Genomic DNA, 59,937 nt, shown 5'->3' with positions numbered 1-59,937 from the left:
AGAAAAGAAATTGGAAATAAACAAAATATTATATATAGGAATATAGGATTGTTGTCAGGCTTAATCAAATCACGTCAACGTCAATTGAAAAGTTTAGACAAGTGATGTGTGTAAAGAGTCTTGCTGACAACTAAAGATGACTTTTAAAATGCAGAGTGAAAAATTATATATATAAAAGTAAGGTTTCACTCTCTTTTTATTGGTGGAAAAATATTTAATGTTTTAATTTTTTTTTAAAAAAATAAATAAATAAATGTTTATGACAATCAATCAATACAAAATTTAATTACACTATAAGTTATAATCAAATGGCAAAGAAAATGAAAGAACTTAATCATATATCATTCAACAAAATAAATAAATAAATTAATGTTTATGACAATCATTCAATACAAAATTCAATTACACTATAAGTTATGATCAAATGGCATATAAAATGAAAGGACTTAATCATATATCATTCAACAAAATAAATAAATAAATTAATGTTTATGACAATCATTCAATACAAAATTTAATTACACAATAAGTTATGATCAAATGGCAAAGAAAATGAAAGGACTTAATCATATATCATACAACAAATTTTATAAAGCTTATTGGTGAAAAATTATTTAAAATCATATATATACTAGGTTTGAACCCGCGGTACACCGCGGGAATATGTGTAATTAAGTTTCTTATAAATATTAGGTAGTTTAGGAGTGTTTTATAATATTCATTTTTTTTATATGAGTGTAGTTTGTATTTGGTTGAAAGAAACCTATTGTTTTAACGGGTAGACGTACATGTATAGTGGTTTTTTATTTTAAAAATGTAACTATATTTAGAATGTCTAATAAATATTTGTTTTGGAATTTAATTGTACTAATTTTGCAGTCGTTTTGTGTATGTTCAGTTTTTAATTGTATAATCACGAGTGGCTATCTTTTGTATTGTATTATAAAATTAATCAATTATTATGTTTGATGTTTCATTTTAAATTTGGGAGTTTTATGTTTATTAATTTTCTGGGTTTGAATCCCCGATGTACCGCGGGACAATATATAATTATTATTTACCAACCATTTATTCATAACCTTTTTTTGTTATAACTTGCATCTGTTGCTAGCTGTTATTTGTTAACTTTAATAATAAAATATTTTTTATTAAGGTTTCACTCTCTTTATTGTTCTATTTTGTATTTATTTTTTAAAATATAATATTTATTTTTAAGTAACCAAAAAAACATATTTAATCATATACATTAATTCATACTTTAAATTCACACTTTACTAATAAAATGAAACTGAAAATTATATAAATTTTCAAAGACTATTGGTTTTCTTTATTGAATTCCAATTAAACACACTATAAATTATAATTATAACTCCTCTAATTTAATTATTTTAAAAATGTAACTTACATCACTTCTTATTATAAATAGTTATTCTCACATCCTTCTCTACCATATCTCATATCTTCATTATTCTCTTTGTTTTTTTTAAAAGTTCTTGCATGGGGTGAAAACTCATTTAAAATATTATTGTAAGAGTTTGATTAATTATTTAGTTTAAACTTTTGTTTTCAATTTTATTTATTTTTGTTTTTATGTATTTCTTTATGTCTTCATTGTTTTTTATATTTTTAAATGTAATACATATGTATAATAATATTTTATGGTTATAAGAAAATCAAGATAAAGAAACCATCTTCATTATTTTACATTGGATGTTTGTTTCTTTCTCACATATTCATGTATATTTATTTTAATTTCAAAAGTGTGTAATTTTTTAACAAAATAAACTTTTTGTTATATACTCATCAAACCAATTTGTAAGACATTCTTTTAAGAATAATGATCCTTATATTTAGTTTGTGATTCAACATGTAATAATATAAACAACATTATAATTTTTGTTAACTTTGAATTTTATACTTGACTTCCTACATAAAAAACAATTTGACATTCAATTTTCTATCTATTATATATACTACAACGATGAAATATATAATTAAACTTAGAGATATAGCTTAAATTAAGAGGAATATAAAAACAAATTAAAAAATAAAATTATTCTTTGGGAGTTTTTTAAGGTTTCTCCTTATTGGTCCATTTAGCATTTATTTTTTAATTATAATATTTATTTATAATTAAACCAAATATCTAACACATTTAGTCATATACTTTAATTCATACTTGAAATCCACGCTTTACTATTAAATTGTAACTTAAATTATATAACCTTTCAATTGACTATTTGTTTCCTCCATTCAATTTCAATTAACACACTATAAAATATAATTATAACTCCTCTAATTTAATTATTTTAGAATTATAACTTACATCATATTTTATCCTATAAATACTCATTTTTACATCCTCCTCCACCATATATGATATTCTCAATATTTTCTTTGTTTAATTTTAATGTTCTTGCATGGGTTGAAAGCTCAATTAAGATATCATTGTAAGAGCTTGATTATATATTTGGTTAAAACTTTTGTTTTCAATTATATTTCTTCTTTATTTTATGTACTTTTTCATTTTTCATTGTTTTCTATACTATTAAATATATAATACATATGTATAATAATATTTTATGGCTATAAAGAAATTACTTTATCGATGGGATTCAAAAATATTGATTTCTGACCATCGCACCATAAGAAAATCAAGCTAAATAAACCATCTTCATTGTTTTACTTTATATGTTTTTTTTCTTTCTCACAAATTCATGTATATTTATTTTATTTTCAAAGTATGTAATTATTTTAACAAAATATTTTTTGGTTATATTCAAACCAATTTGTAAGACATTGAAACAAATAAAATTTTATACACAAATAAAGGTAATTTGTGCGTATATTTATGTTTACACACATATATGGATAAATTTTAACATTTTTAGTGGTTGTTTTGATAAAGTTTGAAATGAGGGTAAATTTAAAAAGTGGTATTTTTAAAGGGGGAATTTCAAAAATACCCCTTTTCATATACATCTTTTTTAAAATACCTCTTTTCAAACTTTATCAAAAAACCCACTAAAATTGTTGAAATTTATCCAAATATGTGTGTAAGCTTATAAATATATACACAAATTACCTTTATATGTGTATAAAATATACCTTTCATAAATAGCGTAAAAATAAATTATAAAAACCTTATAAAAACCTTATAAAAACCGTATAACCCCTTTTAAAAACCTTTTAAAAACCTTATAAAACTTATAAACGATTTAAAACGATTTAAAACATTTTAAAATATTTGTATCGAATCTCCCAGTAGTAGTTATTATATAGAAGTACCTTATAAACTATATAAAACTTTATATTTTTTTATATTTAAAAAGAGGTATTTTTGAAAATGGATAGATAAATGGGGTATTTTTAAAAAGAGGTACACCAAAAGTGGTATTTCTCAAAAATTCTCATTTTTAAAAGGGTATTTTTTAAATTCTCCCAATATCATTCATATTTTTATCATTAACAATATTATTGTTTTATCAAAAAATACTTAAAAGCACTAAAGAAAATTACTATCAAAATTGAACAATTAATCAACGAATAAATTCAAAAGATATGGATGTATGTTTCTATTGTATGATTTAAATAAATAAAATATAAAAATGTCATAAACATTAAAATTTATTTAATCTATTTTTTATAAGTAATAAATAATTTAAAATAATTAATCTAATATACACCAACCCGCGCATATGCGCGGGACATTATCTAGTATTATAAATATTAACTTGACTATTTTGGAGAGCTTAATTAGTTAACTGGTTGAACCAAAGCTGAATAAAGTTTGTAAAGAATCCTATCTATTTTTCGAATTTGCCAAATAAAGTAAAAAAAAAAATACGTATCTTATATAATTTATCTGTTCCAAATTTCTCGATTATAATCTTTTTTTTTAAAAATATTTTCTATTTGTTTCATTTTATTAGATTTTTCTATTTTTATACAATTTTTTTTATTAATTTAATTATTTATTTCTATTCTTTTTGGTAGAATTATTTATTTCTATTAAAATTATACGGAATTTTATTCTATTAGCTGAATTTTTATAAATGATATCATGTTTATTATTTTTTAATTGTAATACTTTAAAGCAAAACATCTTATAAAATAGAATATAGAGAGAAAATTTTGAACCTATTTTCTTTTTAAAATTTTATGCATATTTTAATGTTAGTCGTTACAATTTGATATAAACATAGAGGTTGTGTTATATGAATTACTGAATTTAGAAAGAAAAATCTTACAAAATATTTACACAAGATATAAACATAAAATCACTGCCAAAAAAAAGAAATTAGATTTTTAAGAAAAACAAAACATTAATTGAGATGGCGTATAAAACCTAGTCGGAAACTACAAAAGTTGTATTGTTTTTTTTTATTTGAAATTTGTAAAGTAAAAGTATTGGTTTATTAGTAGTATTGGTCCTTTTCCTAGGAGGAAAAAAAAGAAAAAGAACAAATCTTTTGGACTTCAACACTCCAAACCTTTGGTCTTCCTTCCTAAGTATCTCTCTCTTTATCTTTTGGACATTGAAGTGTATCTTCTTGTTCTAAAAGCAACTCTTGTGATCAAAGACATAGAAATTGAGAAGTCTTGTGGGTTTTAGGAACAGAGAGTTTTGAAAGATGCAGCAGTTGTGGGTAGCACGGGAAACTAAGAAGAAGGAGAGAATCATCAAAGGAAGAGACTTAGTCGATATTGTCTTCTCTTGGTCGGTTCTTGATGTTCTGAACTCAAATCTTTACAAAGGACAGGTTCTGTATTCTTCTGAGTCTTTAACTTTAGGGTTTTGTTTTAGAAACTTAATATATATACTTACTTATGGATTTGGTGTTATTGGTTTATAGGTTGGGAAGATCCCTACCACATTCACATCTACAAAAGAGTATTTGGAGTCGTTTGTTAATCCTCTTATTGAAGAGACACATGAAGCTTTGTTGTCAAGTATGAGAACGTTACGCCGTGCACAAGCATTCAAGTTTTGGGAAATCAAGCCAGCTAAAGATTTCAAATCTCCCAATAGTCTTTATTATGAGGTTACTTTGGAGATGATGGCTGGTAATATGACTAATGGAGGTCAAAATTTGGTAGAGTTCAATGATCTTCTTGCAGTGACAGATAAGAGGCCTATTCGGATAGATGACTTGAGATTTTCCAATGAGCCTCTTTTGTTAGCTCTTGTTTGTGGAGTGAATGAAGATAATCCACATTTGATAACTATCTTGGCTTCAAAACCCATTATTTGCGAGGATGATGACGATAACCGAACGTCGAAAAAGAGAGGAAAGGGTGGGAGGAAAAGCTTAAGCATCTTTGGGGTTAATTTGATCAACATGATGACCAATATTCGTATTTGGACCGCGTTGCATCCTGATCCAGAAGGAGGAAACTTGAAGCTTATTTCAAGAGTACTTCAAAGCAACAATGAGGTAATTAAGTTAATGTTTTGAAACAGAACCAAAATCATATTTTGATAATGTTATTCTTGTGTAGGTTGATGGAGGAAGTTGTGTTGCCTGTAAAGAAAACAGTGAGAGTGTTGTGTCACATGACTCAGCGCGAATGCTACGTTCGTTCAAACTGAATTCATCTCAAGAAGACGCGATTTTGCGTTGTCTAGAAGCTAAAAGCTGTTACCATTTCAACAACATCAAACTTATATGGGGACCTCCGGGCACGGGGAAGACAAAAACAACAAGTGTTCTGCTTTTGAACCTTCTGAAATTGAGATGTAGGACACTGACTTGTACTCCAACTAACATAGCTGTTTTGGAAGTTTGTTCAAGGCTTGTGAAATTAGTCTCTGAGTCATTGAACTTTGGTGGGTATGGCCTTGGAGATATTGTGTTGTTTGGTAATAAAGAAAGGATGAAAATCGATGACCGGGAAGATCTTTTCGATGTCTTCCTTGAGTACCGAGTTGAGGAGCTTTATAGATGCTTTATGGCAATGACTGGATGGAGAGCAAATGTAAACCGTATGATCTGTTTGCTCGGTGATCCGAAAGAAGAGTATCGCCAGTACAATCTCGTAAACAAAACAAGCCTCTCGTTTAAAGAATTTGTGCAGGAAAGGTTTAGCAGACTAAGAAATGAGCTGCAGCATCAGTTTCCAACTTTGAGCCTGCATCTACCAACTACATTACTCTCCTTTCGAGTGGCGGAGAAAATGAATCAGACTAACCATCTCCTTAGAGATATCGCGATTTCTGATATCATGGGAGATGGTAATAATAAGTCTTGTCATGGAAGAATGAAACATGTCCCAAAAGATACTGTGGATGAAAATGATAGATTGGAGAATGATACAAGAAAACAAGATTGTCTTGACATGTTGATATCAATTTCTTTAAGTATCAAACTTCCAGATTTTATATCAAAGTTTGAACTCAAAAGACTCTGCTTAGCAAATGCATATCTACTTTTCTGCACAGCATCAAGCTCTGCCAAGTTACACTTGAGTACTCCACTACAGCTTCTTGTGATAGACGAAGCGGCTCAGTTAAAAGAATGCGAATCAGCGATTCCTTTGCAGCTTCCAGGACTTCAACACGCTATATTGATCGGTGATGAGAAGCAATTGCCTGCAATGATCCAAAGCAAGGTTTGTTTTGTTACTAATTAGTAATTATTTTACACTTTCACCATCTTTTTTGGCTTAGTAAACTTGTTATATGCAGATTTCTTCTGAGGCTGATCTTGGGAGGAGTTTGTTTGAAAGATTGGTGTTGTTGGGGCACAATAAACAGTTACTGAACATGCAATACCGAATGCATCCTTCGATTAGTATTTTCCCAAACAGAGAGTTTTACGGTATGAAGATTCTTGATGCTCCTTCTGTGAGAGTGAGAAGTTATGAGAAAAAGTTCCTTCCTGAGAAAATGTATGGACCTTACTCTTTCATCAACATATCCTATGGAAGAGAACAGTTTGGAGAAGGATTCAGTTCAAAAAACATAGTGGAAGTGTCTGTTGTGGCTGAGATAGTCTCAAAGCTTTACTCAGGTAAAAGAAAATTTTGATTTTGATCAGTCTTAAAAGTAGTAGAGTTTGATGTTGGTTCTTGTTCTGTAATGTGATCTTTAGTATCAAGAAAGACGGGAAGATCGATCAGCGTAGGGGTGATTTCACCTTACAAGGCTCAAGTGTTTGCAATCCAAGAAAGGATAGGCGAAAAGTATAATACTGGAGAGTCATTTACTGTGAGTGTTAGGTCTGTAGATGGGTTTCAAGGAGGAGAAGAAGATATCATTATAATCTCGACTGTTAGGTCTAACGGTAAAGGAGTAATCGGTTTTTTATCTAACCAACAAAGAACCAATGTAGCACTCACACGCGCGAGGTATCTAAACATTTTCACAGTTTGTTGAATTAGTTTCGTTAGTTTCTTGATTCATTACGTTTGTTCTTGTAGATATTGCCTGTGGATTCTTGGAAACGAAGCAACTTTAACGAGCAATAGATCAGTGTGGAGGAAGTTAGTAGACAATGCGAAAGCACAAGATTGTTTCCATGATGCAGAAGATGATGAATCATTAGCTCAGTGTATTGAAAGATCAACAACAGCACTTGATGATCTTGATAAGCTTCAAAACAAGAAACTCATTTCCTTTGAAAATTCGATATGGAAGGTATGATCTATAACATAAATACTCTGTATAGTTCATCCTCTGATCTTTTTTTTTTTCACTATGTCCAACAGGTTTGGCTTAGCTATGAGTTCTTGAAATCTCTGGAAGTTATAGTAGACTCTGAAGTTAACAAAAGAGTTATGAACTTTTTGGAGAAGTTATCTAATGGGAAAGAGCTTCAACACGAGGTTGAGAATGAGAGTAAGAGTCAGTTGAGACAAGAGGAGATTGATGATGGCCTCAGCCTCATATGGGCAATAGACATAACCAAGAATAACAATCACTATGTCCAAGTTTTGAAGATCTGGCAGGTTCTGTCATCTTCTGATGTTTCTCATGCCATAGAACATCTAGAGAAACATTACAAGAGATACACAAAAACCAAGATTAATCGGTGTAGATACGTATGCTCTCAAGGGTGAGTTAATTAGTTGAAGTCTTTGGTGTTAAGTTAGACTGAAGCAAGCTTTGTAAAGTTATGTCTTTATGTTTTCAATATGTGATGCAGAGATTTAGTTATACCGATGAAATGGCCGATCGATTCGGATTCTTGCACGAAGAAAGATATCGTAAACGACGTTTCAAGATCGTTTGCATTGCTGAGTGTTGTTGAGGAGGAGGAGCCTTTGACTCCCAAACCAATCAAGTAAAGCTTTCTTTAGTGTGGTTTCTTTGAGATTTCAGGAGTTTCATACAAAAGTGATTATATTTTTGTTTTGTAGGAAGATAAGGAATATGTGGAAAATGAGAAGAAAGGTTCAACTTTCAACATCTAACTCCAAAGACCCTAAGTAAATTTCCACTGTTTCTTTCGTAAAAAGCAGACAATGTGAATCTGCTTCTTTTGTGTCTTGTTGTAATCTCTCTTTCTCCATTATCTTTTTGCTATTTTGTGTCGGTAAATACTAATTTGGGTTTTGTGAGGATTCTCAGAAACTTGTTCCGAAAGGACTGTAGTTTTTTATTGTGTTTTGTTACGGTACTAGATTTTAACCCGCGGTACACCGCGGAACGATAATTTAAAATGTAATATTTTTGTTTTGTTTGATTAAGAAGATTGTGCTACTGTATTTTGATTTTTAATTTTATGATTTAGCCCGTGAAATATTGCACAATTTGTTCTTTATATAATCGGAATTTGATCAACTTAAATAAATAAGTTTAATTCAACATAATGGAATGATGTTGACATAACATCTTTCGTTTAATAATCTAATTTCAGATTAAAATATTTTGTGTGTTTTACTATAGTAGACAACCCGTAAAAACATATATAATCATAATTATGTAAAGATAAGTATGTAAATTATAACCTGCTCCATCACATGACCCGTACATACATTTGTTTGTTTCATTTGAGTAATCAAATTGCAATATATACGAAAAAATTATATTTTTATTATACATGTGTTTTATGTAATAATATAAATTTTAAAACAAATAAGATCATAAAAATATAGTGAAATTTAACTAGTTTGACACAAATTTGACCAAAAATAACTGAATTAACCCTCTGTTTTTGGTCATTACTAGAATGACACAATATTTATGTAAAAAGTCCAAAAAACCTAAACCTAAAAAATAGCAATTAATAGAAAAGTCTGTCACACATATATAAATCTGTCATAATAAAATGAACAAATTTATAATATTTTTCTATATATAATTTTTTTTTCAAAAATTAAAATTACGTAAAACATTCAAAAATACATAATATATAAATAATCAAAACATAAAGTTTATTTTTATCTTATTTTTTCTACTAAATTTATGAACGAAAATATTAAAATATATATATAAACTAAATGGAAATTTTATTTATCATAATACATAAATACATATTATTTAACGAGTTAAGTTCAAAAATATAATAAACATTATCAAAAGTTGATGGAGAGGATGAGGAAGAGAGGCAAAAACAAAACAAGACGTAACTTCCAAAAACCGTAAATTTTTTTTACGGCTTTATATGGCAAACTTAACACTTACTCTTAAAAATGTCTGTCGCTACACCTTATACAAATCTGTCGCATAACATAGTAATAAATCTGTCATAATCTTTAAAAAAAATTGTCGTAATAAGTAAAAAAAAATCACTATGTCACTACTCGGAAAAAACAACTGTCATAGAACCTTCATTAAAATTTGTTATAGAATCTGTCATAACCCATCAAAAAATCTGTCATTACATGTTACAATTAGGTTGCTACATAAACAAATATTACAAAAAAAAAAAAAAAACTGTCACAAGATAAATTAATCTGCTATTACATACATAGGTCATTCTAGCAATTTTTAACAAAGTTTAACAAAAATCTGTTATCAAGTGACAGTTTTTTAGTAAATTTTTACAATCTGTCATAACCTCACACAAATCTGTCATCACTATAAGTCAAATTAGTAATTAATTTTCTGTTAACAAGTCTGTCAATACACGACAATTTTTTTTTGGGAAAAAAAATCTGAAATAACTAACAAAATAAATCTGTCAAATATTTTCACAAATCTTTCATACGTTACAAAAATCTGTCGTATATAACAAAAGTCTGTCATCGTTACATTTAAAAGTCTGTCATAAACAAATTAATCTGTCGCTAATATTAAATCTGTCGTAACTATTTCCAAACAAATCTGTCATTCAAAATAAATCTGTCATAGAAAATCTGTCATTCTATAATTAATCTGTCGTACAAAAATAAATCTGTCACTACATTAACAACATTAACGACAGACTTTTACGAAAATTGCTGATTATTTTGTAAAGGGTAATGTTGACTTTTTTTTCTTTCCTAACAAAGCAGAAAAGGGTATTTTTGTAATGAAAAGTACTCATCTAACCCAAATATTTTATAAGTTAGTCTAGTAATTAATCTCTTTATTTGGGTTAATCTAGTTTTTTCCCTAAAAATATATTGGAGAAATATTTGATTTATTAAAGGAGATATTTTAGGAAAATTTGTTAAATGCAATAAATACTGATTTCCATGTTTTGCAATTTGATTATAATTTAATTACAAAATTTACCTTAATTTTTTATTATTTATGCAAATGGCAAGAGTTTAATTATGCAAATATTACAAAATAAAAGGTTATAACCCAAAATGTACTTCAAAAATGTTAATATAGATTCTGCTGGATATAAGTAATGGTAATAATCCTTGTTCTTGTTATTTCAGAACACTTAGAACATTTATTTAGTCTTCTTCTGTTTATGATAGATAATTTGGTTTTGTATTGCAGGTTTGAGAACACAACACTTTGAACATTTATTCAGCCTACTTCTGCTTATGAGCCTGCTTTTTTGGACAGTACACTTGGAACATTTATTCAAGGAAAGAATATTATTATTTAAGAATCCCAAGTTAGAGTTATACGATTGGAGTAGAACAAATTTTACAATTTCTAATGAAGTGTTTAACTTTAAATTCCCAAAAATAATATTAAAAATAGTGCTTACCTTGGAAATGTTCTAAAATTTTCTTTTTCTTTCTCTCATACATATATAGTGGAAACTTGTGAAATTTGTGAGACCCCGATTTGCATAAACATTTAAATGAATTGATTTAACCACTTATATCCCCGAACCGCACTTATCTTTTCGTTCAAAGGTCCTGAGAGAACTTTGCCTTTGCCCCATATCACAAGGTATAACCCTTCACAGATAACCACCACACCAAGAACCCTACCAAGAAAACAAGATATATTTCATTACAATCATTCTGATTCTGATACTTAAAAGTTAAAGCTCATGTTTGATGTTTGATGATGATTTGCTTATATACCTTCATAGATGCATCTGCTGTGCAAAGATGATGGTCGACATAATAGCCACTATGACCATACATAGCGGACTAAAGGCTGTGACAAACACAGGACCTCTAGTCCTCATCACCAATCTTCCAACATAGTATGCTAATGCAGAGCATACTATCCCCTACACACACGTTTAATTCTATTAAATATACTTAGTGATGAACATTGACTTAATGTAATATGTACGAATGAATCTTACATTATAGGTGGAAGTCAGAATTTTAATATCCCAACCAATGGCCCAAGCGCTAGGAGTTTTTTTCTCCATCACTAGTGCCATGACCGTTCCTTCTATTGTCCCCCATAGGCAAAATTAATTTTTCAACTTTCAGAGATGTTACAAAAACAGAACTATAATAATTAGCACAATGATTTTTACTCACTTTATACAATGAGGTGAGAGAATTAAATAACAAATTATTATTACTTGCTTTTCATTTTTTAATCTTCTGAGTAATAGAATAGTAATACCCTTTCTAATTTTGCTCATGTTTAGCTTATGCTTTGCTATAACTTTGCAATAAAATTGTATTTCTTTTTTGTTGTTTCAAATCTTAAGAAATAATTATTATGTTTTGCTAATGTCAAATGCATATTGACATGTATATTCAACTAAAAATTAGATTTTAATATGAACCATATATTATATTAGTATGAAATTATACTTAAAATAAAACATGGCATATCCTTATGCAAACATTATTATATTTAAAATAGAAAAACTCATACCAGATTTGACTTATGTGGAAGTCCAAATTAACAACATGACATATCCTAATGCATACACATCCTAAACTAATGATATAACATTTGGATCATTTGGATAATGAATTGATAGTCTATGGTATCACAAAATTGATAATGAAATTTCGCATATCATTACTAACCAATGAGCGATAATACTTTGCCATCCAACAAATTAATCAATATCCACAAATTAAATACATTAGCTAGATAGCTGAACTATGCACAAATTTAATGCATTAGAGCAACATTATCAAGGAGATGTTAATTTTTGATTTTAGTATTAATTAATTATTAAATTTGAAAAAGTAAGTGTTAAGAGTTATATTTTAGTTTATAGTTTTGAGATGTGTTTATTGGTATGATCTTAAGTTGGGGTATCTTAGGAAAAGAAATTATTTAAAATTTAAATTAAATTTAAATTTATAATTTGAGAAAAACTTTATAATTATTGCAAAATTTAAAATTTAAAACATACATAAGATAAAATTAAGGAAAGAAAGAAGGGAAAAATTAAGGAAAGAAAGAAGGGAAAAATTAAGGAAATTGTTTTTTTCTCCCTTATATATTTATCCTACGAAAAAAAAAAAATATATATATATATATATATATCCTACTACCCAAAAAATATTGCCACGTGTAAGCTTCTTAACACACTATCTCGATATTAAATAAGATAGCTTCTTAGTCATTTTGATGTATTTTTGATTTAATTAAATCACAAATAATTCTAAGAGCAACATTATCGATAACATCTTAGATTTTGATCTTAGAATTAATTTACTATTAAATCTCATAAATTGCCACATATGCATATCTTAGGCTTTGTTTTGTATCTTGCAGAAGATACTATCTTTCTAATAAACCCGGTTTTTGCATTTAATTTAAATGTTAAATTGTCTAAGATATATCTAAGAAGCTGCCTATAATGTTGGCCTAAGATCTTGCTGATAACGTTGGTCTTAGCTATCCAAAAGTGTTGTACATAAATGAAAAAAAAAAACAGTTAGATTAATATAATACATAAAAAAAAAGTATGAGTTATAAATTTCTACTTTGTAGGGGCAGAAGAAATTTAGAAGTCACATGATTTCATTGCTTGTAAGATTTGTGAGGTTTTGTAAGGATTCATAGAAACTTTTTCCAATGAATTTAAATGCTTCTGCCAACTTAAAGAATGTGAATTATAGGCTGCCTTGCAACTCAAGGAACTGTGTAATGGTGTTCTAATAGGAGATAAGTTCAGTTACGAGAAATGGTGCGTAGTAGAAGATAAAGATTTGTGAGAATGCAAAAATTTGGTAGATCTGTTGAGAATTGTCTTTGATTAGACCTACAACAAGATAAAGCTTCAAGCCTATACGTAGAAGAGCCAAGCATAGAAAATCTTTAGATAGAAAACATTTTATTTTGAAACTTACATAGAAAAATAATATGCATCCAAACAGATTGGCTCGGTAAGATACAAATTACCGAGCGTCAATGACTGATAGAGTGATTTGGTTAAATGTACATTCATCGTCGCGTTGTGTACTTGACGAAGAATCACCCTCAAGAGGACTTCTCCCGACGCAAAAACCGGGGCGTTTAGGCTGAGGAATAGCCGTAGTTTCACTTCCAAGCATTACCATTACTGTCGACATCACTGGTCTGTCTTCGGCACGTTCTTGAACACACAAGAGACCAATTTGTATACATCTTAAAATTTCATGTGTCCGGGATGTAGATGATGATGAAGAATCTATATTGATTGGATCTACAATCTCTAACCCTTTACCTTCTTTCCAATGCCTCCACACCTATGCATCAAGAATGTAATCTTTCTTTATTGTTATGATCAGATTATGAGTGCTAATCGATATATATTGAATTCGAGAGGTTCTTGACGTACAAAACCGAGGAGATTAAGATCGCGGTTTGAGTTGTAGAATCCTTTATTTCTCTTGCCACATATAATCTCCAGAAGCAAGACACCAAAGCTAAAAACATCTGACTTCATTGAGAATATCCCATCCATTGCATATTCTGGAGACATGTAGCCGCTACACATAACAAAGAATAAACTCATAAGTTTGGATATGAGATAAAAAGGTATATGTTTTTTTTTGGAAAATGGCTGCTTACTATGTTCCAACCACCTTCCTCGTATTAGCTTCTGTCTCTTCCCGTCCAAAGATCCTAGCCATCCCGAAATCCGAGATCTTCGGAGTCATATTTTTATCAAGCAATACGTTACTTGCTTTCAAGTCTCTATGGATGATCCTACACCGTGAATCTTGATGAAGATATAGAAGTCCTCTAGCAATTCCATTGACAATATCAAATCTCTTCTGCCATTCTAAGTTAGAGCGTCGAGTTTGGTCTACGAATCGACCACAACCAAGAACGTGTTAGCTTATTACCAAAAATGTTCAATTGTTAAAACATAACCATTTGTTGAGTCATTCACTAACCAAAGAGATGAGAATCAAGGCTTAGATTCTCCAAGTACTCATAGATCAACATCTTCTCTCCCTTATCAACGCAACAACCAAGAAGCCGGACAAGGTTTATATGCTGAAGCTTTGCAATTAGCCTAACCTCGTTCATGAACTCATCGGTTCCTTGAGAAGACATTGTCGATAGTCTTTTCACCGCGATTTCTTTTCCATCAAGTAACGTTCCCTATTACCACACATTTGATCTATATATTATACAATGGAACCTTTTGCAGTTATAATATAGATTTCAATAAGTTTTAAATCACTTTTACCTTGTAAACAATACCGAAACCACCTTGTCCAAGCTTGTTGGTGTTGGAAAAATTGTTTGTTGCCTTGGCAATAGCTTTAAACTCCATCAATGGGAGCTCTAGATCTTCTATTTTGTTTTCTCTTGATGTGTATCTCCTGCTTGATGCTACCACTTCATTCATTAATGAATCCTGGCTTCTCACTTGATCAACTGTTTCATTTAGACACACACCAATAGAAAATTTGGATATTAGAAGTTTAAAATTAAGAGACAAAAATAAAGGAAATGAAAACTATTGAATATTGGTTTACCAATAGGTGTGTGAATTGCTATTGATCGCTTCTGCTTCTTTTTCCAAAAATAGAAGATAATAAAACTTAGAAGAAGCAAAATGCTCACTCCAATACTCGAACCTATGATTTTTTCATTTCTGGCTCGCTTGTTCACTGCAATAATAAGAAGACATATATTTTTGATTTATCAATAGGTGTTTGAATTACTACATCATGTTGTCCAAAAAAAAAAAAAGCCTTCAAAGTAAACTTTGTTGTAACAAAATATGATACAAAATCAGACAAAAATAATTAAACATAGACTAAACATAGTTTATTTTTGGTATTTTGGTTTTATGATCTATAGCTAAAACCATACTAATCTTTTGTCATATAAAGTTTTTTTTTTTGTGAAATAACGTACAATAAATTCATCATTTTACAAAGGTTTACTCTTCTTTATCATAAAGAAAACAATTACGGTATGGATTCTTTAAATTGGAATATCAAAATGTTGACTTTGGGTATGGATTCTTTAAATTGGAATATCTAAAGGTTGACTTTGGGTCGGTCCAAAATGACTTAGAACCTCTTAGTCAACAAAAAGAAAAAGACAAAAAAATAATTCTTTAATTTGAAAAATGCAAAGGAATCAAGTGATAATAGTTCAATTGGTAAAGATTTTTGACTAAAGCTTAGAGATCGCCGGTTCAAGTAGCGTTTGGGACGAGACCATATAATATGCTCTGGTCTCGGATCTGAGGGGATGTATGGGTTTCGGTCCAGAACCTTTTTGATTATTCATAAAAAAAATGCAAAGGAGAAAGAAAGAACTAACCAAGATCAGCAGCGGCTAGTCTAACGTAAAGATCCTGACCACCCTTAGCAAAATTCCTCATATCCAAAATCTCTCCGTTCCAAATCACACAACCCGAACCGCCATCACGAATATCGGCATTAGCGAACGCCGTGCAATTACAATCTTTAAGGCACCTCTCTTTACATACTTCCAACCCAACTCCTCTATCCACAATTGTTACATTAGTATCCGGCAGTTTTATCCTCTTCAACCGCGCAAAACCATCTCTACCGTCACAGCTTAGCCTCGTCTTCCTAATGCAACCACCAGAACCATCTCTTAAATCCCAAGCTTCCTCATTCTTTGGCTTAAACCCTTTGATACAATTACAATTTGGTAACGTGTTGGAATCGCAATAACCAAAATTCCCACACTCTTTGTAGCTATCACATAGGTCCTTTGGTGAGTACCATAGTTGTTTCCAGCTTTGTGTTGTCTCAAACCAAGTCAATCTTTGTAATAACCCCGCGGAGCTTAGGCTTAACATCGAGTACATGTTAGTTTTGTTGATTCTGTATGAGTAAGTGACTTCATCTTTACTTCCTGTGAAGTTGTAAACCATGTAATCAACTTGTTTCGTCCCCGGTACGCTGCTAAACCGGATTCCGTTCCATGGACCGCTCCGGTACATTATGGCTTCCTTGCTGCATACGTAAAACTCAGGGAAGTCTCTATTTTCGAGTTTAGTCGAGAAATCGCCGCTTGATGGATCATCTTCGGTTTTCCAAGATCTCAAGATTCTGTTGAATCCGGTTTCGCGATCCCATCCAAGTTTCATCTCCGGTAATAAAGTATCTGTAGGAAAATCAAAACTCTGCCACATAACTCTATCATTGGAGTCTTTAAGCACGAAGTTACCATTATCAAGAAGCTCTGCGACCACTGGTGGTCTCACGTTCCCTCCGGTAAGATTCGTCGACCAAACAGGTGTATCGGATTGATCGACAAGGACGAGGTTATTGTCGGATAGTTTGAGAGTTCCGTTAGAACCATAAAGAGGACTGTCTCTGTTCGCAACCCATACGTAGGTTCTTTTAGGGATTATCTTGTACCAAACACCGAGGTACCAACGCGAACTCGATGCGGGATTGAAGAAACCGAGCTCGAAGATTTGAGTAGGAGATATGATAGTTTTGTTGCTTAAGATAGTAATAGACTCTTTGGTAGACAAAGTGTTTGCTGAAACATAGAAATCAAGAAACAGAACTAAGATGAAAGTGTAGTTTGATACACTTCTCATTTCTCTCTACGACACTTTCTTGTGTTTTGTTTAATTTTTCTTTCTTGAGGAAATTTTTTGAACATTCTTATATATATTTGATAATATTTCTTGTATTGTGTTAAATATGTGAACGTTGTTTAAATCTAATATTATTGTTGATAATATTTCATTTTCGTCTTTATTTTGTTTCGTCCTCTTGTTGGCATTTGAGTTGATCTTTCTTCGTTTACTTCAAGAAGTCGTTTGATTCAGAATTATTGATCAATGTATTTTTGTAATTTTCTAAGTAAACTGATCTTTCTTCGTTTACTCCAAAAATTTATTTCGTCAACCCTCTGTTTGTTTGTTTCTGATTCCTTCACAATCTAAATCAAATCATGAAAACAAAATACCAAAAAGAAAATTCAACGATTTCACTAGGTTAGACAAATAAAACCCATTTTAAGTTAGCCAACCAAATTAACGTAAAATTGAAGGTTTTTTTTTTTTATATAATCAAAATGAATATGGACTTTTTCACTTACTTATTTGACGAGATCTTTAAGATTCATGTTATTAGAGTATGAATGTAGTGTAATTTATATAAAGAGTGTTGCTTTTGTTTTTTCATTTTTTTTTGAATTTAATGTTAAATTATATTCAAAGAAAAAAATATCGTTTGTACAATTAGTGCAATATAGTTTTGAGAATTAGATAACTAGAAAATTGTTGAAAAGACTTTTAGAAAAGCCTCAAAGCCTAGAGTGAAACCAGATTTGTAAACTTTGCTCGTAACGTCTATCTCCCATCTGTTGAGTGCTTGTGAGATGATTTCAGACTTGTCTATCAATCCATTGGAATAAGTGGCCTGCAGGTTTTGGTGTTTCTCCATGTATGCGCTCATTTCTCTCTCGCCAAATGGTGTGGACAGTTGCTTTTGTTTCTTCACATTAAAGGCTTTGAGAAAATATGTTAAAGAAACACTTATAATAATTTCCGACCAGTATATTGGTTAACAATTCATAACCAAGAATGTTTCAACAAATTGTTTCGAACAAAAGAAGTTTCTAAAAATTAGGACGTTATAATAAATTTTGACAGAAAGAAATTCATCAGAGGATGTTCCAACAAATTTCCGACTATATAGTAATCGTTGTAAATTTATATATTTTCCGACTAATTTTCGACAACTATTATTTTCTTAGGAAATTAATCAAAACTTTGTGGGAAGATAGTTGTAAAGTTTCTGGCCATGTATTTAGTCAGAAATTTTGGTCAAATTTTCCTATGTTTTCTTGTAATGCAGATACCTCTAAGTACATGGATAATGGTCACAAAATGTGAGATAGCTTGCAAACATTGTAAAACTCATAAATAGGGTTTTGACCGCAAAAAAGAAATTAGAAAAAACAGAGAATCCCATGAGAGCTTTTACAACAATGTTTAGGACACAGCTTAGATAATGGAAGAATAACTAGTTGAAGAAACAACTTCAAATTCAATCTCTACTCTCAAAGTGTCTTCCTTATCCAAATAAGCCTCCCGAAGCTTAGCCATTGACACAAGCAAACCTTGGCCTGTGCTTGAGTTTGATTCATCGTGCCAACAAACAACTATAACATAAAAAACAAGAACATTCATAAGCATGCATGTTATGTGAATCCTAAAGATAGCTTCATGAGCTCACAGTAAGATTTTTATCATTGGTTTAGCCTTATATTAACCAATCAATAAAATAAAATGCATTAGATTCACATACATTTCTTTGTGGCGTGATTGGATCCATACGGGTCAAGAACTCGGAGAACACCACGAGTGTAAATCCTCTCATCCGACTTTAACTTTTCATTTTCTGCTAGATGAAAATTAAAGGAGATCCATTTGCTGTCTGATGTAGAGAAGCACTTGGTAGACAACTTGAATACCCTTAGAGAACAAAAACATACTTTAAATAAAGTTTTATTGATCTATACCGCTTTACTTCCACATCTAGAGATGTTTGTACTGATTAATACGTATATATACATAATACAGAGAAATAGACGGTGATATAATGTTATATATGCGTGGACGAACCTTGAATAGTAAAGTACTTGTTTGCTTTCTTGTTATAGACAAAGAACACAAGATATGCAAAAACCTCACTTGGTGGTTTCGACATAAGGCTTGTGTCATCAAGCTCCACATACAATGAAACAAATCCATTTCCTTTGTCTTTTTCGTTTCCTTTTGGGTATATAACCAATCTCCTACAAAAGAACAATAATAATTTTAAGTTAAGAAACCATAATAATAATTGTATATTTGATAAAGGATGTAACAAAAGATCACGTACCAGTTGTATCCACCGGACAAGAAACGACGGGTTTTGTATTTGTCGCTGTTAAGCTTCGAGGGTTTGTTGATTTTGAGAGAATAAGAAGAAGGAGGCTGCTCTCTCCATATCTCCACAATTGTAGAATCTGCTGCGCATGTTCCCATTTCAACACAACTACGTACGACCTTACTTTATCCAACACTATATATGTTGCATGCAACTCTAGAGAGCTTGAAGATTGTTGATATGTTAAGAGAAATAGAGAAGTTGAAATGTTTTGAGTGTGTGAAGAAGGAAGGTGAAGCAATCTCTCTTTAAAGACCAAAGCGACGTCATTGGAAAACGAAGAGTCGTGCGTGACATCTGTCTAAGCATGCACAAAAAGTTCACTCTCATCGTCTAATTTTCGATTTTACTATTTTATTTGTTATTATTATTTTCGAATTTTTGCTACATTTGCACTAGGCGTGGGTAAAATAACCTACGAATGGTTCTTTAAATTCGAATGGATTGAAAATTTGAAGATGGAAAATTTTGAGTTGAATATCATTTAACTACATTTGAACACTTTTTACTTGTAACTAGGTTCGGATCCGCGCTACAGCGCGGGGGAATGTCATCGGATTATTTTTTTAATATAATATAATATAATAATAATTTATTAAAAATAGGTAAACTTGTATTTTGCTAACATTATTAATATATATATAATGATGAGTAAATATATATATATATATATATATTTATCCAAATAAGTAGTTGGTGTGTAGAAGGATAGTGATAGTGTGTAGTTGAGTTTTCTTTGTTTATAATAGTAAAAGGAGAAGAAGGAAACGATGATTTCTTAAAAGATATTTTGCATTAGTATATATAAGTCATAACTATCCCAATAGTTAATATTATTATCACTTAGTTTCAAATGTGAAGATCATTTTTTGAAAAACACATATGGTTTTAGTAGTGGAGGTGTATAACTATTTTTTGAGAAACACATATAAGTATATATAAGTCATAACTATCCCAATAGTTAATACCAAATTTTGTTCGGTATTGGAGATTTCTTGTTGTGATTTCGTAATATACGCACATACGATTGAAATCTTAGCTAGTTATTAATATTTATTGATATATACTAATTTAGATAATTCCCAAATATGATCCGAATATCTTGATTGCCAAGGTTTTTTAAAATCTCGTTTTTAAACAAATAAACAATTAAACTGCGATTAATGTGGGAGTAGGCAAAAACCGAATCCGTTTGTTAACCCATTTCGATGAGGATCCAGGGGCGGATCTAGAAAATTTGTTCAATGGGGGCAAAAATATAGTAAAAAACTATCAAATACTAAATTATAAAAGACATAAAATTGTCATGTAAAAACTTTAAAACATCTTACAAAACCACTCAGACAATCATTTAACAATTGAAACTTTTTACCACATTTTCATTTGTGACAGATTCAAATAATTAAAAACAAAAAAACATGTTATTAATTAAAAATTTAGAAAATTTTGAATTTATAGAATTATATTTTAAAATTTATTAATTTTCTATTTTTTTGAATTATGTAACAAACTTCCATAAAAGCTTAACCATAGAATAAACATATAAACAATTATCACTGCAAAAACTAATATAGTCATGTATAACATAAAAACCTATATAATGTTTTCTAGGAAACATAGTTATAAGCTTGAACTGGTTAAATAAAATTAACTAACTAAAAAATAATGCTTATATAATAGAAACGATTGTAAAAAAGCAGGAAAATAAACTCACAAATTGATAGTTGTTGATTTGTTATCACACAAAGAAACCAAAGGACTAAAGAAGTAGAAAATAACAAAAAATTAAGTCTAGATTAGTAAGTCTTTAATTTATATATTAATATATTTTTTTTGGTACATGGATTATGGGTTTTCCAAGAAAAAGGATAAAAAGTAGTTTTTTTTGTGGGGACAGATTTTGTTTTCTAATAATATTTAATAATTTTTTAATATTTTTTTTTTTTTTTTTTGCTGGTGACAGCTGCCCCCACCACCTTGGCTGTGGGTCCACCCCTGTGAGGATCCATCATTTAGATTTCGGGTTATGTTTTTTAAAAAATCCGACCCGGAAATATTAGATGTACTCCTCTTTTACTAATATAGAGATTTGTATATTTTTTCAGTTTTTAAGTTGAATGGACTGAATCTTTTTTTTTCCAACTCTTTCATCTCAAATGGTAAAAAATTAGTTGAATGAACATTCAACTTTTTCAACTTGGTATTTTCTGTCAACCATTCAAGAACCGAACCAAAAAAAAAAATATCGAAACTGAACTGAAACCGACAAAAAATTCAGATGGATATTAAATTTAGTATCTAAAACACCAAAATCGAATCGAAAATCGATTGAATAACCAATTATCAAAATTAGAAAATATAAACTTTGATATTTTTAGACCGAATTAAGCAAAATGCTTTAAATAATTAAAATCTCTGAAATTTTTAGTTATACATTATTTGGCAAAACTTAAACGAATATATATATTTAAATTCTATCCTAATTTTTAGGTAATCGGAACCAAATCGAAAATATCCAAAACTGAAACTAAACTGAAACTAAAATTTAAATACCTGAACAAATACTAAATTTCGTTAGCAATTAACCAAAAATGAAAAAACCAAACTGAAGAACCAAACGTTCATGACTAAATTATTTTGCACTAATACCACATCATCCACTTAACTTTTCTTGGGCTTGATGGGCCTTCATTTATAGCTAAATTTTAAACCCAGTAACCTCAATAAAAACCAAAACTTTAACCCAATATTGCAATCTCTTTCGGTTTAGATATCCAATTTTGTTTTAGCTAAACCATATAAACCGGTTGAAATTGAAAAGTAATTTACACAAACAAGACCAGTAACTAAACCAAAACAATTACAAGAAAGCCCCAAAAGTAACCAAGTTAGAAACTTTAGACTAGAGCAAGTAAATCACTTCTTCGTCTCCTTTCCCTCCAATTCCTTTACTCGTCAATGTCCTTCTTCTAGAAACCTCTGTTCCTGTCTCCCAAAACCAAACCCTTCGTCTCCGAGTAATCAACTGTGACAACAACTCGAAATCATCAAAGTAAGCCCTTCAAATTTTACCACATCATCTTCAAATTTCATCGCCGTACGTTGTAATGTTTAAGCCAATGTAGACTTTAGGGTTTTTCAATTTTTTCAATCCGAATCGCAAAAAGCCTAAGACGTACGGTTTCCCCATAAAGAACAATTCGGAATAAACCTTACTTTACCTTTCAATGGTTCATGGTTCTCATAAAAATCGTTCCTTTAACTTCGGTGTTGACCCAAAGAATCACTCTGTTGTAAAGTTCGAACCTTTGAGGGTTTAGCGTAACAAAGTTTTGGTTTTTAAAGCTACCCTTTTGTTTTTGATCTTGGACAGTGAGAAATTGAGTTTGGTAACTGTGTTATAAATGCCGAGAATGCGTATTGAAGGAAGAGATTTGGTTGATCTTGTGCTTTCGTGGTCTCTTGAAGAAGTACTCAATGTGGATCTTTACAAAGGACAGGTTCTGTTTTATGTTTTCTTTATTCTCTTGTGTTCTTGTTTATTTCGTAGTAAACAGAAGCTTCCTTAATATGGTATCTTTCTACATAGTAATTTTGTGTATTTGATTGGTTACAACAGGTTGGGAAGATTCCTATGGAGTTTGAATCAACTGGAGACTACTTCAAGTCCTTTATTCCTCCACTTATCGAAGAAACACATGCTGCTTTGTTGTCGAGTATGAGGAAGTTATGGCAAGCACCTGTGGTTGAGATAAGCTACATTATGCAAACAGCAGAGTTTAAGCTTCCTAATGACTTGTTCTATAAAGTTCGTTTGAGTGGAATGAGTAATGATGAGGCCAGTACGCAGTTGATGCCTAGAGATCTCATCGCGCTGACAGATCAAAGGCCAAATCATGTTGATGGCTTCGATATTTCAAGTGAACCTTATATAGTTGCTCTAGTGTGTAAGGCAGATCCAGACAGGCCTAATGATGTCACTATTTTGGCTTCAAAACCCCTTTTTGTTGAGGAAGGCCGGAGGAAAAAGAATGGGAAGAAAGGAAGCCTTTTCGGTATTCATCTGGTCAATTTAACTACTAATATCCGTATCTGGAACGCACTGCATCCTGGTGTAGAAGGTGCAAACTTGAATCTTATCTCAAGAGTCCTTCAAAGAAACAGTGAGGTAAACAATATTAATAAATTCTTTAACAGCTTTTGATGTTGTAATCATTTAATTTATTTTGGCTTCTGGTTGTGTAGGATGAAGGATTTTGCATTCCCTGTCTACTAAAAGGAAGTGATGGTCTTGCTCCTCGTCAGTTTTTGAAACTGAATCCTTCACAGGAAGATGCCATACTGAGTTGTTTGGACGTTAGACGATGTTGCCATGCGAATACCATCAAACTGATTTGGGGACCACCAGGGACAGGGAAGACGAAGACAACAAGTGTGTTGTTGTTCACACTTCTGAATGCAAAATGTAGAACCTTGACATGTGGTCCAACGAATGTTTCTGTTCTTGAAGTGGCGTCAAGAGTTCTGAAACTAGTCTCTGGATCATTGAAGATTGGTAACTACGGTCTTGGAGATGTTGTTTTGTTTGGGAATGATGAGAGGATGAAGATTAAAGATAGGAAAGATCTTGTTAACATCTTCCTTGATGAACGTGTTGATAAGCTTTACCCATGTTTTATGCCTTTTCACGGGTGGAAAGCTACTATTGATTCCATGATACATTTACTTGAGGATCCGAAAGGACAGTATAATCAATACTTGGAAAGTCTGGCACGGTTTAACAAAAACGACACTGGTTCAATCTTCAAACGCAAAGGACATGAGCAAAATAAAAACATAGTGGAACAAGTTTCTGACTTTCAGGAGAAACATAAACCTCCTCAATCATTTCAAGACTACCTACCAAAGAGATTCAGTGAACTTAGGAAAGATCTGGACCTTCTTTTCTCAACTTTATGTACACATTTGCCTACTGCATTGCTGTCATCTCAAGCTGCAACACATATGTATGAAGCTATTGACCTTCTCAGAGATGCTAGAATTTCAGCTACACCAGATGGAGTAACTGGTGAAGGACTAAAATCGGTTCTTATTGCTAATGGAGAAGAAAGTGATAGACTCAACAGACAACATGTGACACTAGAGGATGATTATCTAAAGCTGTTAAGGTCAATCCCTGAGATTTTCCCACTTCCAGCTGTAAGTGATAGACATCTTATTAAAGAGCTATGCTTGGGGAACGCTTGCCTGCTTTTTTCTACAGCATCATGCTCTGCGAGGTTATATACCGGAACACCAATACAGCTTCTTGTGATCGATGAAGCTGCTCAGTTAAAAGAATGTGAATCAGCCATTCCTCTGCAACTTCCAGGAATCCGACATTTAATTTTAATTGGGGATGAGAGGCAACTTCCTGCAATGGTTGAAAGCAAGGTATGCGACTCTGTGTCCTCGCAAAGTCACTTCGCTCTCTCCTTAACTAACTTTTATTTAAAACTATATAGATTTCTTTAGAGGCAGCATATGGGAGAAGTCTCTTCGAAAGATTGGCTGTTATTGGACATAAGAAATACATGCTAAACATCCAGTATAGGATGCATCGCTTGATAAGTATCTTCCCAAACAAAGAGTTCTACGGAATGAAGATTCTAGATGCTCCAGCGGTCAGGCAAAGAAACTACACGAAGCAATATCTTCCTGGAGAAATGTATGGACCTTACTCTTTTATCAACATAGCACATGGACGAGAAGAATATGGGGATGGAGAAGGACGTAGTCTGAAAAACAATGTTGAAGTTGCTGTGGTCATGGCTATACTAGCCAACCTTCTCCAAGGTGATCTTTGATTTTATACGGGTTGTAAAGAAGTCTAAGAGAAAGTTTGTCTCTATCTTTGGTTCTAGTACAATGAAGCAGACATTTTTGTTTGCTAAATGCAGTTTCAGAGAAAACAAAAACACGCATAAACGTTGGTGTTATTTCCCCTTATAAGGCTCAAGTATTTGCAATTGAAGAAAAGATTCAGGAAACATGTAAAGGTGATGCAGGAGGATTCTTCTCTGTGAGGGTCCGGACTGTGGATGCGTTTCAAGGTGGCGAAGAGGATATCATAATAGTTTCAACAGTTAGGTCCAACGGTGTGGGAAGGGTTGGATTCCTTGCTGACCGCCGAAGAGCAAATGTATTACTCACTCGAGCAAGGTAATTAAGGCATCTCTCATTTCTTTGGTTATTGCAAATAAATGTGTCTTTCAATTATTATTTGTGTTTTCTATAGGTTCTGCTTATGGATACTTGGAAATGAAGCAACTTTGATGAATAGCAAGTCTGTGTGGAGGAATCTTATAAAAGACGCAAAGGAACGTGGCTGTTTTCATAGTGCTGGAGAAGACGAGTCATTAGCTCAGGCTGCGAACATCGAGTTTAACCAGCTTGATAGGCCACTGAACAATTCAAAATGGAAGGTAGTGACTTTCATTTGTGTTCTTTTGGTTTATTCCATTTCTTTGAGACTTGTCTTTACACGCATGTGAAACAGCTTTGCTTCAGCGTCGAGTTCAAGAAATCTGTGAGAGAAATTAAGAACTCAGAGATTTACAGGAAGATAAAGAATTTCTTAGAAAGGATATCACAAGGTTGGCTTAATGAAGAAGAGGCAGAGACAGACAAACTGGTTTCTTCCTCTCATCTTTTAAAACAAAGCAAGATCGACGACAGTCTAAGGCTCATTTGGGGTGTAGACATACTTAAAGAAGATTTTCATTATGTTCAAGTTCTTAAGATTTGGGATGTTGTGTCATCATTTGATGCTCCTGAAGCTATAAAACGTCTAGATTTAAACCATACAAGATATACAAAAGACGAAGTAGAAAAATGCAGAGCCAGATGTATCAGAGGGTGAGTGACATAACATCTTACTTATAGTAACAGGCAAAAGCATTGTTTATCTGATTTCTTACATTGATGCAGGGAAATAGTCGTACCCTTGAGATGGTCTGTTGAGTCTACAAATGGTAAACCTGAAAATAGCTCGGTGGATTGTTCAAGCGATGTTATGGAGACATTTGGATCACTCAACCTTGTGGGAGAAATGTTCTCTTCAGTACCATCCAAGTAAGTTTAACACTTGTTTCAGCACATTGAGCAAGATCAAACTCTCATCGATTCTTTTTGTCTGCAAAAAATCACAAATAGGGCATGTAGTGACTCTGTGGAACCTTTGGAAATCGAAAAGGAAAAGGAGGATATTGCAGTAGATCAACTAGGAGATCTCTTTGCCTCCAAACTTTCTCTATAAGGACAGAATCTGCACTAGTGTGTTTTGTCAAATACGTTTAATAGGTTCATATGTACATGTTCTTTTTGGTTGTAAATTCGAAAATATGTTTCCATTATGTACTGCTTTAAGGTCGTCCCAACAGAGACTTACTCTAGAAAGTGGCAAGTTCTGTATCAGTTTGAGATTACTGTATTCTTAAGTTTCTCTAACACTTTAGAAACCAAACAAGACTTGAAGGAACATGGGAATTAGCAGCACCATTCCTATGAGTGTTTTTGACTTTTTTGTTAAAGGATTCATGCATTTGTCTTTTGGTAAAACATCTATCGTAGAGACAATTTTTTTAATGAAAGACTATAAAACTTTTCTTGTATTACTCAATTAAAATAGTAGTAAATAGATTCACAGAGACTTCTTTAGTGCATGTATCTACTATGTATGTTATATAATTACGCTATATATATATATTTGTCAAATGTCATTACGATCATAGCTATATCAATTTTTCTCTTATTATTATTTTTTTATAATATATATAGTAAATAAATAAGGATGCCAACTTTTATAAGAATTTTGATCATTTTACGAAAAATGAAAACGTAATGAATATTCTGAATTAAGGAAACTCGTATCCAAACGTGAAAAAGTGTTATTCAAACTCGTATTTTGATTGGTTAAATAAGAGAGGTACACCCAAGAATTGGTTGAATAAAATTTTTTTTCTGGAATTTAAAACAATGCATTCTATAAGTACCAATTTATTCATTTTCAGTAAGGGAAATAAATGAATTATGTTTATATTTTTTTTATTTCTTTAATTAAAATGAGAAAAAGAAAACAACCATTTGCCTTATAACTGATTCAATTCTCCAAATTTCAAATAAAAAAAAGAAACATGGAAGCCATTAATGATATAAAATCGAATATACATGCATTGATATATACTAAAAAAATAGAAATTTACGATTACAAATATTCAGTATATGGACAAGAGCGTTAATATAATACGAATGCATTGTACTTATTCATATTAGTTTATAGCAGTAATATTTTGCATTTATTAGTTTCAATGTATGTTAATATATTATTCCTTTAAACACAACCATTTCAATTCTTAATTGTTGGGATTCGTAATCTTACTTAGGTTCCTTACGAATTTCAAACGTTCACAATATCTCTTATAAACCAAACGAAACTGTAACAAAACACAAAGAGAAGACAAGAACAATGGCAGATTGGTCTACCTTACCACAAGACCTCCTCAACTCTATCGCTGTCCGTTTGTTCTCAGTCGTGGAACTCAAACGTTTCCGTAGTATATGCAGTTCTTGGCGCTCTTCTGTTTACAAACCTTTCCCGAGACGCCCCATCATCCACTTCAAACCTTCTAGGAAGAAGAACCTTCACCACAACATGGAGTTTCTTTCACGTTCTGTCTTTTACCGAGTCACTCTCTCTTCCTCCTCGAGACAGGGCTGGCTGATCAAAACTGAGGTTGATGTAGACTCCGGGAAACTACGTCTCCTCGACCCGTTATCTGGCCTTGCAATGCGACCTTTGTGCGATAGTCTTGATCTTTTGGAGTTCACTATATCCGAGATTCGAGAAGCCTACCAGGTTCTCTACTGGGGCACGAGAAGAGAAACTAGGGATAGATTCAAAAGAGTGATTCTTGTGAAAGACAAGAGAGGAAATCAGCGGGTTCTTGGAATCCCTTGGGATGGGAAGATTAAGTACTGGAAAAGAAGAAGAAGATACTGGAAAGTTAAAAAATTAGCTTATCGGTTCTCTGATGTTATAGTTCACAAAGGGCTAACTTACGCATTGGATTCAACAGGAATTGTTTTGTGGATTAGTTCCAAACTTAAATTCTATAGATATGGACCTCCCCTTGGTGATAATATCACAAATGGATGTTCGGGAGAGAGGAGATTTGTGGAGTGTTGTGGAGAGCTTTACATTGTGGACCGCCTTTTTGGAGAGATTTCTCGAAAGAGAAAAGCTAATGCAAATTTTGTGTCTGTGGAAACCGTCGGTTTCAAGGTTTATAAGTTTGAGGAGGATTTAGGAAAAATGGTTGAGGTCGAATCCTTGGGCGACAATGCATTTGTGATGGCTAGCGATACTTGTTTCTCGGTTTTGGCTTGTGAGTATTACGGATGTCTCCAGGATTCTATTTACTTCACCGAGCAAAGACAGATCAAGGTGTTCAAGCTAGACAATGGTAATGGAAGTAGTATTGAGACAATGTCTGAGTATTCTCAGAGCTGTTTCCAAATGTTTGTTCCTACTTTTCTTTAAATCTTCTTTTGGTCAAATCTACTTTCTTTATAATCATCTAAATAAAATAAAAATAAAAAAACCTTCCTTTCTCTTCATTTTGGTATAGAAAAAGCTTGTAGTACATAAGACATAACAATCATATGAAGCACAAGTACTTCTATATGGTTACCATCAATCCATGTATCTAGTACCTTTTGGAAACGAGAACTCTATAGGGACTCTATGGGGACGTCCTTAGATGTGTGGAGGAAAATAACATCCAATTTTTAATATATGCATCGATTTCATTTCATTCTTGACACTCTTATGATATGCATATTTTCATTCTTTTACATTTTTCTACATTTAAAGGTTTTTCCCCTCTTTTTTTTTGTTTCTTTAAGGTTTTCCCTTTTTCTATTCACTTCTCACTCTAGGTTTGCTTCTTATATTTTTATTGAGGCATCCATGCAGTACCCATATCTATAAATTTAAATTTTATCCGTTTTCTATACCCTTTTCTAGTTCCCGTACCCATTTTAGTGCTACTATATGTTTACGATAAATTCTTCAATTGAAGATGGAAAAAAATAAACGATCTCATGAGTTTTTAAGCCATTGATCAGATTATGATAACAAGAAAGAAACATAACCACCTAGATACTGCCCCGGCTCAACAATTTGGCATGCCCATGGGCAAAATTAGTTTTTTGGTCTTTTATCTAATTTATACTAAAGAGATTCAATTTTTTTGCGCCCATAAAACATGTTTTAAAGATATTTTTTATATATAAATAGGCTCTTTCATGAAAGAAAAAACAAAAATGGATCATATTATATGGATCCAATATAATTTTGGTCCCACATATATTTTACTATTTTACAACAACAATGGGCCATTAAATCTTAGATTTTTTTTTAAAAAGTAATCGGGCCCATGGGCCACTGCCCCTCTGCCCACCCTTGTTGAGCCGGGCCTGCCTGAATATATCATATTTTAGATAGGATTTTCACCATGAATAATAAGATTATATTATTACCCATCTAGCTTGACTCATATTTGCTTGAATGTATGGAGAACAAAAAGCTATGTTATCACACGTGGGTGAGTATTACGGATGTCTCCAGAATTCTATTTACTTCACTGACCAAAGACAGATCAAGGTGTTCAAGCTTGACAATGGTAATGGAAGTAGTATCAAGACAATGTCTGAGTCTTATCAGGGTTGTTTCCAAATGTTTGTTCCTACTTTTTTTTTTAAATCTTCTTTAGGTCAAATCTACTTTCTTTATAATCATGTTGATTAAAAAAAAAAAAACCTTTCCTTTCTCTTCATTTTGGTATAGACAAAGCTTGTTATACATAAGACATAACAATCATATGAAGCACAACTGCACAAGTACTTCTATTTGGTTAATATCAATCCATGTATCAGGTACCTTTTGGAAACGAGAACTCTATAGGGACTCTATGGGGACGTCCTTAGATGTGTGGAGGAAAATCACATCAAAGTTTTGATATATGCATTGATTTCATTTCAATCTTGACACTCTTATGATATGCATATTTTCATCGTTTTACATTTTTCTACATTTTAAAGGTTTTTCCCCTCTTTTTTTTTGTTTCTTTAAGGTTTTCCCTTTTTCTATTCACTTCTCACTCTAGGTTCACTTCTTAAATTTTTATTTTCCTGTTTTCTGTACCCTTTTCTAGTTCCTGTACCCATTTTAGCGTTATTATATGTTTACGATAAATTCTTCAACTGAAGATGGAAAAACTATAAATGATCTCATGTGTTTTTAAGCATTGATCAGATTATGACAACAAGAAAAAAACATAACCACCTCGATATATCATATTGTAGATAGGATTTTCACCATGAATAATAAGATAATACTATTACCCATCTAGCTGGACTCATATTTGCTTGAATGTATGTAGAATAAAAAGCTACATTATCACACATAAGACTCCAAAACTCTCTTAGTGATAAGGTTTTAAAAAAATCTAAAAAATCTTTGAAATATCCTAAAAGTTAACCTAAATCCCAAAAAAATTCAAACTCATACCAAAGTTATATAAAATCCCTAATTCAATGGATTCACATTTTCACATTTTGAAAACATGATTTTGTATATTTTACCATTCGATATATATTTTGAAAGTGATTATGCTATATAGCGAGTTAAAAAATACATACCTAGAAACACATTATTAATCTACTAAAACGACCATTTTAGCGTTTTATATTTATTTTAGAAAATCTTAAGCATTATCAGTTCGTTAATTTTCATTCAGTTATTTCATCATTCAGTTATGTAAATCAAGTCAATTTTAGTATCAGAAAACTATTAATTTTCTGCTTTCGAAAGAGAAAAAAAACATCTAGTCAAGTCATACAAAATATTCCATACCAAATGTGACAAAACATTAATAGTAAAAAATCCAATGGAGTAAGAAATGAATAAAACCTATTTGCTAATATTTTCCAGCAACTTGGAATTTTATCAAAGGCTCCTAATATATTAATTGGCTTGCAAACAACCAAATTAACGAAACAAACACAATAGAGAAATGGCTGATTGGTCTACCTTACCGGAGGAGCTCCTGTTCTTGATTGCTATTCGATTGTTTTCTGTTGTAGAACTCAAACGTTTCCGAAGCATATGCACATCTTGGCGCTCCTCCGTTCTGGGCAACAACGATCTTTTCCCAAACCGCCCTCTCATCTTCCTCAATCAACTCCGAGGAATCTTTCCCACACAGTGGTGCCCTGTCAACTCCCCTTTCAACGCATTTCTCTCACGTGCCGCCTTTTTTTGCGTCACTCTCTCCTCCTCCTCGAGCCAGGGCTGGCTTATCAAATCTGATGTGGACATCAACTCCGGGAAATTTCGGCTCATCGATCCGCTATCGGGCCTTGCAATGCGACATTTGTGTGAGAGACTCGATCTTTTGGAGTTCACTATATCAGAGATTCGAGAAGCCTACCAGGTTCTTGACTGGGACACAAGAAGAAAAACAAGTGATAGATTCAAAAGAGTAATTCTTGTTAAAGACAAGAGAGGAGATCAGCGGGTTCTTGGAATCTGCAGCAACGGGAATATTAAGTACTGGAAAAGAAGTCAATGGAAAGTTAAACAATTTGCTTATCGGTTCTCTGACGTTATAGTTCACAAAGGGCTAACTTATGCATTGGATTCAACAGGCACTGTTTTGTGGGTTAGTTCTAAACTTAAAATCTACAGGTATGGACCTCCACTTGGTGATAACATCACAAATGGATGTTCCGGAGAGAGGAGTTTTGTGGAGTGCGGTGGAGAGCTTTACATTGTGGACCGCCTCTTTGGAGAGATTTTTCGAAAGAGAAAAGGTAATGCAAATTTTGTTTCTGTGGAAACGGTCGGTTTCAAGATTTATAAGTTTGAGGAGGAATTAGGAAAAATGATTGAGGTGGAGTCCTTGGGTGAAAATGCATTTGTGATTGCTACCGATACGTGTTTCTCAGTTTTGGCTTGTGAGTATTATGGATGTCTCCAAAACTCTATTTACTTCAAAGATGCCGAGGAAGATCAGATGAAGGTGTTTAAGCTAGAGAATGGTAGCATCACAACAATGTCCCAACCTTCTCAGAGTTGTTTTCAAATGTTTGTTCCTAGCTTTCTCTAAATCATGTCAAAGCTACTTCCTTCATACATATTAAGTGTATCAATCGTCTAATAAAAATCTCTACATTTTCTATATGATTGTCCAACCTACATATGAATCTGTTTTTTTTTTTTGTTGAACTGCCTAATTTTGCTGAATCCTACGTATTTTTCTTTAACCAAAAAAAAACAAATCTTAATATTTTGGGTATTTTCTTTCTTGACATTTTACTTTCAATCACTCATCAATATCGTCAAAGGCTCGTGTAGGTAAGTTTGGTTGTAATATTGTTTAGCTTTCTACTCTGATTATGTAAACATGCAGACCCATCTCATACACATCCTACACCAAATTGTTGTTATTGTTATATCCAAATGGATAGTTCACATATTGAAACACCAACATAAAAGTTAAGACAACTTATTACAAATAGAATTTACAAAAAGATGAATAGAAAAAGTACAATAAAACCTCTATAACTCAATACATTAATAATTTTCATAAATTAATGAAATTTTCCGAACAAGAAAAAAAATGACACAATTCAATAAAATAATTATGTAAAATATATGTACTGAAATATGACATTTGTGAAGTTATTTTTCTTAAATTTAATTTAATTTTTATTAGAATTATTTTCTAATATTTTAATTATAACGAAAATGTTTTGTTTTCACTTTAAAACATATGATATATATGGCTTACGTTGTAGTTTCTCTACAAAAATATTAATTATTACAATTAAATCATATTTTTACAAATATCTCTTTTAAAATTATTAACAGTTTAGAGAAATCTCTCTATCAATTAATAAATTTTTCTATCAAAATTAACAGAATTTAATTGTCTATATGTTATTAGGTTATAGAACTTTTACTGTAGTTGAATTCAATGTATCTTATTGGACGATGGTCAATGTATCTTAGATGATAATCAATGTATCTCACTCTTTTGTTACAAAATGTATTCATTTCAAGTTGAGAAACATATCGTAACTTATGACCAATAGTTTTCAAAGGAAGCATGTATAGACTTATTAAGGATATAAAATATTCACCGGAACCAAAAGTGGCAAATATCACAAGTTTAAGAGTCAAATCTTAATAGAAAATTGAAATAATATTAGTTAGCAATTTAAGAATAATATTATGCAGTTAGATTCAATGTAAATATTTTTTAATTTCTGGATACGAGGGAAACTTTGTTTTTAAAAATTTTATTTTTTCTTTTAAAGTTAAAAAACACAACTATTTGGAGCCTAAATGAGATTTGAAATCTTATTAGGTTTTACTTGAAAGTACAAACCTAATATATATATATTTACATGTGACTCACAACAATACAAAACACTCAACAAAAGTAGCCAAACAAATAGATTTGTGAGAAATGGTAGCAAATTGGTCTAACTTACCTGAGGAGCTCCTCAACTTGATCACCGTTAGATTGTTCTCTATTGTTGAACTCCAACGTTTCCGTAGTATTTGTACATCTTGGCGTCGCTCCTCTCTTTATGGTGTGGACAAGAACAATCCTTTCCCGAGACGGGGCTCTCTAATCCAACTTAATCCTATTGCCCCTAGCGAAACCCTACCAGAAGACGTGGTCTACAAGTTTAACTCCGGTTCGTTCCTCTTGCATAACGCCTTCTTCCGAGTCACTCTTTCCTCCTCCACAAGCAAGGGTTGGATTATCAAATCCGACTTGGACATCATCAACTCCGGGAGATTCTATCTCCTTGACACTCTTTCGCGTGGTCCATTACGCTGTTCTTCCAAGAGCCTCGATCTTTTGGAGTTCACTGTCTCCGAGATTCGAGAAGCCTATGTTGTGGTTTACCAATCTAAGACAAGAGTAACGGCTCCCAGATTCGAAAGAAGTGTTCTTGTCAATGTCAAGGTTGCAGAAGATTATCATCATGGAGTTCTTGGAATCGGTTGGGATGGATATATCCACTACTGGGATGGAAATGTCTTGAGGAAACTTTTACAAATGGGTACTCGTCACTTTTCCGACATTATAGTTCACAAAGGGGTAACTTGCGTTTTGGACTCACATGGCATTGTTTGGTGTATTAGTTCTGATCTTGAACTCTCTAGGTATGGAACTACTTCACTCGATGAAACAATCACTAATGGTTGTTGGGGAGATATGAGATTTGTGGAATGTAGTAGAGAACTTTATGTTGTCGAGCGACTCCCGAATGAGAATCCCCGGAAGAGAAAAGCAGCTGGTACAACAACATTTTACTATTCCAGAACGGTCGGTTTCAAAGTTTACAAGATGGATGAGGAATTAGGAAAATGGATTGAGGTTAAGACCTTGGGAGACAAGGCGTTTTTGATGACTAGCGATACTTGTTTCTCGGTTTTGGCACATGAGTTTTACGGATGTCTCAAAAACTCTATTTACTTTACCGAGCAAAGACAGATCAAGCTCTTTAAGCTAGACAATGGTAATGGAAGTATTATCACATCAAAGTCATCGAAGAGTTCTTTCCAAATGTTTTCTCCTAGCTTTCTCTGAATCTTGTTTAGGTGGAGGTCAAAGCTAATTTCTTAATAATTAAAAGTACCAATCATCTATATTAAAAAAGCTTACTATTATATTGTAGCTAGGTACAACTTAAATATGTTTATTCTTTCGTTATCATCTTGAAGCATTGCGATAGTTTAAGATGCCATCAAATGATTGACGAGCACATTACTTCTCTAAGCGAGTTCATTAGTAACGAGAACTAATGAACGTTCTCCTGAAGCTATAAAACGTCTAGATTTAAACCATACAAGATATACAAAAGATGATGTAGAAAAATGCAGAGCCAGATGTATCTGATTGAAGATGTTACGATATTACGATAAATACTTCAATTGAAGATGGAAAAAAATAAATGATCTCATGAGTTTTTAAGCCATTGATCAGATTATGACAACAAGAAAGAAACATAACCACCTGGATATATCATATTGTAAATAAGATAATATTATTACCCATCTAGCTGAGATTCATATTTGCTTGAATGTATGGAGAACAAAAAACTACGTTATCACACATAAGACTCCAAAACGATCTCTTAGTGATAAGGTTTTAAAGAAATCTAATAAATCTTTGAAATATCCTAAAAATTAACCTAAATCCCAAAAAATTGTTAAACTCATACCAAAGTTATATAAAATCCCTAATTCAATGCATTCACATTTTCACATTTTGAAAACATGATTTTGCTATATTTTACCATTCGAAATATATTTTGAAAGTGATTATGATATATAGCGAGTTAAAAAATAAATACCTATAAATACATTATTAATCTACTAAAACGACCATTTTAGCGTTTTATATTTATTTTAGAAAATCTTAAGCATGATCAGTTCGTTCCGCTAATTGTCATTCAGTTATTTCATTAATCCATTAAAACATACCACTTGGAACTTATGAATGATGAAAGAAAAAATACAATTGATGAATGATGATGCTACTTAAAATACAATTGAGGTATATTGTAAACAAATAATAGAAAAGCTACATGAAATATGGCAATTAATAACGTAGAGGAGGAAACAAAGAACAATTAGATACAATATCAAAACGCGGTATCCACGGTTAAAAACACTAATTTTTGTTTTACAAAGTTGCCAAAAAATCCATTCAACATTATGACATTATTTGACTTTAAACATGTGGATATAGTTTCATATATATAAGATCACCATGATTCTCTTTTATATACACTTACAAAATAAAGGAGAACAAAAAACATAAAAAGTGGGGAGAAAAAGACTAACCTTGAACTGGGCCAACCAAAGAGCAAGGAGAGCCAACATTAAGACGAGGCTGGCCGGACTTATCAACAAAACAGCTCACGATTAATTACGATGTGAGAGCTTGTCTTGTGGTGTTTGATCTCGAGGAAGGAAGATCCAGTCAATATCAAAAAGTTTGAGAAGAGGTGCAGATGGGTAATCTCATGTTCAAACTCTCGTAAACTTGCTGATCTTTCCCTAACCAAGATTGATAAATTGCTATCATATACTGGTAAGAAAATTATGTCATTCAGGGTTGAGATGGAGTTGATCCTATAAGTGTCGACGAGACATCTCTAAGTGATGCGGCCCTAAGGGCTTCCAATATTCCATATGATGGGTGGGCCATGAATAGTTATGATGTAATGGAAACTACAACTGTCTATTATTAATATAGGTCGGGGGTCTCTGGTGAGACTCGTTATCCAAAATGGTCTCTGAAATTGACATAAACATGGAACCATCTAATGTTGATGAAGAAGACTTGGGGTGGGGGGGGGGGAGGACCTCTAAAGGAGAGAGCAACAAGGTTGTTGGTGGTGCTGAAGAGTGAAGACGATGCCAAGTGAAGTTGCTGTCGATGTTTACATGACAATGCATGTGTGTCTTGAATTATCTTGTCCAAATAATCTTCGTCTTTTCTATTATCATTGGTCAAGTTTTTCATGTCTCTTGGTGGATGTTATAATCATGTAATATTGTCTTGTGATGTCAAGTTAATTTTAATTAAATTTTTGTTTCCTTACTATTATTTGCAATTTGAAGAACTTATCCAGATTAGAAAGCATAGTTTAATTCTTTTGTTAAAAGTATTGTACCATATTTTCTAAGTTAACCATTGGCATGCATCGTACATAATTTTCTGCATTTGATTTTTTTTAAAATTTAAATAGAAGTAAAAAGTATGACTGTTATTATATAATAAATGAAATATTATTTTATATTTTTTGACTGTATAGGAAAAAAATATATTACATGCATGCATATCTTTGGGTATTCAAGAGTTTATAGGGATGATATCTTCCTTTTTTTTTAAACATTGTTGTTAACAGTGTGTCATATTATAAAATTAGGATAAGGTATGTTAAATTATATTTGATCCCTGTATACTTTCCTTATATTAAGAAGAGTTGAAATGAGTCAAAATTTTAATAAGCCGACTTAGATTGACCTTAAAAAAGCAAATTACCCAATTCAGTTGGGTATGTTTCAAATAGTTTACAAAATTCCCTAATTGTAACTTTTCTGGGCCGATTTAGCATACAAGCTTAGTGGTGGCACTGAGTGAAAAGATTATGGAAACAGACAAGCCCATTACTAGCAGAATTGTTGTAGAAAATAAGACAACTGTTCAAAATTAAAGAAATAATCAATAGGACCCATCTATGAAATACATGGGATGTGAGATAGAAATAAAGAAGCGGGAGACAAATGAAAAAGGAAGGGGGGGGGGGTTCTTGACTTCCATTTGTTTTCCTTCATTTTTTCTCTTAGTTTCAAGTTTTATATGTTTGATGAGAAGCTCGGAAAAATGGTTGAGGTTAAGTTCTTAGCAGTTACTGCGTTTGTTATGGCTACTGATACTTGTTTATCGGTTTTGGCTCGTGAGTTTTACCGATGCCTTGAAAACTCTATTTAATTCACCAAGCTAAGACAGATGAAGTTGTTCAATCTAGACAATGGTAATGGAAGTAGTATCGAGACAATGTGTGAGTCTGCTTAGGGCTGTTTCCATATGTTTGTTCCTAGTTTACTCTCAATCTTGTTTAGGTCAAATCTACTTTCTTTATAGTTATCTTAATAAAATCAAATAAAAAAACCTTTACTTTCTCTTCATTTTTGGTATAGACAAAGCATGTAATACAAAAGATGTAACAGTTATCTGAAGAACGAGTATTTCTATTTGGTGACCATCCCCGTATCAAACCTTTTGGAAATGGGAACTCTATAGGGACTCTATGAGGATGTCCTTGGAGGAAAATAACATCGAATATTTGATATTTTGCATCAATTTCATTACATTCCTAGCACTCTTATGATATGCATATTTTTTTTTTTTTTCATTTTTCTACTTTTTAAAGGCTTTTCCCGTCTTTATTTTTTCTATGATTTTTTTTAATCACTTTTCAGTCTAGGTTCATTCCTTATAGTTTTTGTAATCACTTCTCACTCTAGGTTCATTTCTAATCACTTATACATTAGTGCTACCTAACATGTTATGAAACATTCATCTTCAGTTGACAATTGAACCACAAGAAATGATCGCATGAGTTTATAAGCCATTTATCAGATTGTGACAATAAGAAAGAAACATAACCACCAGGGATTGTCACCATGGACAATAAGATCATATTATAACCCATCTAGCTAGACTCATATTTGCTTCAATGTGTGGACAAAAAAAAAAAAGCTACGTTATCAAAAAATTCACTCCAAAACTCTCTTAATTATAAGGTTTTAAAGAAAACCTAATGAATCTATGAAATTTCCTAAAAAATATCCTAAATCCCACAAAATGTTAAATGCCACGAAAGTTATATAAAGTCACAAAACATCTAAATTTTCGCATTTTAAAAACATGATTATGCCACATTTTACCATTCAAAAATTTTTAAAGTGATTTCGCTATATACCACTAGCGAGTTAAAAGATAAATACCTAGAAAACATGATTAATCTACTAAAACAAGATTTTTAGCGTTTTATATTTAGTGTAGAAAATCTTAAGCATGTTCAGTTGTTTCCGCTAATTATCATTCAGTTGTTTCCTCATTCCATTAAACGTACAACTTGGGCCTTATGTGAATCAAGTCAATTTTAGTATCAGAAAACCAATTCATCTTTTGTTCTTGAAAGAGGAAAAAAAAATCTAGTCAAGTCATACAAAATATTTCATACCAAGTGTGACAAATGATAAACATGAAAACACTTAATGGTAAAAAAATCCAATGGAATAAGAAATGAATAAAACATATTTGCTAATATTGTTTAAAAACTTGGAAGTTAATCAAACATTTCGGTATTAATTGACTTGCAAACAACCAAACTAATAAAGCCTTCAGTATTGCATCTTATAGGATCAAGATCCATCTCATTCTTGAAAGACATCATTTTCTTACCACAATATGAAACCATTTTATCAATCTTTGTTCGAGAAAGATCATCAAGTTCACAACCACGGTTAAATTCAAACATGAGATGATCCATCTCCAATTCCTCAATAGTCTTGCGAGTATCGGCTATTTTCCTCTCAATCTTTTGGATATTATCCTAGATGAAATACTCTAGATCAAAGGCCACCTTGACCCTTTCATGCTCGGTGAAAGAGTAGTAATTCTCTGTGAGTGATTTGGCCTATTGGGGTGATGGGGACAACGCAGCCTGATATTCCTACGATTAAACACCACGTGATTACAGTTTTCAGATCCATATATGTGAGCATTCTCCAGTTATTTCGCTTCATTCCTTAATTATACTCACAGAAATGGATCTCAAACCTGACCACATGGTGTTTGATCGCCATGAAGATCCGGCTGTGGTGCTGCCATCTACCTAAGAGGTGAAATCACTCACATAGAATTACTAATCCTTGACCGACCATGAAAGGAATAAAAAGGCCGTTGATCTAGAGTCATTCATCCAAGTCAATATCAAAATGATTGAAAAGAAAATAGCTGATATTCGGAAGGTTATCAAGGAGTTGCAGATGGGTCAACTCATGTTAAAACTCAACCGTGGTCGCGAACCTGCTGATCTTTCCCTAACCAATATTGCTAAAATGCTATCGTATATTGGTAAGAAACTTATGTCATTGAGGAATGAGAATGATTTTGATTCTACAAGTGTGGACGAGGCATCTCCTGGCTATGTGACCCTGAGGGCTTCCAATATTCCATTGATGGGTGGGCCAGAAAAAGTTTTGACTTGATGAAATTACAACTGTCTATTACTATTATAATTAGGGCGTCTCGGTGAGACTCGTTACCCAAAATGGTTGCTGAAATTTACTAAACATGGAAAAATCTAATTTTGGAGAAAAAGACTGGGGGAGTAGGACTTCTAAAGGAGAGAGCAACAAGGGTGCTGGTGGTGCTGAAGAGTGAAGACGATGCCAAGTGAAGCAGTCGTCGATGTTTACATGACAATGCATGTGTCTTGAACTATTTTGTGTAAAACAATGTTGGTCTTTTTAATTATCGTTGGTCAAGTTTTTCATGTCTCTTGGTTTGTGTTAAAGTCGTGTAATAATTGCTTGTCATGTTAAGTTAATTTTAATTAAATGTTTGTTTCTTTACTATTCTTTGCATTTTGAAGAACTCATTGAGATTAAAAAGCATAGTTTAATTATTTTATTAAAAGTATCGTACATTATTTTATAAGTTAACCATCAGCTTGCATGAACATTTAAAGTGATTATCATTCCCATGCACCGTACATAATTTTCTGTAATTGAATTTTCTTTTTAATTTAAATAGAAGTAATAAGTATGCCTATTATGGCTCGATAAAGAGAATTTTATTTTATTTATTTGACTGTATAGGGAAAAAAAAACATATTACATGCATTCATATCTTTGAGTATTCAAGAATTTATAGTGAAGATATCTTCCCTTTTTTTGTAATCGTTGTTGACAGCATGTCATATTATTTTCCTAAAAGTTAAAAGAGCATATAATAAAATTAGGTTAAGGAAATTGACTATATTTAATCCTCGTATACTTTCCTCATATTGAGAAGTGTTGAAATGAGTCTAAATTTTAATTAGTTGACTGAGCCTGACCTTAAAAAGCAAATTATCCAATTTCGTTGCTTAAGTTTCAACTAGTTTACAAAATGCCCTGATTGTAACTATGTTGGGCCGATATAACATACAAGCTCAGTGGTGGCACTGAGTGAAAGATTATGGAAATAGAAGTAATAAGTATGACTGTTGTTATACGATAAATGGAATGTTATTTTATATTTTTTGACTGTATATGTAAAAAACATATTACATGCATGCATATCTTTGGGTATTGAAAAATTTATAGGGAAGATATTTTCCTTTTTACAAAAATCTGTACTTTCTCTTTATTTTTTGTATAGACCAAGCGTATAATACAAAAGATGTAACAGTCATCTTAAACATGAGTACTTCTATTTGGTGACCATTCCGCATCAAACCTTTTGGAAATGGGAACTCTATAGGAACTCTATGAGCATGTCCTTGGAGGAAAATAAAATCGAATATTTTGATTTTTTGCATCAATTTCATTACATTCTTAGCACTCTTATGATATGCATATTTTCATTTTTTTGTTTTTCTACTTTTTAAAGGCTTTTCCCCTCTTTATTTCTATATTATTTTTTCTAATCACTTCTCACTCTAGGTTCATTCCTTATAGTTTTTGTAATCAGTTCTCACTCTAGGTTCATTTCTAATCACTTATACATTAGCGATACTTAACATGTTAATGAAACATTCATCTTCAGTTGACAATGGAACCACAAGAAATGATCTCATGAGTTTATAAGCCATTGATCAGATTGTGACAGTAAGAGAGAAACATAACCACCAGGGATTGTCACCATGAACATTAAGATCATATTATAACCCATCTAGCTAGACTCATATTTGATTGAATGTGTAAAGAACAAAAAAGCTAAGTTATCACACATGTTACTCCAATATTCTCTTAATGATAAGGTTTTAAAGAAAACCTAATGAATCTATGAAATTTCCTAAAAATTATCCTAAATCCCACAAAATGTTAAACGCCACGAAAGTTATATAAAGTCACAAAACATTCAACTTTTCGCATTTTAAAAACGTGATATGCTATATTTTACCATTCAAATTTTTGTAAGTGTTTTCGCTATATACCACTAGGGAGTTAAAAGATAAATACCTAGAAAAACATGATTAATCAACTAAAACAAGCTTTTAAGCGTTTTAAATTTAGTTTAGTTAATCTTAAGCATGTTCAATTTGTTCTGTTAATTATCATTCAGTTGTTTCCTCATTCCATTAAACATACAACTTGGGCCTTATGTAAATCAACTCAATTTTAGTATCAGAAAATCAATTCATCTTTTGTTCTTGAAAGAGAAAAAAAAATCTAGTCAAGTCATACAAAATATTTCATACCAAGTGTGACAAATGATAAACATGAAAACTGTTAATGGTAAAAAATCCGACGGAATAAGAAATGAATAAAACATATTTGCTAATATTTTTTAGTAACTTGGAAGTTAATCAAACATTCTCGGTATTAGTTGACTTGCAAACAACCAAACTAATAAAGCCTTCAGTGTCGCATCTATAAAAGATGCCCTGTCGAGACTCATAGGATCAAGATCCATCTCATTCTTGAAAGTAAAATTTTCTTACCTCTATATGAAACCATTTTATCAATCTTTTTCGAGAATGATCATCGAGTTCACAACCACGTTTGAGTTCAAACATGAGATGATCTATCTCCAATTCCTCGATAGCCTTCCGAGTATAGGCTATTTTCCTCTTAATCTTTTGGATATTTTTCTGGATGAAATACTCTAGGCCAATATCAAAATGATTGAAGAGAAAATAGTTGATATTCGGAAGGTTACCAAGGAGCTGCAGATGGGTCATCTCATGTTAAAACTCAACCGTGGTCGTGAACCTGTTGATCTTTCCCTAACCGAGATTGTTAAAATGCTATCGTATATTGGTAAGAAACTTATGTCATTGAGGAATGAGATGGATTTTGATCCTACAAGTGTGGACGAGGCATATCCTGGTGATGTGACCCTGAGGTCTTTCAATATTCGTTTGATGGGTGGGCCAGAAATAGTTCTGACTTGATGAAACTACAATTGTCTATTATTGTTATAATTAGGGCGTCTCGGCGAGACTCGTTACCAAAAATGGTCGCTGAAATTTACCTAAACATGGAAAAATCTTATTTTGGAGAAAAAGACTTGGGGAGGAGGACCACTAAAATAGAAAGCAGCAAGGGTGCTGCTGGTGCTGAAGAGTGAAGACGATGCCAAGTAAAGCAGCCGTCAATGTTTACATGACAATGCATGTGTCTTGAAGTTTTTTGTGTAAATAATGTTGGCCTTTTTATTATCATTGGTCAAGTTTTTCATGTCTCTTGGTTTGTGTTCAAGTCGTATAATAATGGCTTGTCATGTCAAGTTAATTTTAATTAAATGTTTGTTTCTTTACTATTCTTTGCAATTTGAAGAACTCAGTGAGATTAAAAAGCATAGTTTAATTATTTTATTAAAAGTACCGTACCTTATTTTATAAGCTAACTATTAGCATGCATGTACATGTAAAGTTATTATCATTCCCATGCACCGTACATAATTTTCTGTAATTGAATTTTTCGTTTTAATTTAAATAGAAGTAATAAGTATGCATATTATGATTCGATAAAGAGAAAGTTATTTTATTTATTTGAATGTATAGGGAAAAAACATATTATATGCATTCATATCTTTGGGTATTCAAGAATTTATAGTGAAGATATCTTCCCTTTTTTTGTAATCGTTGTTGACAGCATGTCATATTATTTTCCTAAAAGTTAAAAGAGCATATAATAAAATTAGGTTAAGGAAAGTTGAATTATATTTAATCCTCGTATACTTTCCTCATATTGAGAAGTGTTGAAATGAGTCTAAATTTTAATTAGTTGACTGAGCCTGACCTTAAAAAGCAAATTATCCAATTTCGTTGCTTAAGTTTCAACTAGTACTTAAGAACACTTAACTGTTTCAGAACAGTCGGTTTCAAAGATTACAAGATGGATGAAGAATCAGGAAAAATGGATTGAGGTTAAGACCTTGGGAGACAAGGCAACAAGGCATTTTTTAATAGCTAGTGATACTTTTTCTCAGTTTTGGCTCATGAGTGTTATGGATGCCTCAAAACCCTATTTACTTCACCGAGAAATACATGGACGAAGCTGTTCAAGTTATACAATGGTAAAGGAAGCAGTATTACAGCGCAGTCATCGAAGAGTTCTTTTGCCGATGTTTTTTCCTATCTTTCTCTGAATCTTGTTTAGGTGGGTGTCAAAGCTACGTTCTTTATAATTTAGAGTACCAATCATTTGTAATAAAAAGATAATACTATTCATCTTGATAGACAAATCAATGCATATGTTATATTGTAAGAACAACTAAAATATGTTTATTCTTTCGGTATCATCTCTAAGCAATAGTTTATGGCATCAGAAGATTGAGAAGGAGCACATTATTGAATAACCAAACATACTTGCACATTAATGATCTCCAGCTTTCAAGATACCAGAGATTTATATGGAACTAATCAAAGAGTTGTATGGACCAATCTGGCTTCTTCCTCTTAGTATAACAAAGCAATATCAAACTGATTCCTGTTGTATAACATTCTTAAGAGATACAGTTATGACTTCTAAGGATATAGGATGTTGTGCCATTATCTTGAAGCTGTAAAAGTGTGCTTAAATCATATGAATCGTAACAATAATTAACTGAAAACATTAGAGAAGACGATCTCTCAACTCGATATAAAAGCTAATAGCTAAATCTTTGCATAAAATAATTTTATAATTAGCCTAAAATATCCTTAGGTTAAGACCTTGGGAGACAAGGCAACAAGGCATTTTTAATAGCTAGTGATACTTTTTTCTCTGTTTTGGGTCATGAGTGTTATGGATGCCTCAAAACTCTATTTACTTCACCGAGAAATACATGGACGAAGGTGTTCAAGTTATACAATGGTAAAGGAAGCAGTATTACAGCGCAGTCATCGAAGAGTTCTTTTCCGATGTTTTTTCCTAGCTTTCTCTGAATCTTGTTTAGGTGGGAGTCAAAGCTACGTTTTTTATAAATTATAGTACCAATCATTTATAATATAACAATAATACTATTCATCTTTATAGACAAATCAATGCATATGTTATATTGTAAGAACAACTCAAATATGTTTATTCTTTCGGCATTATCTCGAAGCAATAGTTTATGACATCAGAAGATTGAGGAGGAGCATATTATTGAATAACCAAACATACTTGCACATTTATGATCTCCAGCTTTCAAGATACCAGAGATTTATATGGAACTAAATAAAGAGTTGTATGGACCAATCTGGCTTCTTCCTCTTAGTATAACTGATGCAGCACAGATACAAGATTCGAGGACGAATCTTTTTTTGGCCGGCTTGGCCTGATGCAGCGAGATATTTGGAAGGTTTCCAAAAATCTATTATTATTATCTTTAGTTTATTTATTATAATTACTCTAGAATATTCTTAGTTTTAAGGTTTTATGCTTTATTATAACTAGTCTTCTTAGGCCTTCTATTGTATTCAGTTTTATTGATGAATTGATTAATCGAAAGATTTAAAGAGGTTTTAATAACCACTTTGAAAAGTATTCACAAACCCAAGAGCTTTTGCAAAAACCCTGAGAGGAGGACTCTCAAACCCTAGATTTCCGGGTATTCTGAGAATCAAAGGATCTCTAGTCCTATCCCTAGAAGCTTCCGCTCCATCAATAACAAAGCAATATCTAAACTGATTCCTGTTGTATTACATTCTTAAGAGATACAGTTATCTTGAAGCTGTAAAAGTGTGCTTAAATCATATGAATCGTAACATTAATTAACTGAAAACATTAGAGAGGACGATCTCTCAACTCGATATAAAAGCTAATAGCTAAATCTTTGCATAAAATAATTTTATAATTAGCCTAAATATATAGAAGAAATATAAGAAAATCTAAAAAGTCAAATATTTATGAAAAAATAAGCTTTTAAATATTTTTTTCTAAAACATGGTAGAGGAGTACTAAACATCACAATTTGACACTCACACAAATTGAAACATTAGGGAGTTTATTAGATGGGGGAGCTTGGAATAGTTTGCTACTTATATATTATGTAAGGCAAAACTATCATGGATATGGCCTATTCTAAAAAAATTGTCTCTCTTTTAGCTACTGAAGTAGTAATGTTCTATTATTATTTATATTATTTTGATTGCACCGAAGTAGTAATGTTTATAGAGATAAAAATAACACTCAATTACACATATACAAATTAAAGAAACAATGTTAAGGAGTAAGATTTTGGTATATTTCTAACATTCTACCCTCTTTGTCTCTGAGCTACTCTGAATCATGGTGTTATTATTGCAACAAGGGTACTTCAATGTATATATGTGTGTATTTGAGTGTTATTTTCATTGTATATTTTGTTACCTTGCTTGCAACAAGGCTGAAAAATAAGACACCAAAAAATGTTTATGAACGAACATAAAAATGTGTATAATTAACATCAAGCTATCTCAAAAGTAAAAATTGTCCGATTCATCCCCTCCTAAAAACGTTAAGCCACAAATCCCCAATAAAACAGAGTTTCAATATTAAAATCCACAATTTTTTGGATTCCTAGCTTACCATCTCCTATGGTTTCCAGAAATTAAAATATTTATTCAGATTTCATTCTTCATATTGATTTGAATTTGATGACTCTTGTCTATTTACGTTTACATAAAATATTCTCCACAAATAATGCAAAAAAAATTGTTAAGAATCTTTGAAAGTTTCTTGAAGCTTTTGTAAGAAATACTTGAACTTTTGTCTCTAAACTCACTTTCACTCGCGGAATGTTTTTCTCTCGTGTGTTAAGCTTTGGAAAAACAGAACTGAAAGTAAAAGACACAGCAATTTTAACGAGTTCACGTTCCAAATCGGAAACGCTACGTCTCGCCGAGATTTACTCGGAAATCCACTAGAAAGCCCTGTTCTTGGTTACAAAAAACCCTACATACCAGCTATAAACTTAGCCGTCTCTTGTTATTGCTCTCTTTTACGTCTTAACCCTAAAAGACCTCAGCTTACTCCCCTTTTATACAAGACAACCTGTCTCTCTTTCTTCTTTCTTTCTCGCATGCTCTGTTCCGTACAGAGGAAGGAGACAAAAGAGATTGAGTTCAGACATAGGTTAATTATTCCTTTGTCCCTTTGCTGTATTGTATAGATGTCACGTGAGCTCCTCGTGACCGTCTTTGTTTCTTTTGCTGAAACCTTCTTCTTGGGTAAGAGTTTCTTAGACACTTGGGCAAAACCTCACAAAAATGATATGTAACATAGAAATTTGGTCTCCACGTCGTCAGACTTTGTTTTTTTTTATCGTCAATTAAATTTATTAACAGTTGCTTATAAGAATTGTTAGGACAATTCCTTCCTACCCTATTAGATTTTAGACGGAAGAAACGTCTGTTTCATGTGATTTTGGTACGATTCTTGTTGTAAAAAACAATATATTGGACAATTTCTTTTCCTTCAATACTCTAGAATTACGGCGAATAGTTCTAACTGCGCATCATTGGAAATTTCCTGTAAACTTGTATTCATTAGTCTCCAAATTATTAATAAATCGCATATCTGAGGCTTGAATCCTAGATAATCGCTTTATCAGTTTTTTTTGTTTGTTTGTTTCAAAGATGAAATTGATCTAACAACTTATATTTTTTTTTAACCGGTACATTATCAATCGGAAAATGATGGACTGAATACCATTTTTGAATTAGTTGAAGTAGAATTTCATAGATTTATTACGATATTTAAGAATTCACATCCAACAATGGTGGATTTTCAAGGAACGACTAAAACGTCTTCCCAAATTAATTTGAGTCAACAGTTGACTTTAATTAATATACAAGTTTGGTAACATTTCATCAACCTCGCCAAACAGTTACCACTTTTGCCATTCAAAAACTATGTATATTAGTAACTAAGCGTACGCATAATTATTCTACACATCAAAGACTAAATGGCTTTTCCTTGCGTCAAAAGAAACGTAATTTCATTTCTTCTTCTTCTTGTTCTTTTATCAATCACTCCTTTGTCTTCATCTTTTTCTCCGAGTGAAAAAGTCACAAAAGAATTACTTAACAAAATCTGCTCAACACCGCCATTGTACAGCCACTTCTGCATCCGTTGGCTTACCTCTGACCCAACAACGTTCACCCTCGACTTAAACGGTCTTCTCGGTTTGGTCGTTCAAAAGATGCAAATGGTTGGCTATAAGAACCTAGCCGCGATGAAAGGCTTGGCAAAAACCAATACCGATCCGAAGCTAACCACGCCATATTGGCATTGCGTAATACAGTATGAGACAGCCATTTACTGGATCGATATAGGGTTTGTTAGCACTAGGGACTACCGAGAAACATCTCAGGCGGCTGTGAAAGCCTTTGTTAGTATATCTTTGTGTGAATCTAACCTTCAAGGACATGAGAATGTGCCGTCTGATGTTACACAACGTAATGTGATGTTTAAAAGAATGTGTAACATTGGTAGAGTTTTCTCTAACCTTTTGTATGAAGGCAAGAACAAATAAATTAATAAATTGCTTGTTAAATTATTATCTCTTATCGTATAAGTCTGCAAAAATGCTAAGGAACAGAAAGAGCAACGACCCATTCCATGAGTTTCTATTATTAGTTCTACAAATATGTATCATCACGCATAGCAAGGGAACAACTTAACCATCTAGGCATTTACCCATGATCGGTCTTGGAAAATATGTGGCCTAAAGCATATTTTATAATAATATATGGTTCTATATTTTAAAATATATGCCAGATTTTAAACATCTTTAGAACCCCCAAAATTGAAACTCGAGTTTTAGAGTTATGAGAATTGAGTTTCAGTTTCGAAGGTTTTAGAATTATGTTAGAAACGAAGTCATTTTGTTATTGACGGAATCTCGTTAACGGCTAATTGACCGTGGGTTTTTTCTGTTTGGCAATACGATCAAGTCAACAAGACTTTATGATTTAATTAGAAGTCAACAAAATATTGAGAATTTTATCTATCAGAAGAAGAGTTCATGCTTTCAACGAAAATGTAGACTTCTGATTTAAATGATATTTTTCCCTTTTAAAATTGAGAAATTGATACCAATAACCTTTTTATGATACCCTCTTTTAAAAATAACTTCTTTTTGTCATTTTCATTTTTGCCCTCTCTTAAATTTTCATAGCCAATTTACCCCTACTTGAAAAAATATTCTTCCCCAAAAGAAGGAATATTCCTTCCAAAAATTTTCCCCCAAAAATTTCCCGCCAAAAACCTTTCCGCTAAAATTTTCCCGCCAAAAATTTTTCCAAGAAATTTTTCCGCCAAACAAACTTCCGCAAAAAAAAAAAATTTACAAAATTTTCCAACCAAATTTTTTTAAAGGGTTTACAAGAATTTTTAAAGGGTTTAAAAGGATTTTTAAAGGGATTTACAAGAGTTTTTATATGGTTTTTAAAGGGTTTTCGAAGTTTACAAAGGTTTTTGAATGGTTTTTAAATGATTTCCAATGGTTTTTATAAGTTTATAACAGTTTTAAAAGGATTTGCAAGGATTTTTAAAAGATTAAAAAAATTAATAAGGATTTTTAAAGGTTTTTTAAAAGATTTACAAGTGTTTTTAAAAGGATTTACATGTTTTTTTAAAGACATACAAGGGTTTAAAAATAGTTTTAAAGGATTTACAAGGGGTTTTAAAGGGTTTTAGAAGTTAACATAGGTTTTTAAAGGGTTTACAAAAACAATTAAAGGCATTACAAGTTCTTTAAAATGGTTTTTAAGGATTCACAAGGGTTTTTAAAGAGTTTTAGAAGTTTACAAAAGTTTTTATTAAATGATTTATCACGGTTATAAGGGGTTTAAAGGGATTTACAAGTGTTTATAAATGTTATAAAATGATTAACAATGGTTTTAAAAGGTTTACTCATGTTTTGAAAGGTTTTGGATGAATTTTAAATGATTTCAAGGGTTTTTAAAAGATTTTTAAGGGATTTAAATATATTTACAAGGTTTTTAAAAAGGTTTTTTGAAGAATTGCGAAAAAAGTTTGGCTAAAAATTTTTAGCGAGAAAATTTTTGGCGGGAAAATTTTTGGCGGGAATTTTTTTTGACGGGAAAAATTTTGGTTGAAAATTTTTTGGCAGGAAAATTTGCTGAGAAATTTTTCGGAAAAAATATTCTTTTGGTTGGAAAAAATATTCATTTCTTCATCCTAGGTTATAATAAAGGAGGGTAATTTAGTCATTTTTTACATTGAAGAGGGTATTTTTGAAAATGGACACCTAGAGAGGGTACTTATAGAAAATGGTAGCATAAAACTGTTAATTGTGCAAATTCCCATTTAAAATTATATATTTTTATAGTCAAAAGTTCAATTAGTTCGAATATTGGTTTACGTTTTTGTTACTAATTTTTTTAAGTTTAAAATTACAAAATAATAATAACCCACACCGTACAACGTAGGGAAATTTTGATTAAATAGTTTAAAAAATAGTAGTAGAAGTTTTATTTGATTTACTCTATATATTTAAATTACTTAGTTTCATACTCCGAGATCGACCCATAGTCGGTACACGTATTTTGGTTTGGGTACTATATCAAAATTCGTTAATTATAAGGTTTAGTAAAATCTAAACAAACACCAATAAGACTTGTATGACGATCATGGAAACAGTACACGAATTGAAACAGTCTTGTTCACCATGGAGTCGAATGGGATAGATAAACTACTGGGATGGAAATATTTTGAGGAAATTGGAACAAATGGTTACTCATTACTTCAACGAACTTATAGTTTACAAAAGGGTAACTTGCGTTTTGGATTCATAAGGGATTGTTTGGTGGATTAGTTCTGATCTTGAAATCTCTAGGTACGGTAGAGTTCTCGTTCCTTATATGCGGATGTGGTATTTACCAATAACAGAAAGGTTGAAGCGGTTATTTCAATCTAAGCGTACAGCGGGTCCAATGAGATGGCATGTAGAGCATATATCAGACGGAGAGATTGCGCATCCTTCAGATTCAGAATTTTGAGACCCTAGTTTGCGGAGAGGTTTAAATGAATTGGTTTGGCCACCTATGTCACCAAAGTGCACTTATATTTTCGGTCAAGGGTCCTGAGAGAACTCCACAGGTAAGCGTGCTTATGTTGGAGTAGTAAAAGGATGGGTGGTGACCTTCCGAGAAGTGGTTGTTGGAACTGTGTGAGTGAGACCAAAACACAGGGAAAGATCGTGTGGTTATTTGTAGGGTCGATAAACAAGACTTTAAGCCTCCCGGACGTAGCAAACCGACCGTCGGATATTGATGGGCTCATGGGCCTAGTGAGAGGACGTGAGGCCCATAAGAGAGGTGGGCCTATTGGCTGGTGGAGAACATGGGGCCTAATGGAGAGATGGCGGTCAGGACATACAAGAAGCATGGAAACATTTTCAGTTTGTGTATCCGGATTTTTCGTATGAGCGACGGAACGTGTACATTGGATTATCTACATATGGTTTCAGCCCACTTGGAAAGCATGGAGGACAATATTCGATGTGGCCAGTGATCGTAACACCTTATAACTTGCCACCATCTTTGTGCATGCGACGAGAGTTTTTGTTCCTTTCTATTCTTGCTCATCTAAAGAGATCTCTTGATGTGTTTCTCCAACCACTGATATATCAGTTGAAAATGCTATGGGATCATTGTGCTCTAGCATATGATGTATCAACCAAGGAAAACTTTGAGATGCGTGCGGCACTTATGTGGACTATTAGTGACTTCCCAGCTTATAGAATGGTATTTGGATATACAAATCCTAACATCAACATCCTTGGATCTCCTCTTCTCCATGCATGCTAGAACACACAAGAATAGCTCTCAAACACTTCCATATATAACCTTCTAGAATCTCTCCTTAAGCCTCATGAAGTAATCCCAAACTGTCTAACTCTTTCTCTTAGATATTTTAGGAAACAACAAATTTAACAAAATGAGTAGAGAACGGTTACTTTCGTGTTTAAGTTGAGGTTAGGAGCTTTCCTAAACCAACTCACTGAAACATGAAATAAATCCCAAGTTGCCAAACCAACAAACTTGATGGTGTCGATCAACAACAAGGGTCGGCCAATACCATCAATTTCTTGAAACATGCGTTACAATACCACTAGCAAGTTAAAAGAATAAATACCTAGAAATACTGGATCGATATACTAAAACCAATTTTTTGGTATTTTTATTTATTTTAAAAATCTTAAGTTACGCTAATAAAATACCATTTGAGCCTCATGTAAAGCAAGTCAATGTTTTAGTCAAAATATATTCATTTCTTTTAGAATAACAAAAAAAATCTATTTAGTAATGCTATAAATTTCAAGTCATACAAATCTTCTCATACCAAGTGTGAGAAATGATAAACATGAAAGCTATCAAGGGTAAAATATCGCATGGGATAAGAAGTGAATAAAACATATTTGCTAATAATCTCCAGCAACTTTGAATTTTATCAATCATTCCCAATATTAATTGACTTGCAAACAACCAATCTAACGAAACAAAGACAAGAGAGAAATGACCGATTGGTCTAACTTACCGGAGGAGAGCCTGTTCTTGATTGTTGTCTGATTGTTCTCCGTTGTCGAGCTCAAACGTTTTTGAAGCATATACGCATCTTGGCGCTCCTCCGTTTCAGGCAAGAACACTCTTTTCCATAACCGCCCTCTCATCTTCCTCAATCTCAGCCAATGGTTCGGCCTTGTCAGCCAGTTTCTCTCACGTGCAGCATTTTTCAGCGTCACTCTCTCTTCCCCTCCGAGCCAGGGCTGGCTTATCAAATCCGACTTGGACATCAACTCCGGGAAATTCCATCTCATCGACCCGCCTTCACGCCTTCCGATTAGACAATTGCTTTGGAGTGTTGATCTTTTGGAGTTCATGTGTCTGAGATTCGAGAAAGCTATGAGCTTCAAGGCTGACAGATAAGATATGCATTTTTAATCGGATTTAGAAAAGTGTTGCTCGTCAAAGTTAAGGTAGGAGAACCTCTTCATAACCAGATTCTCAAACTCACCCGCAAGGGGAAGATCACGCACTAGGATAAATAAATAGAGAATAGTCACAGATATGGATCTGAAAATCAACATTCGTTGTAGAAAAAGTGTGATCAATTTTCAAATCTATTTCTGTGATACTTCTCCATTTGTTTTTATCCTAGTGTGCGATCTCGCCCTTCAAGCTGAGTCCGAGAATTGGATTGTGGTGAGCTTCTCCTTCCTTAACTTTGACATGCACCTCTTTTCTGGATCTAGTTAAAAATGTATATATATCTCGTGTGCCTTTCTTGAAGGTCATAAGTTTCTTCAATTTCAGAGACGGTGAACACCAAAAGGTCAACACTCGGAAGCAAATGTCTCATTGGAAGGCGACAACGGTTCGATGTGATGGAATATCTTGGAGTTGATGGTCAAGTCAGGTTTGATAAGTCAGCCCTGCCTCGGGGAGGAGGAGAGAGCGACTCAGAAAAAGGAGGCATGTGAGAGAAATATGTTGACAAGGCCGAACCATTGGGTGAGACTGAGGAAAATAAGAGGAATAGGTTTGACAAGCACCACTTTTCTCTAGTTAAAAATGCATCTCTTGTGTGCGAGTCATGAAGCTTAAATCTAAGACACGTTAAACTCCAAAAGATGATCATTTTTATAACATCTTATTAATTCGTTCATGACACGTGGTAATTGGATAGATAATATATTGCCGCATGTTAATTTTAATTTTATTAAAATATTTTTGAAAAAATGTAAAAGTTGAAATCTAGATATAAGTTAAGAAAATAAATTTATTCCTGAACTAAAAAAATTATTAAACATAATTTTTATTTATTATTAACCTAAATTTATTGAGAAATTATTTTCTTTGTTAATATATATATATATATATATATATTAATTCAAAACAAGTAATAGTCCGTATTCCTGAAAAATAAGCTGAAATCAGAAATCTTTATCATCTTATTATAAATTTTAAACTTTCTCACCAAATCCCAAGATATATCAAAATCGTAATCAAAGAGATAAAAATGCAAAAGGAAAGAGGAGATAATTAGATAAAATATTTACATAATACCAATATACATACACACACACACATATATATATATATATAGGAAGAATACCAAAAACTAAATATTAGCTTTGAAGAAGTATAACTAAAGCTACATATGATTCATAAAATAACTGTTTAAAATAATGTTATTTTGTATAATTGTTTTAGTGTTTTATATTTTTGTAAAGATAAGTCTAGATTTAAAAATATTGAATTTTTACATTAATATATTTATCGTTCTACGTATTTCACATAATTATGAAATATAACTAAAATAATAATAAACATACTTTGGCGATAGAAAAATCGATATGATATATATATATATATATAAGTGTTCAACCTCTTTTCTGAAATAATATGGTAAAGATACATATGAAAGATAAAAGTTGATATAATTTCAAGGTATAAATTTTTATTATTTATATTATTTCATATATATATTTTTCATTTTCTTATTTGCTTCGGAACTACTTGAGATTATGAGATAATTCTTTTGTTTCTCAATATCTATTTCAGATGCAGAGTTTGTATAAGCAATTAAATTTTCGATACCTCAAAAATTATTTTTTAAAATTTTCAGTTTTATAAAATCTGTATTTCTCAAGTCTATGAATATTTATATTGCGTATGTAAACTGACATGAATTTTAAAAACTTTAAATTAATTAAATATATATATATATATATATATATATTATAATATATAAATTTCTCATATATTTTTTTTAAAATATAATTTTAAGTGTTTTACCTAAAAAATCATAAAACCAATTCCAGCAAGTTGATATCATTTTAACAAAATTATATAATTTTTTTAATGATGTAAGATTAATTTTTTTGTTTCTACTTCTCAACCTTAATTGGTTCTTCATAAACGCGATTCAGTCAAGTGTTGGAACTTGTTTTTGACAAAGTGGTTTTGATCACTTTTCGGTGGATTTTCCGTTGAAATACAGTTCTATAATACAGTTCCTCTATTTTACAAGCAAAAATAAAAAAAAATACATTGGAGATGGTCTTACATTAAATTTATATTTTTTCTTAGTTTGTCATTAATTATATTTTTTGAGTAAATAGTTTTAGTGGTCATATAAACGATTCCAAAAACAGTTTTAGTGGTTAAAGAAACTATGTCAAAGTGAAAGTAAATAGACATATAATTGGTTAAATGTTTTCATATAGATTTTTTATAGGTGGTGATAAAATATATATACACATTTTTTAGTGGTAAAGCATATAGTAAAATCTGGATTCATGAATAAGGCAATCTGGATTCTTCCTCTGAGTTAGTAACAGGAAAAACCATTGTTCAGGAAAATAGTCTCTTGAGTTTAGACCTGAAAATAGCTAGGTGGATTGTTCAAGCGATGTTATGGAGAAATATTGTCTTCAGTACAATCCAGTAAGTTAATACTTGTTTCATCAAAATCTCATCAATTCTTTTCTTATGCAAACATCACTAAGGTCGAACTCTGCACTAGTATGTTCGAAAATATGTTCCACTATGCACTGCTTAATTTCTTAAAGGTCCCAACAAAGATTTTTTTTCTAGAAAATGGCATATAGAATGCAAATTCTGTATCAGTTTGAATGCATGTTCTCTGTACCAAGGTGTACATCGACTCTATGAAAGCTTTGTGGAGTGTTGTGGAGAGATTTACATTATGGACCACCTCTTTGGAGAGATTTCTTAAAAGAGAAAAACGACAATGTACGAGTCTTCTCAAGGTTGTTTCCTAATGTTTGTTACTAATTTTCTCTAAATCTTGCTTAAGGATAATTTACTTTCTTGATAATCATCTTAATAAAAAATGAAAAAGCTTCCTTTCTCTCTCATTTTTGGTATAGACAAAGGGTATTATAATAGTCATATGCAGCACGAGTACTTCTATGTGGTGACCATCCCCGTCTCCGGTACCTTTTGGAAACGCCGACTCTATAGGGACTCTATAAGGATGCCCTTCGATGTTTGGAGGAAAATAACAACGAATTTTTGACATTTGCATCGGTTTTATTTCATTCCTAGCACTCTTACGAGTTGGATTGTGAGACACCGTTTTGCGGAGAGGCTTAAATGAATTGATTTGGCCACCAATGTCATCAAAGTGCATTTATCTTTTCGGTCAAAGGTCTTGAGAGAACTCCACAGTTAAGCGTTTTTATGCTGGAGTAGTCAAAGGATGGGTGACCTTCCGGGAAGTGGTTGTTGAAACTGTGTGAGTGAGGCTAAAACACAGGGAAAGATCATGTGGTGATTTTTAGGGTCGGTAAACAAGTTTTTAAGCCTCCCAGACGTAATTAACCGACCGTCGGATATTAATGGGCTCATGAGCCTAGTGAGAGGACGTGAGGCCCATTAAGAGAGGTGAGACCATGGGTTAGTGGTGAACATGGGGCCCACTAGAGAGATGGCGGTCGGGGCGTTACATGAATATTTTCATTTTTCGTTTTTCTAAAACTTAAAGGCTTTTCCCCTCTTTCTTTTTCTTTTATTTTTTCTAATTATTTCTCACTCTAGGATCATTTCTTATATTTTTATTGAAGTAGACATGTCGTACCCATATCTATAAATTTTGATTTTGCCGTTTTCTATCCCTGTTTCCATACCATGTTCTAGTTCTTGTACCCACTTTAGTGTTGTTTAACATGTTTATGATAAATTCAGCTTGAGTTGACAATGGAAGAACAAGAAATGATATCATGATTTTCACTGACTAGATTGTGACAATAAGAAAAAAAACATAACCACCCGGGTATATCATATTGTATATAGGATTGTCACCATGGACAATAAGATCATATTATTGCCCATCTAGCTGGACTCGTATTTGCTTGAATGCATGGAGAACAAAAAAAAAGCTGTGTTATCACACAATCGACTCCATAACTCTCTTATTGATAAGGTTTTAGAAAAAACCAAATAAATTTTTGAAATATCCTAAAAATTAACCCAAATCGCACAAAATGTTAAACTCCACAAAAGTTATATAAAGTCACAAAACATTAACTTTTCTACATTTTGAAAAAATGATTCTGCTATATTTACAATTCAAAATATTAATTTTTTAGTGATTCCACTATATACCACTATTGAGTTAAGATAATAAATACCTAGAAACGCATAATTAATCTAGCTACTAACACAAACTTTTTAGCGTCTTATATTTAGTTTAGAAAATCTTAAGCATGTTCAGTTCGTTATCATTCAGTTATTTCAAGATTCTATAAAACATACCACTTGGGCCTTATGTAAATCAAGTCCATTTTGGTATAAGAAAATCAATTCATCTTTTGTTTCCGAAAGAGGAAAAAAAATTTAGTCAAAGTCATACAAAATATTTCATACCAAGTGTGACAAATGATATACAAGAAAGTTATTAATGGTAAGAAGCCAATGGAATAAGAAATGAATAAAACGTATTTGCTAATATTTTACAGCAACTTAGAAGTTTATAAAACGTTCCCAATATTATTTGACTTGCAAAAAACCAAAACGAAACAAAGACGAGAGAAATGGCTGATTGGTCTAACTTACCAGAGGAGCTCCTATTCTCGATCGCTGTTCAGTTGTTCTCGGTTGTCGAACTACAACGTTTCAGAAGCATATGCAGATCTTGGCGCTCCTCCGTTTCGGGCAACAACAATCTTTTCCCAAACCGCCCTCTCATCTTGATCAATCTCACCCAATGGTTCGGCTTTGTCAACCTATTTCTGTCACGTGCCGCCTTTTTCCGCGTTGCTCTCTCCTCCTCCCCGAGCCAAGGCTGGCTTATCAAATCCGACATGGACATCAACTCCAGAAAATTCCGTCTCATCGACCAGTTCTCGCGCCTTCCAATGAGATATTTTCTTCCGGGCGTTAATCTTCTGAAGTTTACTTTCTCTGAGATTGGAGAAACTTATGAGCTTCAAGACCGGCACACGAGAGATACATTTTTATCCAGAAAAGTGGTGCTTGTCAAAGTTGTGGAAGGAGAAGCTCAGCATAATAATATTCTTGGACTCAGCCGCCAAGGGAAGATCACGCATTGGGATGGAAATAACTGGAGAAAACTCACAAAAATGGATCTGAAAACTGATCACACTTTTTTCTGTGATCATTTTTCTGACATTATAGTTCACAAAGGACTAACTTACGCCTTGGATACACGAGGCACTGTTTGGTGGATCAGTTCCGGTCTTGAAATATGTATGTACGTCGGGCTTCCACTCGGTGATAACATCAGCCTTCCCGAAGACAAGAGCTTTGTTGAATGCCGCGGAGAGCTTTACATTGTCGACCGCCTTCGTGAGAGAAAACCTTACGTCTATGTTCCGAATCCTAAAACAACTGATTTTAAGATTTATAAGTTTGATGAAGAATTGGGAAAAATGATTGAGGTCCAGTCCTTGGGAGACAATGCATTTGTGATGGCTACCGATACTTCTTTCTCGGTTTTGGCTCAGGAGTATTACGGATGTCTCCAGAATTCTATATACTTCAAAGATGCCGAGGAAGATCAGATGAAAGTGTTTAAGCTAGAAAATGGTAGCATTACAACAATGTCCCAACCTCCTCAGAGTTGTTTTCAAATGTTTGTTCCTACCTTTCTATGAGTCTTGTGAAAGCTACTTAGCTTCCTTCATATATATTAAGAGTATCCATTATCTTTAATGAGAAAACTTTGCCTTTTATCTTTATTATTGGTATAACATAGCTGATTTGGTTGTAAATGTTTCCATTGACTTCATAGAACTTTACATGTGGTGTCGCCAAGTCAGTTTATCTCTTGACGCTCTAAGACATCTACAGTTTCAATTCCTTCATCCAATTTCATTTTCAAGGTTTTGTGAAGAAAGTTTCTATACAAATCGTAATACGCCACCCTCCCGTATTAATTTTCACCACTCCAATACCAAATTGTTATCATTATCATCTAGACCAATTTTTCTAAAATATCCTTCCAATTTTTCATATTGTTAACGACTTGACCGACTTGTCAAGACCAAGTTTTTCATATTTCAATTTCAATTCCTTTATCCAATTTTACTTTCAAGATTTTGTTATTTCTGATGTGGCCGCATACAAAGCTTCAAATAACTCTTTCATTAGTAACAGATATTACAAAGATCATGTACACAAGAAAATAAAATAATTCAAGTCAACATCAAATAAAAGCCATTAGTGGTATGATATCTGAATAAAAAATGAAATAATATTTTTGCAACCTGATTCAATGTATTCAACTTTCATTTATGGATTATATTTATTTATTTTTTCTGTAAAAGTTAAAACCACAATTCATTTGGAGCCTAAATAAACTTTGAAATCATATTAGGTTTTATTTGAAAATACAAAACCTAATAATATATATATATATATATATATATATATATATATATATATATATATATATATATATATATCTTA

At 32.2% G+C, this 59,937-nt stretch overlaps 9 protein-coding genes across 10 annotated transcripts; 7 read left to right on the top strand and 2 right to left on the bottom strand.

Annotated features, from left to right (window-relative positions):
• The first annotated feature begins 4,634 nt into the window (after positions 1-4,634).
• Positions 4,635-8,614, top strand: LOC17895693 (uncharacterized ATP-dependent helicase C29A10.10c). Of its 2 annotated transcripts, XM_023788207.1 has the most exons (10): positions 4,635-4,763; positions 4,857-5,438; positions 5,503-6,612; positions 6,689-7,013; positions 7,095-7,350; positions 7,423-7,639; positions 7,711-7,882; positions 7,985-8,057; positions 8,148-8,285; positions 8,362-8,614. In XM_023788207.1, exons 1-10 carry the CDS (start codon positions 4,635-4,637, stop codon positions 8,432-8,434), a joined length of 3,075 nt encoding a protein of 1,024 aa, XP_023643975.1. In that variant the 3' UTR covers positions 8,435-8,614. The 2 variants fall into 2 exon arrangements, with proteins under 2 accessions (XP_023643975.1, XP_023643974.1); XM_023788206.1 differs by having other exon boundaries at positions 7,711-8,057.
• A 4,959-nt stretch (positions 8,615-13,573) lies between these two features.
• Positions 13,574-17,329, bottom strand: LOC17896050 (receptor-like serine/threonine-protein kinase SD1-7). The gene is made up of 7 exons (XM_023788015.1): positions 16,040-17,329; positions 15,241-15,375; positions 14,949-15,139; positions 14,650-14,860; positions 14,321-14,558; positions 14,088-14,238; positions 13,574-13,995 (listed from the first exon to the last, which is right to left on the bottom strand). Exons 1-7 carry the CDS (start codon positions 17,298-17,300, stop codon positions 13,666-13,668), a joined length of 2,517 nt encoding a protein of 838 aa, XP_023643783.1. The 5' UTR covers positions 17,301-17,329; the 3' UTR covers positions 13,574-13,665.
• A 1,387-nt stretch (positions 17,330-18,716) lies between these two features.
• LOC111832158 lies at positions 18,717-19,821 on the bottom strand. Its single transcript, XM_023788497.1, has 5 exons — positions 19,597-19,821; positions 19,338-19,510; positions 19,235-19,250; positions 19,021-19,145; positions 18,717-18,874 (listed from the first exon to the last, which is right to left on the bottom strand). The coding sequence occupies exons 1-5, from the start codon at positions 19,740-19,742 to the stop codon at positions 18,717-18,719; spliced, it is 618 nt and encodes a 205-aa protein (XP_023644265.1). The 5' UTR covers positions 19,743-19,821.
• Positions 19,822-22,604: 2,783 nt separating this feature from the next.
• On the top strand, positions 22,605-26,953 carry LOC17894423. The gene is made up of 10 exons (XM_023788182.1): positions 22,605-22,696; positions 23,018-23,144; positions 23,264-23,812; positions 23,890-25,077; positions 25,149-25,479; positions 25,584-25,845; positions 25,922-26,108; positions 26,183-26,541; positions 26,614-26,757; positions 26,839-26,953. Exons 2-10 carry the CDS (start codon positions 23,049-23,051, stop codon positions 26,939-26,941), a joined length of 3,219 nt encoding a protein of 1,072 aa, XP_023643950.1. The 5' UTR covers positions 22,605-22,696; positions 23,018-23,048; the 3' UTR covers positions 26,942-26,953.
• A 1,197-nt stretch (positions 26,954-28,150) lies between these two features.
• LOC111832189 (putative F-box protein At1g65770) lies at positions 28,151-29,224 on the top strand. Its single transcript, XM_023788568.1, has one exon. It carries the CDS (start codon positions 28,151-28,153, stop codon positions 29,222-29,224), a length of 1,074 nt encoding a protein of 357 aa, XP_023644336.1.
• Positions 29,225-31,760: 2,536 nt separating this feature from the next.
• Positions 31,761-32,855, top strand: LOC111832091 (putative F-box protein At1g65770). Its single transcript, XM_023788421.1, has one exon. It carries the CDS (start codon positions 31,761-31,763, stop codon positions 32,853-32,855), a length of 1,095 nt encoding a protein of 364 aa, XP_023644189.1.
• Positions 32,856-34,220: 1,365 nt separating this feature from the next.
• Positions 34,221-35,357, top strand: LOC111832087 (probable F-box protein At1g65740). The gene has a single exon (XM_023788410.1). The coding sequence runs from the start codon at positions 34,221-34,223 to the stop codon at positions 35,355-35,357; it is 1,137 nt and encodes a 378-aa protein (XP_023644178.1).
• A 13,059-nt stretch (positions 35,358-48,416) lies between these two features.
• LOC17896134 lies at positions 48,417-48,986 on the top strand. The gene has a single exon (XM_006301474.1). It carries the CDS (start codon positions 48,417-48,419, stop codon positions 48,984-48,986), a length of 570 nt encoding a protein of 189 aa, XP_006301536.1.
• Positions 48,987-58,040: 9,054 nt separating this feature from the next.
• Positions 58,041-59,123, top strand: LOC111832157 (putative F-box protein At1g65770). Its single transcript, XM_023788496.1, has one exon. It carries the CDS (start codon positions 58,041-58,043, stop codon positions 59,121-59,123), a length of 1,083 nt encoding a protein of 360 aa, XP_023644264.1.
• Positions 59,124-59,937: the final 814 nt, after the last annotated feature.

This window comes from Capsella rubella, unplaced genomic scaffold, assembly GCF_000375325.1.
Source record: "Capsella rubella cultivar Monte Gargano unplaced genomic scaffold, Caprub1_0 scaffold_2, whole genome shotgun sequence".
Classification (NCBI taxonomy): domain Eukaryota; kingdom Viridiplantae; phylum Streptophyta; class Magnoliopsida; order Brassicales; family Brassicaceae; genus Capsella; species Capsella rubella.
This window is presented reverse-complemented; position numbering and strand designations above follow the sequence as displayed.

Excerpts from the sequence above, each read along its gene's own strand:
- LOC17895693 (XM_023788206.1), top strand. The coding sequence starts at position 4,635 with ATGCAGCAGTTGTGGGTAGCACGGGAAACTAAGAAGAAGGAGAGAATC. Across the intron at positions 7,351-7,422 it reads GTAGCACTCACACGCGCGAG|ATATTGCCTGTGGATTCTTG; the intron begins GTATCTAAACAT and ends TTGTTCTTGTAG. Across the intron at positions 8,058-8,147 it reads AGATACGTATGCTCTCAAGG|AGATTTAGTTATACCGATGA; the intron begins GTGAGTTAATTA and ends TATGTGATGCAG.
- LOC17896050 (XM_023788015.1), bottom strand. The coding sequence starts at position 17,300 with ATGAGAAGTGTATCAAACTACACTTTCATCTTAGTTCTGTTTCTTGAT. Across the intron at positions 15,140-15,240 it reads AGCAATTCACACACCTATTG|TTGATCAAGTGAGAAGCCAG; the intron begins GTAAACCAATAT and ends TAAATGAAACAG. Across the intron at positions 13,996-14,087 it reads ATCTTAATCTCCTCGGTTTT|GTGTGGAGGCATTGGAAAGA; the intron begins GTACGTCAAGAA and ends CTTGATGCATAG.
- LOC111832158 (XM_023788497.1), bottom strand. The coding sequence starts at position 19,742 with ATGGGAACATGCGCAGCAGATTCTACAATTGTGGAGATATGGAGAGAG. Across the intron at positions 19,511-19,596 it reads TTGTCCGGTGGATACAACTG|GAGATTGGTTATATACCCAA; the intron begins GTACGTGATCTT and ends GTTCTTTTGTAG. Across the intron at positions 18,875-19,020 it reads CAATCACGCCACAAAGAAAT|TTGTTTGTTGGCACGATGAA; the intron begins GTATGTGAATCT and ends TTTATGTTATAG.
- LOC17894423 (XM_023788182.1), top strand. The coding sequence starts at position 23,049 with ATGCCGAGAATGCGTATTGAAGGAAGAGATTTGGTTGATCTTGTGCTT. Across the intron at positions 26,109-26,182 it reads TGAACAATTCAAAATGGAAG|CTTTGCTTCAGCGTCGAGTT; the intron begins GTAGTGACTTTC and ends CATGTGAAACAG. Across the intron at positions 26,758-26,838 it reads TTCTCTTCAGTACCATCCAA|GGCATGTAGTGACTCTGTGG; the intron begins GTAAGTTTAACA and ends AATCACAAATAG.
- LOC111832189 (XM_023788568.1), top strand. The coding sequence starts at position 28,151 with ATGGCAGATTGGTCTACCTTACCACAAGACCTCCTCAACTCTATCGCT.
- LOC111832091 (XM_023788421.1), top strand. The coding sequence starts at position 31,761 with ATGGCTGATTGGTCTACCTTACCGGAGGAGCTCCTGTTCTTGATTGCT.
- LOC111832087 (XM_023788410.1), top strand. The coding sequence starts at position 34,221 with ATGGTAGCAAATTGGTCTAACTTACCTGAGGAGCTCCTCAACTTGATC.
- LOC17896134 (XM_006301474.1), top strand. The coding sequence starts at position 48,417 with ATGGCTTTTCCTTGCGTCAAAAGAAACGTAATTTCATTTCTTCTTCTT.
- LOC111832157 (XM_023788496.1), top strand. The coding sequence starts at position 58,041 with ATGGCTGATTGGTCTAACTTACCAGAGGAGCTCCTATTCTCGATCGCT.